Raw genomic sequence first — 72,089 nt, 5'->3', positions numbered from 1 at the left:
AAAACCAATTATCATATTTTTACTGGCAAATGAGGTTCCCATAGTGTAGATGCTTGCCCCGAGCTCTCATACTCTGATGGTGCATTGTCTTTGAGTTGTGCGCCTTTTGGCGTCATCTGGTCCAACCCATGTGAGACTAGGCTCTAAGGAAAGCTGTCTCGGGTGTGGACCAATCAACTTCAAGGACAGTGCACATTATCAGAGTTAAGTCTTTTGTTTGTATTATGACTGCAGGTATTGCGGTCTATGCAAACATGACTCCTTGTAAAAAGGTGTCAGTTTTGTTGCCAGATAGAAGGGTAAAAAACCAATTATCATATTTTTACTGGCAAATGAGGTTCCCATAGTGTAGATGCTTGCCCCGAGCTCTCATACTCTGATGGTGCATTGTCTTTGAGTTGTGCGCCTTTTGGCGTCATCTGGTCCAACCCATGTGAGACTAGGCTCTAAGGAAAGCTGTCTCGGGTGTGGACCAATCAACTTCAAGGACAGTGCACATTATCACAGTTAAGTCTTTTGTTTGTATTATGACTGCAGGTATTGCGGTCTATGCAAACATGACTCCTTGTAAAAAGGTGTCAGTTTTGTTGCCAGATAGAAGGGTAAAAAAACAATTATCATATTTTTACTGGCAAATGAGGTTCCCATAGTGTAGATGCTTGCCCCGAGCTCTCATACTCTGATGGTGCATTGTCTTTGAGTTGTGCGCCTTTTGGCGTCATCTGGTCCAACCCATGTGAGACTAGGCTCTAAGGAAAGCTGTCTCGGGTGTGGACCAATCAACTTCAAGGACAGTGCACATTATCAGAGTTATGTCTTTTGTTTGTATTATGACTGCAGGTATTGCGGTCTATGCAAACATGACTCCTTGTAAAAAGGTGTCAGTTTTGTTGCCAGATAGAAGGGTAAAAAAACAATTATCATATTTTTACTGGCAAATGAGGTTCCCATAGTGTAGATGCTTGCCCCGAGCTCTCATACTCTGATGGGGCATTGTCTTTGAGTTGTGCGCCTTTTGGCGTCATCTGGTCCAACCCATGTGAGACTAGGCTCTAAGGAAAGCTGTCTCGGGTGTGGACCAATCAACTTCAAGGACAGTGCACATTATCAGAGTTATGTCTTTTGTTTGTATTATGACTGCAGGTATTGCGGTCTATGCAAACATGACTCCTTGTAAAAAGGTGTCAGTTTTGTTGCCAGATAGAAGGGTAAAAAACCAATTATCATATTTTTACTGGCAAATGAGGTTCCCATAGTGTAGATGCTTGCCCCGAGCTCTCATACTCTGATGGTGCATTGTCTTTGAGTTGTGCGCCTTTTGGCGTCATCTGGTCCAACCCATGTGAGACTAGGCTCTAAGGAAAGCTGTCTCGGGTGTGGACCAATCAACTTCAAGGACAGTGCACATTATCAGAGTTATGTCTTTTGTTTGTATTATGACTGCAGGTATTGCGGTCTATGCAAACATGACTCCTTGTAAAAAGGTGTCAGTTTTGTTGCCAGATAGAAGGGTAAAAAAACAATTATCATATTTTTACTGGCAAATGAGGTTCCCATAGTGTAGATGCTTGCCCCGAGCTCTCATACTCTGATGGTGCATTGTCTTTGAGTTGTGCGCCTTTTGGCGTCATCTGGTCCAACCCATGTGAGACTAGGCTCTAAGGAAAGCTGTCTCGGATGTGGACCAATCAACTTCAAGGACAGTGCACATTATCAGATTTATGTCTTTTGTTTGTATTATGACTGCAGGTATTGCGGTCTATGCAAACATGACTCCTTGTAAAAAGGTGTCAGTTTTGTTGCCAGATAGAAGGGTAAAAAACCAATTATCATATTTTACTGGCAAATGAGGTTCCCATAGTGTAGATGCTTGCCCCGAGCTCTCATACTCTGATGGTGCATTGTCTTTGAGTTGTGCGCCTTTTGGCGTCATCTGGTCCAACCCATGTGAGACTAGGCTCTAAGGAAAGCTGTCTCGGGTGTGGACCAATCAACTTCAAGGACAGTGCACATTATCAGAGTTATGTCTTTTGTTTGTATTATGACTGCAGGTATTGCGGTCTATGCAAACATGACTCCTAGTAAAAAGGTGTCAGTTTTGTTGCCAGATAGAAGGGTAAAAAAACAATTATCATATTTTTACTGGCAAATGAGGTTCCCATAGTGTAGATGCTTGCCCCGAGCTCTCATACTCTGATGGTGCATTGTCTTTGAGTTGTGCGCCTTTTGGCGTCATCTGGTCCAACCCATGTGAGACTAGGCGCTAAGGAAAGCTGTCTCGGGTGTGGACCAATCAACTTCAAGGACAGTGCACATTATCAGAGTTATGTCTTTTGTTTGTATTATGACTGCAGGTATTGCGGTCTATGCAAACATGACTCCTTGTAAAAAGGTGTCAGTTTTGTTGCCAGATAGAAGGGTAAAAAAACAATTATCATATTTTTACTGGCAAATGAGGTTCCCATAGTGTAGATGCTTGCCCCGAGCTCTCATACTCTGATGGTGCATTGTCTTTGAGTTGTGCGCCTTTTGGCGTCATCTAGTCCAACCCATGTGAGACTAGGCTCTAAGGAAAGCTGTCTCGGGTGTGGACCAATCAACTTCAAGGACAGTGCACATTATCAGAGTTATGTCTTTTGTTTGTATTATGACTGCAGGTATTGCGGTCTATGCAAACATGACTCCTTGTAAAAAGGTGTCAGTTTTGTTGCCAGATAGAAGGGTAAAAAACCAATTATCATGTTTTTACTGGCAAATGAGGTTCCCATAGTGTAGAAATAATCTCTAATACTAAATATATAATCGCTTGAAATGAAGAAGGATTTATCTTTAAAATTTCAGGCTTTTGAGTGCACCAGGTGATTTAACGTTTGGTGAAATTAACGTTATAAAAGGGAACAGCAAGTGATTTTAAATTGTAATAACAATGAGAGCCAGTGGCCAAAACATTTTAAAAAGTGTAGCTCTCCCCGACGGGGAATTGAACCCCGGTCTCCCGCGTGACAGGCGGGGATACTAACCACTATACTATCGAGGATTCGCTCAGAATGAGGCTGATTGTAGATTTACTGAAATTATAAGAAGTAGAAATGAACCCATATACTCGGCATATTACCGATTGAAATGAAGAGGGGTTTATCTTTAAAAGTTCAAGCTGGTTAGAGCAGCAGGTTACTTATCAATTGGTGAAAATCACGTGATTAAAGTCAAGAGCAAGTCCTTTTAAATTGTAATAACAATGAGAGCCAGTGGCCATTTTTTTAAAAAGAGTTGCTCTCCCCGACGGGGAATTGAACCCTGGTCTCCCGCGTTACATGTGGGGAACCTAACGACTTTACTATCGAGGACTCGGTCAGAGTGGGGCAGATTTGTGATTGACAGAAATTGCAACTAGGAATAATCTCTAATACTTAATAAATAATCGTTTGAAATGAAGAAGGAGTCATCTTTAAAAGTTCATGCTTTTGAGTGCAGCAGGTGACTTAACGTTTGGTGAAATTAACGTTATAAAAGGGAACAGCAAGTGATTTTAAATTGTAATAACAATGAGAGCCAGTGGCCAAAAAATTTAAAAAGTGTAGCTCTCCCCGACGGGGAATTGAACCCAGGTCTCCCGCGTGACAGGCAGGGATACTAACCACTATACTATCGAGGACTCGCTCGGAATGCGACTGATTCTAGATTGACTGATATTATAACAAGTAGAAATGAACCCATCTTCTCGGCATATTACTGATTGAAATGAAGAGGGGTTTATCTTTAAAAGTTCAAGCTGGTTAGAGCAGCAGGTTACCTAACGATTAGGGAAAATAACGTGATTAAAGTCAAGAGCAAGTCCTTTTAAATTGTAATAACAATGAGAGCCAGTGGCCATTTTTTAAAAAAAGAGTTGCTCTCCCCGACGGGGAATTGAACCCTGGTCTCCCGCGTTACATGTGGAAACCTAACGACTTTACTACCGAGGACTCAGTCAGAGTGTGGCTAATTCGTGATTGACAGCAATTATAAGAAAAAAAACTCATATTCTCAGTAAATAATAGCTTGAAATGAAGAAGAATTCATCTTTAAAAGTTCAGGCTTTTGAGTGCAGCAGGTGACTCAACGTTTGGTGAAATTAACGTGATAAAAGGGGACAGCAAGTAATTTTAAATTGTGATAACAATGAGAGCCAACGGCTATTTTTTAAAAAAAGAGTTGCTCTCCCCGACGGGGAATTGAACCCTGGTCTCCCGCGTTACATGTGGAAACCTAACGACTTTACTATCGAGGACTCAGTCAAAGTGTGGCTAATTCGTGATTGACAGCAATTATAACAAAAACAACTCATATTCTCAGTAAATAATAGCTTGAAATGAAGAAGGATTCATCTTTAAAAGTTCAGGCTTTTGAGTGCAGCAGGTGACTCAGGTATGTGGATGACACTTTCGTCATTTGGCCACACGGCCTCCCAGCATTGAACCACTTCTTGGACCACATCAACTCCAGACATCCATCAATCAGATTCACCATGGAAGTGGAGAAAGATGGCAAACTACCATTCTTAGATATTCTGTTTGAGAGGAGACCTAATGGATCCTTGGGACATTCTGTCTACAGGAAAGCCACCCACACAGATTCCTACTTGAAACCAGATTCCCACCACCACCCATCTCAAAAGAATTCTCTCATCAAAACGCTATACCACAGAGCTCATGGCATTCCTGACCAACACCACCTGGCCAGTGAATTGAGACATGTACATCGGGCCCTCAGGATGAACGGATACTCTGAACGCACCATCCGACAAGCTGTTTCTCCCACCATACAGAAACAGCCACTTGAAACTCCGATCAAAACTGTCACGTTACCATACATAGCAGGCGTGACCAAAAAGATCTCCAAAATTCTAAACAAACACAAGATCCAAGTCCGATTCAGTACAGTACATAAAATCCGTGATCTAATTCCATCTGTGAAGGATGTCATCCCTGACTTGCAATACCCTGGAGTCTATAAAATGAGTTGCAGCTGTGGTGACTGTTACATTGGGGAAACGAAACGTCATGTCTCTGATCGTGTTCGCGAGCACAAGTCAGATTTGAAACACGGCAGAACTGATTCTTCGGCCGTTGCCGATCATTGCTACAACTCGGTGGGCTCTCATGAGATTGTTTTCTCCGAGACTAAGGTGCTCTGCAAACCCTCTGGCTACCATCAAAGGTTTGTACACGAAGCTATTCAGATATACAAACACAGACATAATTTCAACCGTGATAATGGGTACAAACTTAGTAATCATTGGAAAGATGTTATCAACCATGCAAAAAAGACATAATTACACATTTTTGGACCATCTTATCTGACAGGCACTATTTTACTTTACTTTACCGAGTGTTAACATCCCCAGTGTTTAACAGTACTCTCTTTATTGTTCAGCCAGCACTGGTATAAACATGTGCATTTTCGTTCTTTTCTATCATGTGTATCAACAGGTGCTTGTACTTACACATGTCCACGTACACTTGCACCCCACATTCTCTTTTGGCCTCCCCTCCCCCTCTCCGTCCAATACGTTGGCGTGTGCAGCAGTAGTTGCTTGCGCACAACCACGTCCACGCCGTTGACTCTCGTGTACCACGTCGTGCATTCTTTTGGCCCAGCCCCCCTCCCCATACGTTCTACGTAGCACTTCTTGCCTTATTTTAGCCCCGCCCCCCTCCCTCCCTCCCGATACGTTCCATTCATTGGCTACCACATTCTGATGAGCTCCCCCCCCTCTCCTCCCCCCTCAACTTGCTTTTTAGGGATTACATCTTGAATCCTTGCCTCACTTGATGCAGTAAATCTGGCTGTGACGGTCCCACCTGATGACGGAGACTTGTGTTGCCTCGGAAACGTCGTGATTTTTATTGTTTTATTTTTATTAATTTCATTTTTTACCTACGTGACTTTACCGAAAGAACTAAGAGTAGGTGACTCAACGTTTGGTGAAATTAACGTGATGAAAGGGAACAGCAAGTAATTTTAAATTGTAATAACAATTTAACACTTAGGCTGTATGGGCTACCAAAGATCCATAAAAAAGGCATCCGTTTACAACCCATAGTCAGTACAATTGGCTCTGCCACATATAAATTAGCAAAATATGTAACTAAACAAATACAGCCCTACATCGGTAGGACATCATCATTCATAAGAAATTCAGAACATCTTGTGAATATGATCAATGATATTAAACTTAACCCTAATGATATTTTGGTGAGTTTTGATGTGATTTCGATATTCACTAAGGTTCCAGTGAGCGAGTCGCTTAAATTACTTGATACACTGGTAAAGAATACAGATTTACCAAAAGATATTCCGAAACTCGCTGACCATTGTTTAAATAACACTTACTTCTTATGGAGAGGTGAATTCTTTAAACAAAGGGAGGGAGCAGCAATGGGCTCTCCTTTATCTCCTGCTATAGCAAATTTGTACATGGAAAACTTTGAAACCAGAGCACTTGCCTCGAGCACATTAAAACCATCCTTTTGGTTTAGATATGTGGATGACACTTTGGTTGTCTGGCCACATGGTAAAGATACACTTAACGATTTTCTAAATCATCTCAATGCACAAAACCCGGCCATTCAGTTCACCATGGAAATGGAGGTGAATAACACACTCCCGTTCCTGGATATTTTACTTGGGCATGGCCTAAATGGTAAAATAACACACAGCGTTTACAGAAAGCAAACGCACACTGATGCCTATCTGAATGCGAAATCGCATCATCACCCAGCTCAGAAATCCTCTCTTATCAAGACGCTCATACATCGGGCTAAAACAGTGTCAGATGATGAAAGTCTAGTGAGAGAGATTAAACATGTTAAAGAAGCACTAAGACAGAATGGCTACAATAATGCTCAAATTAACAGAGCACTAAATGCCAAATCACGATCGCAAAGCAACACTGCTGAAAGCGATCAGATTATTAAAACAATAAAAATACCATTTATCTCAGGAGTAACTGACAAATTAGCCCGTGTTTTGCAAAAGCAAAACATTACAGTAAGATTTGGTACAGTACACAATATTCAACAACTAGTAACGTGCACTAAAGACGAATTACCTAAATTATCAACAGAAGGTGTATATCGGATTAATTGTGTATGTGGCAGATGCTATATTGGACAGACAGGGCGTAACGTTAGTGTAAGACTAAAAGAACACCAGAGAAATATTAAACTATCGCAAACACAACTGTCGGCAGTGGCAGAACATGCTTGCCAACAGGGACACTCAATTGATTTTGACAACGTTGAAGTGCTGTGTAAAACTAGTTACTACTGGCAAAGACTAATTAGAGAATCCATTGAGATTGAGAGAAACAGAAATAACTTTAATCGCTCAGACAGCTACAGGCTTGGTGCGGCCTGGAAGCGTATTATTAAATAAGATGCATTACAATTCCTTATAAGGGAAACAAGCACTAACTGATGATTAATGTAGCATAATCACAATAGAACACATTCCAAATGATTACTAATCTACAACTCGCATCGTAACAATAGCCTTATTACTAATCAAGTATATAATTACAATAACCCCCCCTCAAATCTTTGCACCTGATGAGTTAATGAGTTAATGATGACGTCACCCTGCTGCTGCTCTATATAAGAACGGGAGACACAGCAGAGCCTCACCATTCTGGCGAATTGCCCGATGATGCTGGATGCAATTACCAGCGAAACGTCGTACTCAAATTGTAAATGATGTGGTTTCACGCTTCAACACACCGGTGGGCTAAAGCAGTGAACTATTTGTCTTTTGTCAACGTGACACTTTTTTACTGATTGGCCGTGTCGGGTGGTGGAGGGTTACGACACATTTATAAATAACGCGATCTAAACCCAAAATCGTTGATTATGTAATAACAATGAGAGCCAGTGGCCATTTTCTTTTTAAAAAGAGTTGCTCTCCCCGACGGAGAATTGAACCCCGGTCTCCCGCGTAACAGGCGGGGATACTAACCTCAATACTATCGAGGACTCGCTCAGAATCAGGCTGATTGTAGATTGACTGAAATTATAAGAAATAGAAATGAACCCATATACACGGCATATTACCGATTGAAATGAAGAGGGGTTTATCTTTAAAAGTTCAAGCTGGTTAGAGCAGCAGGTTACCTAACGATTAGGGAAAATCACATGATTAAAGTCAAGAGCAAGTCCTTTCAAATAGTAATAACAATAAGGCGAGCCAGAGGCCAAAACATTTTTTAAAAGAGTAGTTCTCCCCGACGGGGAATTGAACCCTGGTCTCCCGCGTTCCATGTGGGGAAACTAACGACGTTACTATCGAGGACTCGGTCAGAGTGTGGCTAATTCGTGATTGACAGCAATTATAACAAATAAAAACTCATATTCTCAGCAGATAATAGCTTGAAATGAAGAAGGATTCATCTTTAAAAGTTCAGGCTTTTGAGTGCAGCAGGTGACTCAACGTTTGGTGTAATTAACGTGATAAAAGGGTACAGCAAGTAATTTTAAATTGTAATAACAATGAGAGCCAGCGGCTATTTTTTTAAAAAAGAGTTGCTCTCCCCGACGGGGAATTGAACCCTGGTCTCCCGCGTTACATGTGGAAACCTAACGACTTTACTATCGAGGACTCAGTCAGAGTGTGGCTAATTCGTGATTGACAGCAATTATAACAAAAAAACTCATATTCTCAGTAAATAATAGCTTGAAATGAAGACGAATTCATCTTTAAAAGTTCAGGCTTTTGAGTGCAGCAGGTGACTCAACGTTTGGTGAAATTAACGTGATAAAAGGGAACAGCAAGTGATTTTAAATTGTAATAACAATGAGAGCAAGTGGCCAAAAGATTTTAAAAAGTGTTGCTCTCCCCGACGGGAAATTGAACCCTGGTCTCCCGCGTGACAGGCGGGGATACTAACCACTATACTATCGATGACTCGCTCAGAATGCGACTGATTCTAGATTGACTGATATTATGACAAGTAGAAATGAACCCATATTCTCGGCATATTACCGATTGAAATGAAGAGGGGTTTATCTTTAAAAGTTCAAGCTGGTTAGAGCAGCAGGTTACCTCACGATTAGGGAAAATCACGAGATTAAAGTCAAGAGCAATACCTTTCAAATAGTAATAACAATAAGGAGAGCCAGAGGCCAAAACATTTTTTAAAAGAGTAGTTCTCCCCGACGGAGAATTGAACCCTGGTCTCCCGCGTTCCATGTGGGGAAACTAACGACGTTACTATCGATGGCTCGGTCAGAGTGGGGCTAATTCGTGATTGACAGCAAATATAACAAAAAAAATCTCATATTCTCAGTAAATAATAGCTTGAAATGAAGAAGGATTCATCTTTAAAAGTTCAGGCTTTTGAGTGCAGCAGGTGACTCAACGTTTGGTGAAATTAACGTGATAAAAGGGAACAGCAAGTAATTTTAAATTGTAATAACAATGAGAGCCAGTGGCCATTTTCTTCTTAAAAAGAGTTGCTCTCCCCGACGGGGAATTGAACCCCAGTCTCCCGCGTGACAAGCGGGGATACTAACCACTATACTATCGAGGACTCGCTCAGAATGAGGCTGATTGTAGAATGACTGATATTATAACAAGTAGAAATGAACCCATATTCTCGGCATATTACCGATTGAAATGAAGAGTGGTTTATCTTTAAAAGTTCAAGCTGGTTTGAGCAGCAGGTTACTTAACAATTGGTGAAAATCACGTGATTAAAGTCAAGAGCAAGTCCTTTTAAATTGTAATAACAATGAGAGGCAGTGGCCATTCTTTTTTAAAAGAGTAGTTCTCCCAGACGGGGAATTGAACCCTGGTCTCGCGCGTTCCATGTGGGGAAACTAACGACGTTACTATCGAGGACTCGGTCAGAGTGGGGCTAATTCGTGATTGACAGCAATTATAACAAAAAAATCTCATTTTCTCAGTAAATAATTGCTTGAAATTAAGAAGGATTCATCTTTAAAAGTTCAGGCTTTTGAGTGCAGCAGGTGACTCAACGTTTGGTGTAATTAACGTGATAAAAGGGTACAGAAAGTAATTTTAAATTGTAATAGCAATGAGAGCCAGTGGCCATTTTTTTTTTAAAAAGAGTTTTTCTCCCCGACGGGGAATTGAACCCCGGTCTCCCGCGTGACAGGCGGGGATACTAACCACTATACTATCGAGGACTCGCTCAGAATGAGGCTGATTCTAGATTGACTGAAATTATAAGAAGTAGAAATGAACCCATATACTCGGCATATTACCGATTGAAATGAAGAGGGGTTTATCTTTAAAAGTTCAAGCTGGTAAGAGCAGCAGGTTACTTCACAATTGGTGAAAATCACGTGATTGAAGTCAAGAGCAAGTCCTTTTAAATTGTAATAACAATGAGAGCCAGTGGCCATTTTTTCAAATAGAGTTGCTCTCCCCTGACGGGGAATTGAACCCTGGTCTCTCGCGTTACATGTGGGGAACCTAACGACTTTATCGAGGACACGGTCAGAGTGGGGCAGATTTGTGATTGACAGAAATTATAACTAGAAATAATCTCTAATACTTAATAAATAATCGTTTGAAATGAAGAAGGAGTCATCTTTAAAAGTTCAGGCTTTTGAGTGCAGCAGGTGACTCAACGTTTGGTGAAATTAACGTGATGAAAGGGAACAGCAAGTAATTTTAAATTGTAATAACAATTTAACACGTAGGCTGTATGGGCTACCAAAGATCCATAAAAAAGGCATCCGTTTACAACCCATAGTCAGTACAATTGGCTCTGCCACATATAAATTAGCAAAATATGTAACTAAACAAATACAGCCCTACATCGGTAGGACATCATCATTCATAAGAAATTCAGAACATCTTGTGAATATGATCAATGATATTAAACTTAACCCTAATGATATTTTGGTGAGTTTTGATGTGATTTCGATATTCACTAAGGTTCCAGTGAGCGAGTCGCTTAAATTACTTGATACACTGGTAAAGAATACAGATTTACCAAAAGATATTCCGAAACTCGCTGACCATTGTTTAAATAACACTTACTTCTTATGGAGAGGTGAATTCTTTAAACAAAGGGAGGGAGCAGCAATGGGCTCTCCTTTATCTCCTGCTATAGCAAATTTGTACATGGAAAACTTTGAAACCAGAGCACTTGCCTCGAGCACATTAAAACCATCCTTTTGGTTTAGATATGTGGATGACACTTTGGTTGTCTGGCCACATGGTAAAGATACACTTAACGATTTTCTAAATCATCTCAATGCACAAAACCCGGCCATTCAGTTCACCATGGAAATGGAGGTGAATAACACACTCCCGTTCCTGGATATTTTACTTGGGCATGGCCTAAATGGTAAAATAACACACAGCGTTTACAGAAAGCAAACGCACACTGATGCCTATCTGAATGCGAAATCGCATCATCACCCAGCTCAGAAATCCTCTCTTATCAAGACGCTCATACATCGGGCTAAAACAGTGTCAGATGATGAAAGTCTAGTGAGAGAGATTAAACATGTTAAAGAAGCACTAAGACAGAATGGCTACAATAATGCTCAAATTAACAGAGCACTAAATGCCAAATCACGATCGCAAAGCAACACTGCTGAAAGCGATCAGATTATTAAAACAATAAAAATACCATTTATCTCAGGAGTAACTGACAAATTAGCCCGTGTTTTGCAAAAGCAAAACATTACAGTAAGATTTGGTACAGTACACAATATTCAACAACTAGTAACGTGCACTAAAGACGAATTACCTAAATTATCAACAGAAGGTGTATATCGGATTAATTGTGTATGTGGCAGATGCTATATTGGACAGACAGGGCGTAACGTTAGTGTAAGACTAAAAGAACACCAGAGAAATATTAAACTATCGCAAACACAACTGTCGGCAGTGGCAGAACATGCTTGCCAACAGGGACACTCAATTGATTTTGACAACGTTGAAGTGCTGTGTAAAACTAGTTACTACTGGCAAAGACTAATTAGAGAATCCATTGAGATTGAGAGAAACAGAAATAACTTTAATCGCTCAGACAGCTACAGGCTTGGTGCGGCCTGGAAGCGTATTATTAAATAAGATGCATTACAATTCCTTATAAGGGAAACAAGCACTAACTGATGATTAATGTAGCATAATCACAATAGAACACATTCCAAATGATTACTAATCTACAACTCGCATCGTAACAATAGCCTTATTACTAATCAAGTATATAATTACAATAACCCCCCCTCAAATCTTTGCACCTGATGAGTTAATGAGTTAATGATGACGTCACCCTGCTGCTGCTCTATATAAGAACGGGAGACACAGCAGAGCCTCACCATTCTGGCGAATTGCCCGATGATGCTGGATGCAATTACCAGCGAAACGTCGTACTCAAATTGTAAATGATGTGGTTTCACGCTTCAACACACCGGTGGGCTAAAGCAGTGAACTATTTGTCTTTTGTCAACGTGACACTTTTTTACTGATTGGCCGTGTCGGGTGGTGGAGGGTTACGACACATTTATAAATAACGCGATCTAAACCCAAAATCGTTGATTATGTAATAACAATGAGAGCCAGTGGCCATTTTCTTTTTAAAAAGAGTTGCTCTCCCCGACGGAGAATTGAACCCCGGTCTCCCGCGTGACAGGCGGGGATACTAACCTCAATACTATCGAGGACTCGCTCAGAATCAGGCTGATTGTAGATTGACTGAAATTATAAGAAATAGAAATGAACCCATATACACGGCATATTACCGATTGAAATGAAGAGGGGTTTATCTTTAAAAGTTCAAGCTGGTTAGAGCAGCAGGTTACCTAACGATTAGGGAAAATCACATGATTAAAGTCAAGAGCAAGTCCTTTCAAATAGTAATAACAATAAGGCGAGCCAGAGGCCAAAACATTTTTTAAAAGAGTAGTTCTCCCCGACGGGGAATTGAACCCTGGTCTCCCGCGTTCCATGTGGGGAAACTAACGACGTTACTATCGAGGACTCGGTCAGAGTGTGGCTAATTCGTGATTGACAGCAATTATAACAAATAAAAACTCATATTCTCAGCAGATAATAGCTTGAAATGAAGAAGGATTCATCTTTAAAAGTTCAGGCTTTTGAGTGCAGCAGGTGACTCAACGTTTGGTGTAATTAACGTGATAAAAGGGTACAGCAAGTAATTTTAAATTGTAATAACAATGAGAGCCAGCGGCTATTTTTTTAAAAAAGAGTTGCTCTCCCCGACGGGGAATTGAACCCTGGTCTCCCGCGTTACATGTGGAAACCTAACGACTTTACTATCGAGGACTCAGTCAGAGTGTGGCTAATTCGTGATTGACAGCAATTATAACAAAAAAACTCATATTCTCAGTAAATAATAGCTTGAAATGAAGACGAATTCATCTTTAAAAGTTCAGGCTTTTGAGTGCAGCAGGTGACTCAACGTTTGGTGAAATTAACGTGATAAAAGGGAACAGCAAGTGATTTTAAATTGTAATAACAATGAGAGCAAGTGGCCAAAAGATTTTAAAAAGTGTCGCTCTCCCCGACGGGAAATTGAACCCCGGTCTCCCGCGTGACAGGCGGGGATACTAACCACTATACTATCGATGACTCGCTCAGAATGCGACTGATTCTAGATTGACTGATATTATGACAAGTAGAAATGAACCCATATTCTCGGCATATTACCGATTGAAATGAAGAGGGGTTTATCTTTAAAAGTTCAAGCTGGTTAGAGCAGCAGGTTACCTCACGATTAGGGAAAATCACGAGATTAAAGTCAAGAGCAATACCTTTCAAATAGTAATAACAATAAGGAGAGCCAGAGGCCAAAACATTTTTTAAAAGAGTAGTTCTCCCCGACGGAGAATTGAACCCTGGTCTCCCGCGTTCCATGTGGGGAAACTAACGACGTTACTATCGATGGCTCGGTCAGAGTGGGGCTAATTCGTGATTGACAGCAAATATAACAAAAACAATCTCATATTCTCAGTAAATAATAGCTTGAAATGAAGAAGGATTCATCTTTAAAAGTTCAGGCTTTTGAGTGCAGCAGGTGACTCAACGTTTGGTGAAATTAACGTGATAAAAGGGAACAGCAAGTAATTTTAAATTGTAATAACAATGAGAGCCAGTGGCCATTTTCTTCTTAAAAAGAGTTGCTCTCCCCGACGGGGAATTGAACCCCAGTCTCCCGCGTGACAAGCGGGGATACTAACCACTATACTATCGAGGACTCGCTCAGAATGAGGCTGATTGTAGATTGACTGATATTATAACAAGTAGAAATGAACCCATATTCTCGGCATATTACCGATTGAAATGAAGAGTGGTTTATCTTTAAAAGTTCAAGCTGGTTAGAGCAGCAGGTTACTTAACAATTGGTGAAAATCACGTGATTAAAGTCAAGAGCAAGTCCTTTTAAATTGTAATAACAATGAGAGGCAGTGGCCATTCTTTTTTAAAAGAGTAGTTCTCCCAGACGGGGAATTGAACCCTGGTCTCGCGCGTTCCATGTGGGGAAACTAACGACGTTACTATCGAGGACTCGGTCAGAGTGGGGCTAATTCGTGATTGACAGCAATTATAACAAAAAAATCTCATTTTCTCAGTAAATAATTGCTTGAAATTAAGAAGGATTCATCTTTAAAAGTTCAGGCTTTTGAGTGCAGCAGGTGACTCAACGTTTGGTGTAATTAACGTGATAAAAGGGTACAGAAAGTAATTTTAAATTGTAATAGCAATGAGAGCCAGTGGCCATTTTCTTTTTAAAAAGAGTTTTTCTCCCCGACGGGGAATTGAACCCCGGTCTCCCGCGTGACAGGCGGGGATACTAACCACTATACTATCGACGACTCGCTCTGAATGAGGCTGATTCTAGATTGACTGAAATTATAAGAAGTAGAAATGAACCCATATACTCGGCATATTACCGATTGAAATGAAGAGGGGTTTATCTTTAAAAGTTCAAGCTGGTAAGAGCAGCAGGTTACTTCACAATTGGTGAAAATCACGTGATTGAAGTCAAGAGCAAGTCCTTTTAAATTGTAATAACAATGAGAGCCAGTGGCCATTTTTTCAAATAGAGTTGCTCTCCCCTGACGGGGAATTGAACCCTGGTCTCTCGCGTTACATGTGGGGAACCTAACGACTTTATCGAGGACACGGTCAGAGTGGGGCAGATTTGTGATTGACAGAAATTATAACTAGAAATAATCTCTAATACTTAATAAATAATCGTTTGAAATGAAGAAGGAGTCATCTTTAAAAGTTCAGGCTTTTGAGTGCAGCAGGTGACTCAACGTTTGGTGAAATTAACGTGATAAAAGGGGACAGCAAGTAATTTTAAATTGTAATAACAATGAGAGCCAGTGGCCAAAATAATTTAAAAGCGTAGCTCTCCCCGACGGGGAATTGAATCGAGGTCTCCCGCGTGACAGGCAGGGATAATAAACACTATACTATCGAGGACTCGCTCAGAATGCGACTGATTCTAGATTGACTGATATTATAACAAGTAGAAATGAACCCATATACTCGGCATATTACCAATTTAAATGAAGAGGGGTTTATCTTTAAAAGTTCAAGCTGGTTAGAGCAGCAGGTTACCTAACGATTAGGGAAAATCACGTGATTAAAGTCAAGAGCAAGTCCTTTCAAATAGTAATAACAGTAAGGAGAGCCAGAGGCCAAAACATTTTTTAAAAGAGTAGTTCTCCCCAACGGGGAATTGAACCCTGGTCTCCCGCGTTCCATGTGGGGAAACTAACGACGTTACTATCGAGGACTCGGTCAGAGTATGGCTAATTCGTGATTGACAGCAATTATAACAAATAAAAACTCATATTCTCAGCAGATAATAGCTTGAAATGAAGAAGGATACATCTTTAAAAGTTCAGGCTTTTGAGTGCAGCAGGTGACTCAACGTTTGGTGTAATTAACGTGATAAAAGGGTACAGAAAGTAATTTTAAATTGTAATAGCAATGAAAGCCAGTGGCCATTTTCTTTTTAAAATGAGTTGCTCTCCCCGACGGGGAATTGAATCCCGGTCTCCCGCGTGACAGGCGGGGATACTAACCACTATACTATCGAGGACTCGCTCGGATTGAGGCTGATTGTAGAATGACTGAAATTATAACAAGTAGAAATGAACCCATATACTCGGCATATTACCGATTGAAATGAAGAGGGGTTTATCTTTAAAAGTTCAAGCTGGTTAGAGCAGCAGGTTACTTCACAATTGGTGACATTCACGTTATTGAAGTCAAGAACAAGTTCTTATAAATTGTAATAACAATGAGAGCCAGTGCCATTTATTTAAAAATATTTTTTCTCCCCGACGGGGAATTGAACCCTGGTTTCCCGCGTTCCATGTGGGGAAACTAACGACGTTACTATCGAGGACTCGGTCAGAGTGGGGCAGATTTGTGATTGACAGAAATTATATCTAGAAATAATCTCTAATACTCAATAAATAATAGCTTGAAATGTTGAAGGATTCATCTTTAAAAGTTAAGGCTTTTGAGTGCAGCAGGTGATTTAACGTTTGGTGAAATTAACGTTATAAAAGGGAACAGCAAGTGATTTTAAATTGTAATAACAATGAGAGCCAGTCGCCAAAACATCTTAAAAAGTATTGCTCTCCCCAACGGGGAATTGAACCCCGGTCTCCCGCGTGACAGGCGGGGATACTAACCACTATACTATCGAGGACTCGCTCAGAATGCGACTGATTCTAGATTGACTGATATTATAACAAGTAGAAATGTACCCATATACTCGGCATATTACCAATTTAAATGAAGAGGGGTTTATCTTTAAAAGTTCAAGCTGGTTAGAGCAGCAGGTTACCTAACGATTAGGGAAAATCACGTGATTAAAGTCAAGAGCAAGTCCTTTCAAATAGTAATAACAGTAAGGAGAGCCAGAGGCCAAAACATTTTTTAAAAGAGTAGTTCTCCCCTACGGGGAATTGAACCCTGGTCTCCCGCGTTCCATGTGGGGAAACTAACGACGTTACTCTCGAGGACTCGGTCAGAGTATGGCTAATTCGTGATTGACAGCAATTATAACAAATAAAAACGCATATTCTCAGCAGATAATAGCTTGAAATGAAGAAGGATACATCTTTAAAAGTTCAGGCTTTTGAGTGCAGCAGGTGACTCAACGTTTGGTGTAATTAACGTGATAAAAGGGTACAGAAAGTAATTTTAAATTGTAATAGCAATGAAAGCCAGTGGCCATTTTCTTTTTAAAATGAGTTGCTCTCCCCGACGGGGAATTGAACCCCGGTCTCCCGCGTGACAGGCGGGGATACTAACCACTATACTATCGAGGACTCGCTCAGATTGAGGCTGATTGTAGATTGACTGAAATTATAACAAGTAGAAATGAACCCATATACTCGGCATATTACCGATTGAAATGAAGAGGGGTTTATCTTTAAAAGTTCAAGCTGGTTAGAGCAGCAGGTTACTTCACAATTGGTGAAAATCACGTTATTGAAGTCAAGAACAAGTCCTTATAAATTGTAATAACAATGAGAGCCAGTGCCATTTATTTAAAAATATTTTTTCTCCCCGACGGGGAATTGAACCCTGGTTTCCCGCGTTCCATGTGGGGAAACTAACGACGTTACTATCGAGGACTCGGTTAGAGTGGGGCAGATTTGTGATTGACAAAAATTATATCTAGAAATAATCTCTAATACTCAATAAATAATAGCTTGAAATGTTGAAGGCTTCATCTTTAAAAGTTAAGGCTTTTGAGTGCAGCAGGTGATTTAACGTTTGGTGAAATTAACGTTATAAAAGGGAACAGCAAGTGATTTTAAATTGTAATAACAATGAGAGCCAGTCGCCAAAACATTTTAAAAAGTATTGCTCTCCCCAACGGGGAATTGAACCCCGGTCTCCCGCGTGACAGGCGGGGATACTAACCACTATACTATCGAGGACTCGCTCAGAATGCGACTGATTCTAGATTGACTGATATTATAACAAATAGAAATGAACCCATATTCTCGGCATTTTATTGATTGAAATGAAGAGGGGTTTTTCTTTAAAAGTTCAAGCTGGTTAGAGCAGCAGGTTACCTAACGATTGGTGAAAATCACGTGATTAAAGTCAAGAGCAAGTCCTTTTAAATTGTAATAACAATGAGAGCCAGTGGCCATTTTTAAAAAAAGAGTTGCTCTCCCCGACGGGAAATTGAACCCTGGTCTCCCGCGTTACATGTGTAGTGGTGATACGCGCTGGGGTAGGGATCGTGTGTCAGCGCGTAGTGATTGGCTGTGTGTGTTGGTGACGCGCGCTGACGGTGAAGGATCAGGGGTCAGCGCGGGGTCATGGGTTATGTGGTAGTGATTGGCTGTGTGCCGGTGATGCGCTTGAGAGGGAGTGATCATGTGGCAGCGCGGCGTGATTGGTTGTGTAGTGGTAACACGTGCTGGGGAAAACGGATCGTAGGAACAGCGCGTCGTGATTGGTCAACTAAGGAGCGATGCTCACGTCGAGGTCCGCATACACTCCGTCTCCCATGAGCGGGGACTATATAAGGGGATGCGCACAGGCGCACGGGGAGGGAGTACCAGCGAAGACTGAAGACGGAGGAGGAGGCGGAACCCTGGGACCCGGGGCCGAACGTCCGTGAGAGGGCCGGCTCGTGGGACTCAAAGGTTGTGGCCCACGCCCAAGCTGGGGTAGGCCTGTAGGCTCCACGGACGTTACGGGGTCAAGTGAAGTGTGTGTAGCCGGAGGAATAGAAGCTACACGAGTCAAGTGAAGTGTGTGTAGCCGGAGGAATAGAAGCTACACGAGTCAAGTGAAGTGTGTGTAGCCGGAGGAATAGAAGCTACACGAGTCAAGTGAAGTGTGTGTAGCCGGAGTAATAGAAGCTACACGAGTCAAGTGAAGTGTGTGTAGCCGGAGGAATAGTAACTACACGTGTCGAGTGAAGTGTGTGTCGTCCGAGGAATAGAGACCACTCGTTGTATAGTGACAAGTCAAGATTTAATAAAAAGTGTGTTACCCGTCAAGGAGTTTCCTGCCGTCATTCAAATACTTCACATGTGGGAAATCTAACGGCTTTACTATCGAGGACTCGGTCAGAGTGGGGCAGATTTGTGATTGACAGAAATTATAACTAGAAATAATCTCTAATACTCAATAAATAATAGCTTGAAATGTTGAAGGATTCATCTTTAAAAGTTAAGGCTTTTGAGTGCCGCAGGTGATTCAACGTTTGGTGAAATTAACGTTATAAAAGGGAACAGCAAGTGATTTTAAATTGTAATAACAATGAGAGCCAGTCGCCAAAACATTTTAAAAAGTATTGCTCTCCCCAACGGGGAATTGAACCCCGGTCTCCCGCGTGACAGGCGGGGATACTAACCACTATACTATCGAGGACTCGCTCAGAATGCGACTGATTCTAGATTGACTGATATTATAACAAATAGAAATGAACCTATATTCTCGGCATTTTACTGATTGAAATGAAGAAGGATTCATCTTTAAAAGTTCAGGCCTTTGAGTGCAGCAGGTGACTCAACGTTTGGTGAAATTAACGTGATAAAAGGGAACAGCAAGTAATTTTAAATTGTATTAACAATGAGAGTCAATGGCCATTTACTTTTTTTAAAGAGTTGCTCTCCCCGACGGAAAATTGAACCCCGGTCTCCCGCGTGACAGGCAGGGATACTAACCACAATGCTATCGAGGACTCGCTCAGAATGAGGCTGATTGTAGATTGACTGAAATTATAAGAAGTAGAAATGAACCCATATACTCGGCATTTTACCGATTGAAATGAAGAGAGGTTTCTCTTCAAAAGTTCAAGCTGGTTAGAGCAGCAGGTTACTTAACAATTGGTGAAAATCACGTGATTAAAGTCAAGAGCAAGTCCTTTTAAATTGTAATAACAATGAGAGCCAGTGACCATTTTCTTAAAAAGAGTTACTCTCCCCGACGGGGAATTGAACGCTGGTCTCCCGCGTTACATGTGGGGAACCTATCGACTTTATTATCGAGGACTCGGTCAGTGGGGCAGATTTGTGATTGACAGAAGTTACAACTAGAAATAATTTCTAATACTTAATAAATAATCGTTTGAAATGAAGAAGGAGTCCTCTTTAAAAGTTCAGGCTTTTGAGTGCAGCAGGTGACTCAACGTTTGGTGAATTTAACGTGATAAAAGGGAACAGCAAGTCATTTTTAATTGTAATAACAATGAGAGCCAGTGGCCATTTTTTTAAAAAGAGTTGCTCTCCCCGACGGGGAATTGAACCCTGGTCTCCCGCGTTACATGTGGGGAACCTAACGACTTTACTACCGAGGACTCGGTCAGAGTGGGGCAGATTTGTGATTGACAGAAATTATAACTAGAAATAATCTCTAATACTTAATAAATAATCGTTTGAAATGAAGAAGGAGTCATCTTTAAATGTTCAGGCTTTTGAGTGCAGCAGGTGATTTAACGTTATGTGAAATTAACGTTATAAAAGGAAACAGCAAGTGGTTTTAAATTGTAATAACAATGAGAGCCAGTGGCCAAAACATTTTGAAAGCGTAGCTCTCCCCGACGGGGAATTGAACCCCGGTCTCCCGCGTGACAGGCGGGGATACTAGCCACTATACTATCGAAGACTCGCTCAAAATTCGACTGATTCTAGATTGACTGATATTATAACAAGTAGAAATGAACCCATATACTCGGCATATTACCGATTGAAATGAAGAGGGGTTATCTTTAAAAGTTCAAGCTGGTTAGAGAAGCAGGTTACCTAACGATTAGGGAAAATCACGTGATTAATGTCAAGAGCAAGTCCTTTCAAATAGTAATAACAATAAGGAGAGCCAGAAGCCAAAACATTTTTAAAAGAGTAGTTCTCCCCGACGGGTTATTGAACCCTGGTTTCCCACGTTCCATGTGGGGAAACTAACGACGTTACTATCGAGGACTCGGTCAGAGTGGGGCTAATTCGTGATTGACAGCAATTATAACAGAAAAAACTCATATTCTCAGTAGATAATAGCTTGAAATGAAGAAGGATTCATCTTTAAAAGTTCAGGCTTTTGTGTGCAGCAGGTGACTCAACGTTTGGTGAAATTAACGTGATAAAAGGGAACAGCAAGTAATTTTAAATTGTAATAACAATGAGAGCCAGTGGACATTTTCTTTTTAAAAAGAGTTGCTCTCCCAGACGGGGAATTGAACCGCGGTCTCCCTCGTGACAGGCGGGGATACTAACCTCTATACTATCGAGGACCCGCTCAGAATGCGACTGATTCTAGATTGACTGATATTATAACAAGTAGAAATGAACCCATATTCTCGGCATATTACTGATTGAACTGAAGAGGGTTTTATCTTTAAAAGTTCAAGCTGGTTAGAGCAGCAGGTTACCTAACGATTAGGGAAAATCACGTGATTAAAGTCAAGAGCAAGTCCTTTCAAATAGTAATAACAATAAGGAGAGCCAGAGGCCAAAACATTTTTGAAAGAGTAGTTCTCCCCGACGGGGAATTGAACCCTGGTCTCACGCGTTACATGTGGGGAACCTAACGACTTTACAATCGAGGACTCGGTTAGAGTGGGGCTAATTCGTGATTGACAGCAATTATAACTCATATTCTCAGTAGATAATAGCTTGAAATGAAGAAGGATTCATCTTTAAAAGTTCAGGCTTTTGAGTGCAGCAGGTGACTCAACGTTTGGTGAAATTAACGTTATAAAAGGGAACAGCAAGTGATTTTAAATTGTAATAACAATGAGAGCCAGTGGCCAATTTCTTTTTTAAAAGTGTTGCTCTCCCCGACAGGGAATTTAACCCCGGTCTCCCGCGTGACAGGCGGAGATACTAACCACTATACTATCGAGGACTCGCTCGGAATTCGACTGATTCTAGATTGACTGATATTATAAAAAGTAGAAATGAACCCATATACTCGGCATATTACCGATTGAAATGAAGAGGGGTTTATCTTCAAAAGTTCAAGCTGGTTAGAGCAGCCGGTTACTTCACAATTGGTGAAAATCACGTGATTGAAGTCAAGAGCAAGTCCTTTTAAATTGTAATAACAATAAGAGCCAGTGGCCATTTTTTTAAAAAGAGTTTTTCTCCGCGACGGGGAATTGAACCCTGGTCTCCCGCGTTACATTTGGGGAACTTAACGGCTTTACTATCGAGGACTCGGTCAGAGTGGGAAGATTTGTGATTGACAGAAATTATAACTAGAAATAATCTCTAATACTCAATAAATAATAGCTTGAAATGTTGAAGGATTCATCTTTAAAAGTTAAGGCTTTTGAGTGCAGCAGGTGATTTAACGTTTGGTGAAATTAACGTTATAAAAGGGAACAGCAAGTGATTTTAAATTGTAATAACAATGAGAGCCAGTGGCCAATTTCTTTTTTTATAGTGTTGCTCTCCCCGACGGGGAATTGAACCTTGGTCTCGCGCGTGACAGGCGGGGATACTAACCACTATACTATCGAGGACTCGCTCGGAATTCGACTGATTTCAGATTGACTGATATTATAAAAAGTAGAAATGAACCCATATACTCGGCATATTACCGATTGAAATGAAGAGGGGTTTATCTTCAAAAGTTCAAGCTGGTTAGAGCAGCCGGTTACTTCACAATTGGTGAAAATCACGTGATTGAAGTCAAGAGCAAGTCCTTTTAAATTGTAATAACAATAAGAGCCAGTGGCCATTTTTTTAAAAAGAGTTTTTCTCCGCGACGGGGAATTGAACCCTGGTCTCCCGCGTTACATTTGGGGAACTTAACGGCTTTACTATCGAGGACTCGGTCAGAGTGGGAAGATTTGTGATTGACAGAAATTATAACTAGAAATAATCTCTAATACTCAATAAATAATAGCTTGAAATGTTGAAGGATTCATCTTTAAAAGTTAAGGCTTTTGAGTGCAGCAGGTGATTTAACGTTTGGTGAAATTAACGTTATAAAAGGGAACAGCAAGTGATTTTAAATTGTAATAACAATGAGAGCCAGTGGCCAATTTCTTTTTTAATAGTGTTGCTCTCCCCGACGGGGAATTGAACCTTGGTCTCGCGCGTGACAGGCGGGGATACTAACCACTATACTATCGAGGACTCGCTCGGAATTCGACTGATTTCAGATTGACTGATATTATAAAAAGTAGAAATGAACCCATATACTCGGCATATTACCGATTGAAATGAAGAGGGGTTTATCTTCAAAAGTTCAAGCTGGTTAGAGCAGCCGGTTACTTCACAATTGGTGAAAATCACGTGATTGAAGTCAAGAGCAAGTCCTTTTAAATTGTAATAACAATAAGAGCCAGTGGCCATTTTTTAAAAAAGAGTTTTTCTCCGCGACGGGGAATTGAACCCTGGTCTCCCGCGTTACATTTGGGGGAACCTCACGGCTTTACTATCGAGGACTCGGTCAGAGTGGGAAGATTTGTGATTGACAGAAATTATAACTAGAAATAATCTCTAATACTCAATAAATAATAGCTTGAAATGTTGAAGGATTCATCTTTAAAAGTTAAGGCTTTTGAGTGCAGCAGGTGATTTAACGTTTGGTGAAATTAACATTATAAAACGGAACAGCAAGTGATTTTAAATTGTAATAACAATGAGAGCCAGTGGCCAATTTCTTTTTTAAAAGTGATGCTCTCCCCGACGGGGAATTGAACCCCGGTCTCCCGCGTGACAGGCGGGGATACTCACCACTATACTATCGAGAACTCGCTCAGAATGAGGCTGATTGTAGATTCATTGAAATTATAAGAAGTAGAAATGAACACATATACGGCATATTACCCATTGAAATGAAGAGGGGTTTATCTTAAAAAGTTCAAGCTGGTTAGAGCAGCAGGTTACCTAACGATTAGGGAAAATCACGTGATTAAAGTCAAGAGCAAGTCCTTTTAAATTGTAATAACAATGAGAGCCAGTGACCATTTTTTTAAAAAGAGTTGCTCTCCCCGACGGGGAATTGAACCCTGGTCTCCCGCGTTACATTTGGGGAACCTAACGGCTTTACTATCGAGGACTCGGTCAGAGTGAGGCAGATTTGTGATTGACAGAAATTATAACTAGAAATAATCTTTAATACTTAATAAATAATCGTTTGAAATAAAGATGGATTCATCTTTAAAAGTTAAGGCTTTTGAGTGCACCAGGTGATTTAACGTTTAGTGAAATTAACGTTATAAAAGGGAACAGCAAGTGATTTTGAATTGCAATAACAATGAGATCCAGTGGCCAAAACCTTTTGAAAAGTCTATCTCTCCCCGACGGGGAATTGAACTCCGGTCTCCCGCGTGACAAGCGGGGATACTAACCACTATACTATCGAGGACTCGCTCAGAATTCGACTGATTCTAGATTGACTGATATTATAACAAGTAGAAATGAACCCATATACTCGGCATATTACTGATTGAAATGAAGAGGAGTTTATCTATAAAGTTTTAGCTGGTTAGAGCAGCAGGTTACCTAACGATTAGGGAAAATCACGTGATTAAAATCAAGAGCACGCCATTTCAAATAGTAATAACAATAAGGAGAGCTAGAGGCCAAAACATTTTTTAAAAGAGTAGTTCTTCCCGACGGGGAATTGAACCCTGGTCTCCCGCGTTCCATGTGGGGAAACTAACGACGTTACTATCGAGGACTCGGTCAGAGTCGGGCTAATTCGTGATTGACAGCAATTATAACAGAAAAAAACTCATATTCTCAGTAGATAATAGCTTGAAATGAAGAAGGATTCATCTTTAAAAGTTCAGGCTTTTGAGTGCAGCAGGTGACTCAACGTTTGGTGAAATTAACGTGATAAAAGGGAACAGCAAGTAATTTTAAATTGTAATAACAATGAGAGCCAGTGTCCATTTTCTTTTTTTAAAGAGTAGTTCTTCCCGACGGGGAATTGAACCCTGGTCTCCCGCGTTACATGTGGGGAACCTAACGACTTTACTATCGAGGACTCGGTCAGAGTGGGGCAGATTTGTGATTGACAGAAATTGTAACTAGGACTTAATAAATAATCGTTTGAAATGAAGAAGGAGTCATCTTTAAAAGTTCAGGCTTTTGAGTGCAGCAGGTGACTTAACGTTTGGTGAAATTAACGTTATAAAAGGGAACAGCAAGTGATTTAAAATTGTAATAACAATGAGAGCCAGTGGCCAAAACATTTTAAAAAGTGTAGCTCTCCCCGACGGGGAATTGAATCCCGGTCTCCCGCGTGACAGGCGGGGATACTAACCACTATACTATCGAGGACTCGCTCGGAATTCGACTGATTCTAGATTGACTGATATTATAAAAAGTAGAAATGAACCCATATACTCGGCATATTACCGATTGAAATGAAGAGGGGTTTATCTTCAAAAGTTCAAGCTGGTTAGAGCAGCCGGTTACTTCACAATTGGTGAAAATCACGTGATTGAAGTCAAGAGCAAGTCCTTTTAAATTGTAATAACAATAAGAGCCAGTGGCCATTTTTTTAAAAAGAGTTTTTCTCCGCGACGGGGAATTGAACCCTGGTCTCCCGCGTTACATTTGGGGAACCTAACGGCTTTACTATCGAGGACTCGGTCAGAGTGGGAAGATTTGTGATTGACAGAAATAATAACTAGAAATAATCTCTAATACTCAATAAATAATAGCTTGAAATGTTGAAGGATTCATCTTTAAAAGTTAAGGCTTTTGAGTGCAGCAGGTGATTTAACGTTTGGTGAAATTATCGTTATAAAAGGGAACAGCAAGTGATTTTTAATTGTAATAACAATGAGAGCCAGTGGCCAATTTCTTTTTTAAAAGTGTTGGTCTCCCCGACGGGGAATTGAACCCCGGTCTCCCGCGTGACAGGCGGGGATACTAACCACTATCCTATCGAGGACTCGCTCGGAATTCGACTTATTCTAGATTGACTGATATTATAAAAAGTAGAAATGAACCCATATACTTGGCATATTACCGATTGAAATGAAGAGGGGTTTATCTTCAAAAGTTCAAGCTGGTTAGAGCAGCCGGTTACTTCACAATTGGTGAAAATCACGTGATTGAAGTCAAAAGCAAGTCCTTTTAAATTGTAATAACAATAAGAGCCAGTGGCCATTTTTTTAAAAAGAGTTTTTCTCCCCGACGGGGAATTGAACCCTGGTCTCCCGCGTTACATTTGGGGAACCTAACGGCTTTACTATCGAGGACTCGGTCAGAGTGGGGCAGATTTGTGATTGACAGAAATTATAACTAGAAATAATCTCTAATACTTAATAAATAATCGTTTGTAATGAAGATGGATTCATCTTTAAAAGTTAAGGCTTTTGAGTGCACCAGGTGATTTAACGTTTGGTGAAATTAACGATTTTGAATTGTAATAACAATGAGATCCAGTGGCCAAAACCTTTTAAAAAGTGTATCTCTCCCCGACGGGGAATTGAATTCCGGTCTGCCGCGTGACAAGCGGGGATACTAACCACTATACTATCGAGGACTCGCTGAGAATGCGACTGATTCTAGATTGACTGATATTATAACAAGTAGAAATGAACCCATATACTCGGCATATTACTGATTGAAATGAAGAGGAGTTTATCTATAAAGTTTTAGCTGGTTAGAGCAGCAGGTTACCTAACGATTAGGGAAAATCACGTGATTAAAATCAAGAGCACGCCATTTCAAATAGTAATAACAATAAGGAGAGCTAGAGGCCAAAACATTTTTTAAAAGAGTAGTTCTTCCCGACGGGGAATTGAACCCTGGTCTCCCGCGTTCCATGTGGGGAAACTAACGACGTTACTATCGAGGACTCGGTCAGAGTGAGGCAGATTTGTGATTGACAGAAATTATAACTAGAAATAATCTTTAATACTTAATAAATAATCGTTTGAAATAAAGATGGATTCATCTTTAAAAGTTAAGGCTTTTGAGTGCACCAGGTGATTTAACGTTTAGTGAAATTAACGTTATAAAAGGGAACAGCAAGTGATTTTGAATTGCAATAACAATGAGATCCAGTGGCCAAAACCTTTTGAAAAGTCTATCTCTCCCCGACGGGGAATTGAACTCCGGTCTCCCGCGTGACAAGCGGGGATACTAACCACTATACTATCGAGGACTCGCTCAGAATTCGACTGATTCTAGATTGACTGATATTATAACAAGTAGAAATGAACCCATATACTCGGCATATTACTGATTGAAATGAAGAGGAGTTTATCTATAAAGTTTTAGCTGGTTAGAGCAGCAGGTTACCTAACGATTAGGGAAAATCACGTGATTAAAATCAAGAGCACGCCATTTCAAATAGTAATAACAATAAGGAGAGCTAGAGGCCAAAACATTTTTTAAAAGAGTAGTTCTTCCCGACGGGGAATTGAACCCTGGTCTCCCGCGTTCCATGTGGGGAAACTAACGACGTTACTATCGAGGACTCGGTCAGAGTCGGGCTAATTCGTGATTGACAGCAATTATAACAGAAAAAAACTCATATTCTCAGTAGATAATAGCTTGAAATGAAGAAGGATTCATCTTTAAAAGTTCAGGCTTTTGAGTGCAGCAGGTGACTCAACGTTTGGTGAAATTAACGTGATAAAAGGGAACAGCAAGTAATTTTAAATTGTAATAACAATGAGAGCCAGTGTCCATTTTCTTTTTTTAAAGAGTAGTTCTTCCCGACGGGGAATTGAACCCTGGTCTCCCGCGTTACATGTGGGGAACCTAACGACTTTACTATCGAGGACTCGGTCAGAGTGGGGCAGATTTGTGATTGACAGAAATTGTAACTAGGACTTAATAAATAATCGTTTGAAATGAAGAAGGAGTCATCTTTAAAAGTTCAGGCTTTTGAGTGCAGCAGGTGACTTAACGTTTGGTGAAATTAACGTTATAAAAGGGAACAGCAAGTGATTTAAAATTGTAATAACAATGAGAGCCAGTGGCCAAAACATTTTAAAAAGTGTAGCTCTCCCCGACGGGGAATTGAATCCCGGTCTCCCGCGTGACAGGCGGGGATACTAACCACTATACTATCGAGGACTCGCTCGGAATTCGACTGATTCTAGATTGACTGATATTATAAAAAGTAGAAATGAACCCATATACTCGGCATATTACCGATTGAAATGAAGAGGGGTTTATCTTCAAAAGTTCAAGCTGGTTAGAGCAGCCGGTTACTTCACAATTGGTGAAAATCACGTGATTGAAGTCAAGAGCAAGTCCTTTTAAATTGTAATAACAATAAGAGCCAGTGGCCATTTTTTTAAAAAGAGTTTTTCTCCGCGACGGGGAATTGAACCCTGGTCTCCCGCGTTACATTTGGGGAACCTAACGGCTTTACTATCGAGGACTCGGTCAGAGTGGGAAGATTTGTGATTGACAGAAATAATAACTAGAAATAATCTCTAATACTCAATAAATAATAGCTTGAAATGTTGAAGGATTCATCTTTAAAAGTTAAGGCTTTTGAGTGCAGCAGGTGATTTAACGTTTGGTGAAATTATCGTTATAAAAGGGAACAGCAAGTGATTTTTAATTGTAATAACAATGAGAGCCAGTGGCCAATTTCTTTTTTAAAAGTGTTGGTCTCCCCGACGGGGAATTGAACCCCGGTCTCCCGCGTGACAGGCGGGGATACTAACCACTATCCTATCGAGGACTCGCTCGGAATTCGACTTATTCTAGATTGACTGATATTATAAAAAGTAGAAATGAACCCATATACTTGGCATATTACCGATTGAAATGAAGAGGGGTTTATCTTCAAAAGTTCAAGCTGGTTAGAGCAGCCGGTTACTTCACAATTGGTGAAAATCACGTGATTGAAGTCAAAAGCAAGTCCTTTTAAATTGTAATAACAATAAGAGCCAGTGGCCATTTTTTTAAAAAGAGTTTTTCTCCCCGACGGGGAATTGAACCCTGGTCTCCCGCGTTACATTTGGGGAACCTAACGGCTTTACTATCGAGGACTCGGTCAGAGTGGGGCAGATTTGTGATTGACAGAAATTATAACTAGAAATAATCTCTAATACTTAATAAATAATCGTTTGTAATGAAGATGGATTCATCTTTAAAAGTTAAGGCTTTTGAGTGCACCAGGTGATTTAACGTTTGGTGAAATTAACGATTTTGAATTGTAATAACAATGAGATCCAGTGGCCAAAACCTTTTAAAAAGTGTATCTCTCCCCGACGGGGAATTGAATTCCGGTCTGCCGCGTGACAAGCGGGGATACTAACCACTATACTATCGAGGACTCGCTGAGAATGCGACTGATTCTAGATTGACTGATATTATAACAAGTAGAAATGAACCCATATACTCGGCATATTACTGATTGAAATGAAGAGGAGTTTATCTATAAAGTTTAAGCTGGTTAGAGCAGCAGGTTACCTAACGATTAGGGAAAATCACGTGATTAAAATCAAGAGCACGCCCTTTCAAATAGTAATAACAATAAGGAGAGCCAGAGGCCAAAACATTTTTTAAAAGAGTAGTTCTTCCCGACGGGGAATTGAACCCTGGTCTCCCGCGTTCCATGTGGGGAAACTAACGACGTTACTATCGAGGACTCGGTCAGAGTCGGGCTAATTCGTGATTGACAGCAATTATAACAGAAAAAAACTCATATTCTCAGTAGATAATAGCTTGAAATGAAGAAGGATTCATCTTTAAAAGTTCAGGCTTTTGAGTGCAGCAGGTGACTCAACGTTTGGTGAAATTAACGTGATAAAAGGAAACAGCAAGTAATTTTAAATTGTAATAACAATGAGTGCCAGTGGCCATTTTTTTTTAAAAAGAGTTCTCCCCGACGGAGAATTGAACCCCGGTCTCCCGGGTGACAGGCGGGTATACTAACCACTATACTATCGCGGACTCGCTCAGAATTCGACTGATTCTAGATTGACTGATATTATAAAAAGTAGAAATGAACCCATATACTCGGCATATTACCGATTGAAATGAAGAGGGGTTTATCTTCAAAAGTTCAAGCTGGTTAGAGCAGCCGGTTACTTCACAATTGGTGAAAATCACGTGATTGAAGTCAAGAGCAAGTCCTTTCAAATAGTAATAACAATAAGGAGAGCCAGAGGCCAAAACATTTTTAAAAGAGTAGTTCTCCCAGACGGGGAATTGAACCCTGGTCTCGCGCGTTCCATGTGGGGAAACTAACGACGTTACTATCGAGGACTCGGTCAGAGTGGGGCTAATTCGTGATTGACAGCAATTATAACAAAAAAATCTCATTTTCTCAGTAAATAATTGCTTGAAATTAAGAAGGATTCATCTTTAAAAGTTCAGGCTTTTGAGTGCAGCAGGTGACTCAACGTTTGGTGAAATTAACGTGATAAAAGGGAACAGCAAGTCATTTTAAATTGTAATAACAATGAGAGCCAGTGGCCATTTTTTTTTAAAAGAGTTGCTCTCCCCGACGGGGAATTGAACCCTGGTCTCCCGCGTTACATTTGGGGGAACCTCACGGCTTTACTATCGAGGACTCGGTCAGAGTGGGAAGATTTGTGATTGACAGAAATTATAACTAAAAATAATCTCTAATACTTAATACATAATCGTTTGAAATGAAGAAGGAGTCATCTTTAAATGTTCAGGCTTTGAGTGCAGCAGGTGATTTAACGTTATGTGAAATTAACGTTATAAAAGGAATCAGCAAGTCATTTTAAATTGTTATAACAATGAGAGCCAGTGGCCAAAACATTTTAAAAGCGTAGCTCTCCCCGACGGGGAATTGAACCCCGGTCTCCCGCGTGACAGGCGGGGATACTTACCACCATACTATCGAGGACTCGCTCAAAATTCGACTGATTCTAGATTGACTGATATTATCACAAGTAGAAATGAACCCATATACTCGGCATATTACCGATTGAAATGAAGAGGGGTTATCTTTAAAAGTTCAAGCTGGTTAGAGCAGCAGGTTACCTAACGATTAGGGAAAATCACGTGATTAATGTCAAGAGCAAGTCCTTTCAAATAGTAATAACAATAAGGAGAGCCAGAGGCCAAAACATTTTTAAAAGAGTAGTTCTCCCCGACGGGGAATTGAACCCTGGTTTCAAGCATTCCATGTGGGGAAACTAACGACGTTACTATCGAGGACTCGGTCAGAGTGGAGCTAATTCGTGATTGACAGCAATTATAACAGAAAAAAACTCATATTCTCAGTAGATAATAGCTTGAAATGAAGAAGGATTCATCTTTAAAAGTTCAGGCTTTTGAGTGCTGCAGGTGACTCAACGTTTGGTGAAATTAACGTGATAAAAGGGAACAGCAAGTAATTTTAAATTGTAATAACATTGAGAGCCAGTGGACATTTTCTTTTTAAAAAGAGTTGCTCTCCCAGACGGGGAATTGAACCCCGGTCTCCCTCGTGACAGGCGGGGATACTAACCACTATACTATCGAGGACTCGCTCAGAATGCGACTGATTCTAGATTGACTGATATTACAACAACTAGAAATGAACCCATATTCTCGGCATATTACTGATTGAAATGAAGAGGGCTTTATCTTTAAAAGTTCAAGCTGGTTAGAGCAGCAGGTTACCTAACGATTAGGGAAAATCACGTGATTAAAGTCAAGAGCAAGTCCTTTCAAATAGTAATAACAATAAGGAGAGCCAGAGGCCAAAACATTTTTAAAAGAGTAGGTCTCCCCGACGGGGAATTGAACCCTGGTCTCACGCGTTACATGTGGGGAACCTAACGACTTTACAATCGAGGACTCGGTTAGAGTGGGGCTAATTCGTGATTGACAGCAATTATAACAGAAAAAAACTCATATTCTCAGTAGATAATAGCTTGAAATGAAGAACGATTCATTTTTAAAAGTTCAGGCTTTTGAGTGCAGCAGGTGACTCAACGTTTGGTGAAATTAACGTGATTAAAGGGAACAGCAAGTAATTTTAAATTGTAATAACAATGAGAGCCAGTGGCCATTTTCTTTTTTAAAAGAGTAGTTCTTCCCGGCGGGGAATTGAACCCTGGTCTCCCGCGTTACATGTGGGGAACCTAACGACTTTACTATCGAGGACTCGGTCAGAGTGGGGCAGATTTGTGATTGACAGAAATTGTAACTAGGACTTAATAAATAATCGTTTGAAATGAAGAAGGAGTCATCTTTAAAAGTTCAGGCTTTTGAGTGCAGCAGGTGACTTAACGTTTGGTGAAATTAACGTTATAAAAGGGAACAGCAAGTGATTTAAAATTGTAATAACAATGAGAGCCAGTGGCCAAAACATTTTAAAAAGTGTAGCTCTCCCCGACGGGGAATTGAACCCCGGTCTCCCGCGTGACAGGCGGGGATACTAACCACTATACTATCGAGGACTCGCTCGGAATTCGACTGATTCTAGATTTACTGATATTATAAAAAGTAGAAATGAACCCATATACTCGGCATATTACCGATTGAAATGAAGAGGGGTTTATCTTCAAAAGTTCAAGCTGGTTAGAGCAGCCGGTTACTTCACAATTGGTGAAAATCACGTGAATGAAGTCAAGAGCAAGTCCTTTAAAATTGTAATAACAATAAGAGCCAGTGGCCATTTTTTTAAAAAGAGTTTTTCTCCGCGACGGGGAATTGAACCCTGGTCTCCCGCGTTACATTTGGGGAACCTAACGGCTTTACTATCGAGGACTCGGTCAGAGTGGGAAGATTTGTGATTGACAGAAATTATAACTAGAAATAATCTCTAATACTCAATAAATAATGGCTTGAAATGTTGAAGGATTCATCTTTAAAAGTTAAGGCTTTTGAGTGCAGCAGGTGATTTAACGTTTGGAGAAATTATCGTTAAAAAAGGGAACAGCAAGTGATTTTAAATTGTAATAACAATGAGAGCCAGTGGCCAATTTCTTTTTTAAAAGTGTTGCTCTCCCCGACGGGGAATTGAACCCCGGTCTCCCGCGTGACAGGCGGGGATACTAACCACTATACTTTCGAGGACTCGCTCAGAATGAGGCTGATTGTAGATTCATTGAAATTATAAGAAGTAGAAATGAACACATATACTCGGCATATTACCCATTGAAATGAAGAGGGGTTTATCTTTAAAAGTTCAAGCTGGTTAGAGCAGCAGGTTACTTAACAATTGGTGAAAATCACGTGATTAAAGTCAAGAGCAAGTCCTTTTAAATTGTAATAACAATGAGAGCCAGTGGCCATTTTTTTACAAAGAGTTGCTCTCCGCGACGGGGAATTGAACCCTGGTCTCCCGCGTTACATGTGGGGAACCGAACGACTTTACTATCGAGGAATCGTTCAGAGTGGGGCAGATTTGTGATTGACAGAAATTATAACTAGGAATAATCTCTAATACTTAATAAATAATCGTTTGAAATGAAGAAGGAGTCATCTTTAAAAGTTCAGGCTTTTGAGTGCAGCAGATGACTTAACGTTTGGTGAAATTAACGTTATAAAAGGGAACGGCAAGTAATTTTAAATTGTAATAACAATGAGAGCCAGTGGCCTTTTTCTTTTTAAAAAGAGTTGCTCTCCCTGACAGGGAATTGAACCTTGGTCTCCCGCGTGACAGGCGGGGATACTAACCACATTACTATCGAGGACTCACTCAGAATGCGACTGATTCTAGATTGACTGATATTATAACAAGTAGAAATGAACCCATATACTCGGCATATTACCGATTGAAATGAAGAGGGGTTCATCTTTAAAAGTTCAAGCTGGTTAGAGCAGCAGGTTACCTAACGATTAGGGAAAATCACGTGATTAAAGTCAAGAGGAAGTCCTTTCAAATAGTAATAACAATAAGGAGAGCCAGAGGCCAAAACATTTTTTAAAAGAATAGTTCTCCCCGTCGGGGAATTGAACCCTGGTCTCCCGCGTTCCATGTGGGGAAACTAACGACGTTACTATCGAGGACTCGGTCAGAGTGGGGCTAATTCGTGATTGACAGCAATTATAACAGAAAAAAACTCATGTTCTCAGTAGATAATAGCTTGAAATGAAGAAGGATTCATTTTTAAAAGTTCAGGCTTTTGAGTGCAGCAGGTGACTCAACGTTTGGTGAAATTAACGTGATAAAAGGGAACAGCAAGTAATTTTAAATTGTAATAACAATGAGAGCCAGTGGCCATTTTCTTTTTTAAAAGAGTTCTCCCGACGGGGAATTGAACCCCGGTCTCCCTCGTGACAAGCGGGATACTAACCACAATACTATCGAGGACTCGCTCAGAATGAGGCTGATTGTAGATTGACTGAAATTATAAGAAGTAGAAATGAACCCATATACTCGGCATATTACCGATTGAAATGAAGAGCGGTTTATCTTTAAAAGTTCAAGCTGGTTAGAGCAGCAGGTTACTTAACAATTGGTGAAAATCACGTGATTAAAGTCAAGAGCAAGTCCTTTTAAATTGTAATAACAATGAGAGCCAGTGGCCATTTTTTTAAAAAGAGTTGCTCTCCCCGACGGGGAATTGAACCCTGGTCTCCCGCGTTACATGTGGGGAACCTAACGATTTTACAGTCGAGGACTCGGTCAGAGTGGGGCAGATTTGTGATTGACAGAAATTGTAACTAGGACTTAATAAATAATCGTTTGAAATGAAGAAGGAGTCATCTTTAAAAGTTCAGGCTTTTCAGTGCAGCAGATGACTTAACGTTTGGTGAAATTAACGTTATAAAAGGGAACAGCAAGTGATTTTAAATTGTAATAACAATGAGAGCCAGTGGCCAATTTCTTTTTTAAAAGTGTTGCTCTCCCCGACGGGGAATTGAACCCCGGTCTCCCGCGTGACAGGCGGGGATACTAACCACTATACTTTCGAGGACTCGCTCAGAATGAGGCTGATTGTAGATTCATTGAAATTATAAGAAGTAGAAATGAACACATATACTCGGCATATTACCGATTGAAATGAAGAGGGGTTTATCTTCAAAAGTTCAAGCTGGTTAGAGCAGCCGGTTACTTCACAATTGGTGAAAATCACGTGATTGAAGTCAAGAGCAAGTCCTTTCAAATAGTAATAACAATAAGGAGAGCCAGAGGCCAAAACATTTTTAAAAGAGTAGTTCTCCCAGACGGGGAATTGAACCCTGGTCTCGCGCGTTCCATGTGGGGAAACTAACGACGTTACTATCGAGGACTCGGTCAGAGTGGGGCTAATTCGTGATTGACAGCAATTATAACAAAAAAATCTCATTTTCTCAGTAAATAATTGCTTGAAATTAAGAAGGATTCATCTTTAAAAGTTCAGGCTTTTGAGTGCAGCAGGTGACTCAACGTTTGGTGAAATTAACGTGATAAAAGGGAACAGCAAGTCATTTTAAATTGTAATAACAATGAGAGCCAGTGGCCATTTTTTTTTTAAAAGAGTTGCTCTCCCCGACGGGGAATTGAACCCTGGTCTCCCGCGTTACATTTGGGGGAACCTCACGGCTTTACTATCGAGGACTCGGTCAGAGTGGGAAGATTTGTGATTGACAGAAATTATAACTAAAAATAATCTCTAATACTTAATACATAATCGTTTGAAATGAAGAAGGAGTCATCTTTAAATGTTCAGGCTTTGAGTGCAGCAGGTGATTTAACGTTATGTGAAATTAACGTTATAAAAGGAATCAGCAAGTCATTTTAAATTGTTATAACAATGAGAGCCAGTGGCCAAAACATTTTAAAAGTGTAGCTCTCCCCGACGGGGAATTGAACCCCGGTCTCCCGCGTGACAGGCGGGGATACTTACCACCATACTATCGAGGACTCGCTCAAAATTCGACTGATTCTAGATTGACTGATATTATCACAAGTAGAAATGAACCCATATACTCGGCATATTACCGATTGAAATGAAGAGGGGTTATCTTTAAAAGTTCAAGCTGGTTAGAGCAGCAGGTTACCTAACGATTAGGGAAAATCACGTGATTAATGTCAAGAGCAAGTCCTTTCAAATAGTAATAACAATAAGGAGAGCCAGAGGCCAAAACATTTTTAAAAGAGTAGTTCTCCCCGACGGGGAATTGAACCCTGGTTTCAAGCATTCCATGTGGGGAAACTAACGATGTTACTATCGAGGACTCGGTCAGAGTGGAGCTAATTCGTGATTGACAGCAATTATAACAGAAAAAAACTCATATTCTCAGTAGATAATAGCTTGAAATGAAGAAGGATTCATCTTTAAAAGTTCAGGCTTTTGAGTGCAGCAGGTGACTCAACGTTTGGTGAAATTAACGTGATAAAAGGGAACAGCAAGTAATTTTAAATTGTAATAACATTGAGAGCCAGTGGACATTTTCTTTTTAAAAAGAGTTGCTCTCCCAGACGGGGAATTGAACCCCGGTCTCCCTTGTGACAGGCGGGGATACTAACCACTATACTATCGAGGACTCGCTCAGAATGCGACTGATTCTAGATTGACTGATATTATAACAACTAGAAATGAACCCATATTCTCGGCATATTACTGATTGAAATGAAGAGGGTTTTATCTTTAAAAGTTCAAGCTGGTTAGAGCAGCAGGTTACCTAACGATTAGGGAAAATCACGTGATTAAAGTCAAGAGCAAGTCCTTTCAAATAGTAATAACAATAAGGAGAGCCAGAGGCCAAAAATTTTTAAAAGAGTAGGTCTCCCCGACGGGGAATTGAACCCTGGTCTCCCGCGTTACATGTGGGGAACCTAACGACTTTACTATCGAGGACTCGGTCAGAGTGGGGCAGATTTGTGATTGACAGAAATTGTAACTAGGACTTAATAAATAATCGTTTGAAATGAAGAAGGAGTCATCTTTAAAAGTTCAGGCTTTTGAGTGCAGCAGGTGACTTAACGTTTGGTGAAATTGACGTTATAAAAGGGAACAGCAAGTGATTTAAAATTGTAATAACAATGAGAGCCAGTGGCCAAAACATTTTAAAAAGTGTAGCTCTCCCCGACGGGGAATTGAACCGCGGTCTCCCGCGTGACAGGCGGGGATACTAACCACTATACTATCGAGGACTCGCTCGGAATTCGACTGATTCTAGATTGACTGATATTATAACAACTAGAAATGAACCCATATTCTCGGCATATTACTGATTGAAATGAAGAGGGTTTTATCTTTAAAAGTTCAAGCTGGTTAGAGCAGCAGGTTACCTAACGATTAGGGAAAATCACGTGATTAAAGTCAAGAGCAAGTCCTTTCAAATAGTAATAACAATAAGGAGAGCCAGAGGCCAAAACATTTTTAAAAGAGTAGGTCTCCCCGACGGGGAATTGAACCCTGGTCTCACGCGTTACATGTGGGGAACCTAACGACTTTACAATCGAGGACTCGGTTAGAGTGGGGCTAATTCGTGATTGACAGCAATTATAACAGAAAAAAACTCATATTCTCAGTAGATAATAGCTTGAAATGAAGAACGATTCATTTTTAAAAGTTCAGGCTTTTGAGTGCAGCAGGTGACTCAACGTTTGGTGAAATTAACGTGATTAAAGGGAACAGCAAGTAATTTTAAATTGTAATAACAATGAGAGCCAGTGGCCATTTTCTTTTTTAAAAGAGTAGTTCTTCCCGACGGGGAATTGAACCCTGGTCTCCCGCGTTACATGTGGGGAACCTAACGACTTTACTATCGAGGACTCGGTCAGAGTGGGGCAGATTTGTGATTGACAGAAATTGTAACTAGGACTTAATAAATAATCGTTTGAAATGAAGAAGGAGTCATCTTTAAAAGTTCAGGCTTTTGAGTGCAGCAGGTGACTTAACGTTTGGTGAAATTAACGTTATAAAAGGGAACAGCAAGTGATTTAAAATTGTAATAACAATGAGAGCCAGTGGCCAAAACATTTTAAAAAGTGTAGCTCTCCCCGACGGGGAATTGAACCCCGGTCTCCCGCGTGACAGGCGGGGATACTAACCACTATACTATCGAGGAATCGCTCGGAATTCGACTGATTCTAGATTGACTGATATTATAAAAAGTAGAAATGAACCCATATACTCGGCATATTACCGATTGAAATGAAGAGGGGTTTATCTTCAAAAGTTCAAGCTGGTTAGAGCAGCCGGTTACCTAACGATTAGGGAAAATCACGTGATTAAAGTCAAGAGCAAGTCCTTTCAAATAGTAATAACAATAAGGAGATCCAGAGGCCAAAACATTTTTAAAAGAGTAGGTCTCCCCGACGGGGAATTGAACCCTGGTCTCACGCGTTACATGTGGGGAACCTAACGACTTTACAATCGAGGACTCGGTTAGAGTGGGGCTAATTCGTGATTGACAGCAATTATAACAGAAAAAAACTCATATTCTCAGTAGATAATAGCTTGAAATGAAGAACGATTCATTTTTAAAAGTTCAGGCTTTTGAGTGCAGCAGGTGACTCAACGTTTGGTGAAATTAACGTGATTAAAGGGAACAGCAAGTAATTTTAAATTGTAATAACAATGAGAGCCAGTGGCCATTTTCTTTTTTAAAAGAGTAGTTCTTCCCGACGGGGAATTGAACCCTGGTCTCCCGCGTTACATGTGGGGAACCTAACGACTTTACTATCGAGGACTCGGTCAGAGTGGGGCAGATTTGTGATTGACAGAAATTGTAACTAGGACTTAATAAATAATCGTTTGAAATGAAGAAGGAGTCATCTTTAAAAGTTCAGGCTTTTGAGTGCAGCAGGTGACTTAACGTTTGGTGAAATTAACGTTATAAAAGGGAACAGCAAGTGATTTAAAATTGTAATAACAATGAGAGCCAGTGGCCAAAACATTTTAAAAAGTGTAGCTCTCCCCGACGGGGAATTGAACCCCGGTCTCCCGCGTGACAGGCGGGGATACTAACCACTATACTATCGAGGACTCGCTCGGAATTCGACTGATTCTAGATTGACTGATATTATAAAAAGTAGAAATGAACCCATATACTCGGCATATTACCGATTGAAATGAAGAGGGGTTTATCTTCAAAAGTTCAAGCTGGTTAGAGCAGCCGGTTACTTCACAATTGGTGAAAATCACGTGAATGAAGTCAAGAGCAAGTCCTTTAAAATTGTAATAACAATAAGAGCCAGTGGCCATTTTTTTAAAAAGAGTTTTTCTCCGCGACGGGGAATTGAACCCTGGTCTCCCGCGTTACATTTGGGGAACCTAACGGCTTTACTATCGAGGACTCGGTCAGAGTGGGAAGATTTGTGATTGACAGAAATTATAACTAGAAATAATCTCTAATACTCAATAAATAATGGCTTGAAATGTTGAAGGATTCATCTTTAAAAGTTAAGGCTTTTGAGTGCAGCAGGTGATTTAACGTTTGGAGAAATTATCGTTAAAAAAGGGAACAGCAAGTGATTTTAAATTGTAATAACAATGAGAGCCAGTGGCCAATTTCTTTTTTAAAAGTGTTGCTCTCCCCGACGGGGAATTGAACCCTGGTCTCCCGCGTGACAGGCGGGGATACTAACCACTATACTTTCGAGGACTCGCTCAGAATGAGGCTGATTGTAGATTCATTGAAATTATAAGAAGTAGAAATGAACACATATACTCGGCATATTACCCATTGAAATGAAGAGGGGTTTATCTTTAAAAGTTCAAGCTGGTTAGAGCAGCAGGTTACTTAACAATTGGTGAAAATCACGTGAATAAAGTCAAGAGCAAGTCCTTTTAAATTGTAATAACAATGAGAGCCAGTGGCCATTTTTTTACAAAGAGTTGCTCTCCCCGACGGGGAATTGAACCCTGGTCTCCCGCGTTACATGTGGGGAACCGAACGACTTTACTATCGAGGAATCGTTCAGAGTGGGGCAGATTTGTGATTGACAGAAATTATAACTAGGAATAATCTCTAATACTTAATAAATAATCGTTTGAAATGAAGAAGGAGTCATCTTTAAAAGTTCAGGCTTTTGAGTGCAGCAGATGACTTAACGTTTGGTGAAATTAACGTTATAAAAGGGAACGGCAAGTAATTTTAAATTGTAATAACAATGAGAGCCAGTGGCCTTTTTCTTTTTAAAAAGAGTTGCTCTCCCTGACAGGGAATTGAACCTTGGTCTCCCGCGTGACAGGCGGGGATACTAACCACATTACTATCGAGGACTCACTCAGAATGCGACTGATTCTAGATTGACTGATATTATAACAAGTAGAAATGAACCCATATACTCGGCATATTACCGATTGAAATGAAGAGGGGTTCATCTTTAAAAGTTCAAGCTGGTTAGAGCAGCAGGTTACCTAACGATTAGGGAAAATCACGTGATTAAAGTCAAGAGGAAGTCCTTTCAAATAGTAATAACAATAAGGAGAGCCAGAGGCCAAAACATTTTTTAAAAGAATAGTTCTCCCCGTCGGGGAATTGAACCCTGGTCTCCCGCGTTCCATGTGGGGAAACTAACGACGTTACTATCGAGGACTCGGTCAGAGTGGGGCTAATTCGTGATTGACAGCAATTATAACAGAAAAAAACTCATGTTCTCAGTAGATAATAGCTTGAAATGAAGAAGGATTCATTTTTAAAAGTTCAGGCTTTTGAGTGCAGCAGGTGACTCAACGTTTGGTGAAATTAACGTGATAAAAGGGAACAGCAAGTAATTTTAAATTGTAATAACAATGAGAGCCAGTGGCCAATTTCTTTTTTAAAAGTGTTGCTCTCCACGACAGGGAATTTAACCCTGGTCTCCCGCGTTACATTTGGGGGAACCTCACGGCTTTACTATCGAGGACTCGGTCAGAGTGGGAAGATTTGTGATTGACAGAAATTATAACTAAAAATAATCTCTAATACTTAATACATAATCGTTTGAAATGAAGAAGGAGTCATCTTTAAATGTTCAGGCTTTGAGTGCAGCAGGTGATTTAACGTTATGTGAAATTAACGTTATAAAAGGAATCAGCAAGTCATTTTAAATTGTTATAACAATGAGAGCCAGTGGCCAAAACATTTTAAAAGCGTAGCTCTCCCCGACGGGGAATTGAACCCCGGTCTCCCGCGTGACAGGCGGGGATACTTACCACCATACTATCGAGGACTCGCTCAAAATTCGACTGATTCTAGATTGACTGATATTATCACAAGTAGAAATGAACCCATATACTCGGCATATTACCGATTGAAATGAAGAGGGGTTATCTTTAAAAGTTCAAGCTGGTTAGAGCAGCAGGTTACCTAACGATTAGGGAAAATCACGTGATTAATGTCAAGAGCAAGTCCTTTCAAATAGTAATAACAATAAGGAGAGCCAGAGGCCAAAACATTTTTAAAAGAGTAGTTCTCCCCGACGGGGAATTGAACCCTGGTTTCAAGCATTCCATGTGGGGAAACTAACGACGTTACTATCGAGGACTCGGTCAGAGTGGAGCTAATTCGTGATTGACAGCAATTATAACAGAAAATAACTCATATTCTCAGTAGATAATAGCTTGAAATGAAGAAGGATTCATCTTTAAAAGTTCAGGCTTTTGAGTGCAGCAGGTGACTCAACGTTTGGTGAAATTAACGTGATAAAAGGGAACAGCAAGTAATTTTAAATTGTAATAACATTGAGAGCCAGTGGACATTTTCTTTTTAAAAAGAGTTGCTCTCCCAGACGGGGAATTGACCCCCGGTCTCCCTCGTGACAGGCGGGGATACTAACCACTATACTATCGAGGACTCGCTCAGAATGCGACTGATTCTAGATTGACTGATATTATAACAACTAGAAATGAACCCATATTCTCGGCATATTACTGATTGAAATGAAGAGGGTTTTATCTTTAAAAGTTCAAGCTGGTTAGAGCAGCAGGTTACCTAACGATTAGGGAAAATCACGTGATTAAAGTCAAGAGCAAGTCCTTTCAAATAGTAATGACAATAAGGAGAGCCAGAGGCCAAAACATTTTTGAAAGAGTAGGTCTCCCCGACGGGGAATTGAACCCTGGTCTCACGCGTTACATGTGGGGAACCTAACGACTTTACAATCGAGGACTCGGTTAGAGTGGGGCTAATTCGTGATTGACAGCAATTATAACAGAAAAAAACTCATATTCTCAGTAGATAATAGCTTGAAATGAAGAACGATTCATTTTTTAAAGTTCAGGCTTTTGAGTGCAGCAGGTGACTCAACGTTTGGTGAAATTAACGTGATTAAAGGGAACAGCAAGTAATTTTAAATTGTAATAACAATGAGAGCCAGTGGCCATTTTCTTTTTTAAAAGAGTAGTTCTTCCCGACGGGGAATTGAACCCTGGTCTCCCGCGTTACATGTGGGGAACCTAACGACTTTACTATCGAGGACTCGGTCAGAGTGGGGCAGATTTGTGATTGACAGAAATTGTAACTAGGACTTAATAAATAATCGTTTGAAATGAAGAAGGAGTCATCTTTAAAAGTTCAGGCTTTTGAGTGCAGCAGGTGACTTAACGTTTGGTGAAATTAACGTTATAAAAGGGAACAGCAAGTGATTTAAAATTATAATAACAATGAGAGCCAGTGGCCAAAACATTTTAAAAAGTGTAGCTCTCCCCGACGGGGAATTGAACCCCGGTCTCCCGCGTGACAGGCGGGGATACTAACCACTATACTATCGAGGACTCGCTCGGCATTCGACTGATTCTAGATTGACTGATATTATAACAACTAGAAATGAACCCATATTCTCGGCATATTACTGATTGAAATGAAGAGGGTTTTATCTTTAAAAGTTCAAGCTGGTTAGAGCAGCAGGTTACCTAACGATTAGGGAAAATCACGTGATTAAAGTCAAGAGCAAGTCCTTTCAAATAGTAATAACAATAAGGAGAGCCAGAGGCCAAAACATTTTTAAAAGAGTATGTCTCCCCGACGGGGAATTGAACCCTGGTCTCACGCGTTACATGTGGGGAACCTAACGACTTTACAATCGAGGACTCGGTTAGAGTGGGGCTAATTCGTGATTGACAGCAATTATAACAGAAAAAAACTCATATTCTCAGTAGATAATAGCTTGAAATGAAGAACGATTCATTTTTAAAAGTTCAGGCTTTTGAGTGCAGCAGGTGACTCAACGTTTGGTGAAATTAACGTGATTAAAGGGAACAGCAAGTAATTTTAAATTGTAATAACAATGAGAGCCAGTGGCCATTTTCTTTTTTAAAAGAGTAGTTCTTCCCGACGGGGAATTGAACCCTGGTCTCCCGCGTTACATGTGGGGAACCTAACGACTTTACTATCGAGGACTCGGTCAGAGTGGGGCAGATTTGTGATTGACAGAAATTGTAACTAGGACTTAATAAATAATCGTTTGAAATGAAGAAGGAGTCATCTTTAAAAGTTCAGGCTTTTGAGTGCAGCAGGTGACTTAACGTTTGGTGAAATTAACGTTATAAAAGGGAACAGCAAGTGATTTAAAATTGTAATAACAATGAGAGCCAGTGGCCAAAACATTTTAAAAAGTGTAGCTCTCCCCGACGGGGAATTGAACCCCGGTCTCCCGCGTGACAGGCGGGGATACTAACCACTATACTATCGAGGACTCGCTCGGAATTCGACTGATTCTAGATTGACTGATATTATAAAAAGTAGAAATGAACCCATATACTCGGCATATTACCGATTGAAATGAAGAGGGGTTTATCTTCAAAAGTTCAAGCTGGTTAGAGCAGCCGGTTACTTCACAATTGGTGAAAATCACGTGAATGAAGTCACGAGCAAGTCCTTTAAAATTGTAATAACAATAAGAGCCAGTGGCCATTTTTTTAAAAAGAGTTTTTCTCCGCGACGGGGAATTGAACCCTGGTCTCCCGCGTTACATTTGGGGAACCTAACGGCTTTACTATCGAGGACTCGGTCAGAGTGGGAAGATTTGTGATTGACAGAAATTATAACTAGAAATAATCTCTAATACTCAATAAATAATGGCTTGAAATGTTGAAGGATTCATCTTTAAAAGTTAAGGCTTTTGAGTGCAGCAGGTGATTTAACGTTTGGAGAAATTATCGTTAAAAAAGGGAACAGCAAGTGATTTTAAATTGTAATAACAATGAGAGCCAGTGGCCAATTTCTTTTTTAAAAGTGTTGCTCTCCCCGACGGGGAATTGAACCCTGGTCTCCCGCGTGACAGGCGGGGATACTAACCACTATACTTTCGAGGACTCGCTCAGAATGAGGCTGATTGTAGATTCATTGAAATTATAAGAAGTAGAAATGAACACATATACTCGGCATATTACCCATTGAAATGAAGAGGGGTTTATCTTTAAAAGTTCAAGCTGGTTAGAGCAGCAGGTTACTTAACAATTGGTGAAAATCACGTGATTAAAGTCAAGAGCAAGTCCTTTTAAATTGTAATAACAATGAGAGCCAGTGGCCATTTTTTTACAAAGAGTTGCTCTCCCCGACGGGGAATTGAACCCTGGTCTCCCGCGTTACATGTGGGGAACCGAACGACTTTACTATCGAGGAATCGTTCAGAGTGGGGCAGATTTGTGATTGACAGAAATTATAACTAGGAATAATCTCTAATACTTAATAAATAATCGTTTGAAATGAAGAAGGAGTCATCTTTAAAAGTTCAGGCTTTTGAGTGCAGCAGATGACTTAACGTTTGGTGAAATTAACGTTATAAAAGGGAACGGCAAGTAATTTTAAATTGTAATAACAATGAGAGCCAGTGGCCTTTTTCTTTTTAAAAAGAGTTGCTCTCCCTGACAGGGAATTGAACCTTGGTCTCCCGCGTGACAGGCGGGGATACTAACCACATTACTATCGAGGACTCACTCAGAATGCGACTGATTCTAGATTGACTGATATTATAACAAGTAGAAATGAACCCATATACTCGGCATATTACCGATTGAAATGAAGAGGGGTTCATCTTTAAAAGTTCAAGCTGGTTAGAGCAGCAGGTTACCTAACGATTAGGGAAAATCACGTGATTAAAGTCAAGAGGAAGTCCTTTCAAATAGTAATAACAATAAGGAGAGCCAGAGGCCAAAACATTTTTTAAAAGAATAGTTCTCCCCGTCGGGGAATTGAACCCTGGTCTCCCGCGTTCCATGTGGGGAAACTAACGACGTTACTATCGAGGACTCGGTCAGAGTGGGGCTAATTCGTGATTGACAGCAATTATAACAGAAAAAAACTCATGTTCTCAGTAGATAATAGCTTGAAATGAAGAAGGATTCATTTTTAAAAGTTCAGGCTTTTGAGTGCAGCAGGTGACTCAACGTTTGGTGAAATTAACGTGATAAAAGGGAACAGCAAGTAATTTTAAATTGTAATAACAATGAGAGCCAGTGGCCATTTTCTTTTTTAAAAGAGTTCTCCCGACGGGGAATTGAACCCCGGTCTCCCTCGTGACAAGCGGGGATACTAACCACAATACTATCGAGGACTCGCTCAGAATGAGGCTGATTGTAGATTGACTGAAATTATAAGAAGTAGAAATGAACCCATATACTCGGCATATTACCGATTGAAATGAAGAGCGGTTTATCTTTAAAAGTTCAAGCTGGTTAGAGCAGCAGGTTACTTAACAATTGGTGAAAATCACGTGATTAAAGTCAAGAGCAAGTCCTTTTAAATTGTAATAACAATGAGAGCCAGTGGCCATTTTTTTAAAAAGAGTTGCTCTCCCCGACGGGGAATTGAACCCTGGTCTCCCGCGTTACATGTGTGGAACCTAACGATTTTACTGTCGAGGACTCGGTCAGAGTGGGGCAGATTTGTGATTGACAGAAATTGTAACTAGGACTTAATAAATAATCGTTTGAAATGAAGAAGGAGTCATCTTTAAAAGTTCAGGCTTTTGAGTGCAGCAGATGACTTAACGTTTGGTGAAATTAACGTTATAAAAGGGAACAGCAAGTGATTTTAAATTGTAATAACAATGAGAGCCAGTGGCCAATTTCTTTTTTAAAAGTGTTGCTCTCCCCGACGGGGAATTGAACCCCGGTCTCCCGCGTGACAGGCGGGGATACTAACCACTATACTTTCGAGGACTCGCTCAGAATGAGGCTGATTGTAGATTCATTGAAATTATAAGAAGTAGAAATGAACCCATATTCTCGGCATATTACTGATTGAAATGAAGAGGGTTTTATCTTTAAAAGTTCAAGCTGGTTAGAGCAGCAGGTTACCTAACGATTAGGGAAAATCACGTGATTAAAGTCAAGAGCAAGTCCTTTCAAATAGTAATAACAATAAGGAGAGCCAGAGGCCAAAACATTTTTAAAAGAGTAGGTCTCCCCGACGGGGAATTGAACCCTGGTCTCACGCGTTACATGTGGGGAACCTAACGACTTTACAATCGAGGACTCGGTTAGAGTGGGGCTAATTCGTGATTGACAGCAATTATAACAGAAAAAAACTCATATTCTCAGTAGATAATAGCTTGAAATGAAGAACGATTCATTTTTAAAAGTTCAGGCTTTTGAGTGCAGCAGGTGACTCAACGTTTGGTGAAATTAACGTGATTAAAGGGAACAGCAAGTAATTTTAAATTGTAATAACAATGAGAGCCAGTGGCCATTTTCTTTTTTAAAAGAGTAGTTCTTCCCGACGGGGAATTGAACCCTGGTCTCCCGCGTTACATGTGGGGAACCTAACGACTTTACTATCGAGGACTCGGTCAGAGTGGGGCAGATTTGTGATTGACAGAAATTGTAACTAGGACTTAATAAATAATCGTTTGAAATGAAGAAGGAGTCATCTTTAAAAGTTCAGGCTTTTGAGTGCAGCAGGTGACTTAACGTTTGGTGAAATTAACGTTATAAAAGGGAACAGCAAGTGATTTAAAATTGTAATAACAATGAGAGCCAGTGGCCAAAACATTTTAAAAAGTGTAGCTCTCCCCGACGGGGAATTGAACCCCGGTCTCCCGCGTGACAGGCGGGGATACTAACCACTATACTATCGAGGACTCGCTCAGAATGAGGCTGATTGTAGATTCATTGAAATTATAAGAAGTAGAAATGAACACATATACTCGGCATATTACCCATTGAAATGAAGAGGAGTTTATCTTTAAAAGTTCAAGCTGGTTAGAGCAGCAGGTTACTTAACAATTGGTGAAAATCACGTGATTAAAGTCAAGAGCAAGTCCTTTTAAATTGTAATAACAATGAGAGCCAGTGGCCATTTTTTTACAAAGAGTTGCTCTCCCCGACGGGGAATTGAACCCTGGTCTCCCGCGTTACATGTGTAGTAGTAGGTTCTAATTAGGTGCACACACACGCAGCTTGGAGGCAACACTATTTATTAAACGGTAAATAATATAACACTCTACATGAGGTGGTGACCACCTTCCTCAACTCACTAACACTCTGGAACACGACACAGACTGGACCAGGCAGGCAACGGCCTGCCTGGCCCAGGAAGACGACTCGGGACTTGACGACTCGTGATGTCTTCCCTTTGGAGTACAGTACAACAGCAGCCCCGCTCTGCGTTCACACCACGCTTATATTTGGTTTCGCGTGGCTGGCTCCGCCCCGGCGTGGCTGGCTCTCTTCAGGCCACGCCTCCCTTCCCAGGACACGCCCCACTTCCCCCACCCCTGGGAAGGTCCGGATCCCTCCACCACGTGACCCGCCAGGCACCCCCTTGGGGCCCACAGCCTTCGTACAGGCCAACACAGTAGTGACCGTTCTGTCACTACATCACCCCCCCCTGTATAAACACACAGCCGTCCCCGGCTGTAACACAACTGTGAAACATCGAAAAGGTGTGCCTCCGAACCAGCAACATCAATAAATGACCGGCGACCGATAAGAAATACAATCACGTAATATATACAGAATCGACGAGGGTAAGAGGGAACCGCATAGAAAACGGGGAATTAACAACAAATATACATGAACACTGGCTAACCCATTTACGCTCCAGCACAGCCCCCCCCCCCGTTAGAATCACGCATGCAATGACGTGGCGTCACGACCAGTAGCACGCGTCAGCCATATCGGGGGGGATTTTAACCCAGTCTCTCTCCAAGACTCGCATCGCAGCATATAGCTGTACCGACCGAGCTGAGACGACCCAGTCTCTCTCCAAGACTCGCATCGCAGCATATAGCTGTACCGACCGAGCTGAGACGACCCAGTCTCTCTCCAAGACTCGCATCGCAGCATATAGCTGTACCGACCGAGCTGAGACGACCCAGTCTCTCTCCAAGACTCGCATCGCAGCATATAACTGTACCGACCGAGCTGAGACGACCCATCGTTCACTCATTGCACAACATGCACCCTAACAACTGAGGGATACAGTCTCAACGTAACAGGACAACTCCACCTGAACCTTACGAATCTCCAGCCCACTGTTTCAACGCACCTCCGAGTGTCTCACTCTCCGGGCCGCCAGGTCAAGCCATCAGACACAGCATGATGGGACCACACTCTGAGCCATGTGAGCGCACAGCCCACTTGGCTAGACAAGCCACGGAGTGTCTCGATCTCCGGGCTGTCAGGTCAAGCTGTCAGACAGCATGACGGGACCACACTCTCTGAGCCATGTGAGCGCACAGCCCACTAGGCTAGACAAGCCACGGAGTGTCTCGATCTCCGGGCTGTCAGGTCAAGCCGTCAGACACAGCATGACGGGACCACACTCCCCGAGCCATGTGAGCGCACAGCCCACTAGGCTAGACAAGCCACGGAGTGTCTCGATCTCCGGGCTGTCAGGTCAAGCCATCAGCCATTGCATGACGGGACCACACTCTGAGCCCTGTGAGCGCACAGCCCACTAGGCTAGACATACCACGGAGTGTTTCAATCTCCGGGCTGTCAGGTCAAGCCGTTAGCCATTGCATGACGGGACCACACTCTCCGAGCCCTGTGAGCACACAGCCCACTAGGCTAGACATACCACGGAGTGTTTCAATCTCCGGGCTGTCAGGTCAAGCCGTCAGCCATTGCATGACGGGACCACAACGTTCATGTTAGACACGCAACACTCACTGGGCCATCCTGGTCAGGACCTGCGCCCCAAGATAGGTGACAGCCAGCAGCACAATTCCAAATCCCTGGCAGCATGTCACCATCGCAATTTAACACCATCACAACACATACAATTTGAATTATGATCCCCCACAGAACTGATCCAATGCCGAACAGGGACGCACAATTTGTGACGATCCCGAATATTCAATGGTCACAACAATACACCTCACATCCCGTATCCGTACACATCATCTCCGAGACTCGCATTGCAGCATGCAGCTGTACCAACCGAGTGGAGAGCAACGCAGTTTGACGGCAATTAACGGAAACGCACCCCCGATCCATGTAGAACACAAGGAGCATTCCCGCACAAAAGACATCATCTGTGCAACAACGGACAGGAACCAACCAGCGAGTTTGAAACAAACCGAACCTGTCATTTCTAAATCCCCTTCAACATTAACCATGGGACTCAGGGCATTCGAATTTTGAGAGCAAAAAAACTATACACAAACCCCAAGAATCGCCGAATTGATTAATACAGTATATGCAGTATACGAAGTTCGTACAGTAAATCGTTTGGCGCAATGCTCCATCCAGTCCCCACATGGCAACACACAATCATACTCCAGACAATCCGTACATAGTAAACAATCACAAGCAAGTACACAACATTCCATACACTGTTAACAATTCCAAGCAAAGCTCCATACGGTCTGTACCTTGGCAACAATGACGATCGAAGTTGCTTACAGTTACACGTGACAATCACGAGCGAACCTCCATACAGTATACACGATAACAATGGCGATTTCGCAACAAAACGATGTAACAACACGAGTTATTAACACGGCAACCTACAGGATATCAACGGAGCTCGGGACACCAACACGAATTAATCATTAACTACACCCAGAAGATACCGATCTCGACGCCGTATTTAACAACAACACTTGTTACAAGCAGAAACCCCCATGGTCGCCGCGTCAATTTATCACGCACACAACCGGACGAACACGCTCCGCAACCCAGCGAGTTAAAAAAAACACACGCGATCGCAACCCGGCGCACGTAAGATGGGTGAAGATTATTTTTTTTTTCTCTTGGGGCCGGGTGCTTGTCATGTCACGACTCGCCTGGCAAACTGTGAATAGTGGAGGGCGGCAAGGTGGAGCACTGGGACGGCCCGAAGAATCTTTCATGGTGAACACGGCCTGCTCTTGCGAACCCATCCACCTCTCGCGCTCGAGCAGAAGGCTGGAACTCCCCCTCTGCAGGCGTTGATGTCGGCGGGAGCGGCATTTCGGCAGCAGGAGCGGCGTTTTGGCGGGAACAGCGCCCCGACCCGCCGCCGAAATGGCGGGAGCGGCGCTTTGGCGGGAACCGCGCCCCGACCAGCCGCTCGAAATGGCGGGCCCACCGCGTGGCCCGCATGCCCGGGCCTCCCCCGCCAGCCCCCGCAGCGACGATGGTGTCCTCTCCCCGCGGCTCCGTCGCTCCGTTCCCAATGGCGGCGAAGCAGCAGTGCGATGCCAGTCCCGCCGCTCCGCGTGCAGCGCCATCTCTCTCTCTCTCTGTCACCGGGGCTGCCATCCCCGGGGCTGTCTGAAGGATGGTCGTCACACCGTCCCCGTCGTACGAAGGCGTCCAGGTGAGTTTTATATTTGTTTTTCGTGTGCCCATTTTACTTCCCTAGGATAACACCTAGCAATATCTATTTTTCCACAACTTCTGACGCCAAATGTAGTAGTAGGTTCTAATTAGGTGCACACACACGCAGCTTGGAGGCAACACTATTTATTAAACGGTAAATAATATAACACTCTACATGAGGTGGTGACCACCTTCCTCAACTCACTAACACTCTGGAACACGACACAGACTGGACCAGGCAGGCAACGGCCTGCCTGGCCCAGGAAGACGACTCGGGACTTGACGACTCGTGATGTCTTCCCTTTGGAGTACAGTACAACAGCAGCCCCGCTCTGCGTTCACACCACGCTTATATTTGGTTTCGCGTGGCTGGCTCCGCCCCGGCGTGGCTGGCTCTCTTCAGGCCACGCCTCCCTTCCCAGGACACGCCCCACTTCCCCCACCCCTGGGAAGGTCCGGATCCCTCCACCACGTGACCCGCCAGGCACCCCCTTGGGGCCCACAGCCTTCGTACAGGCCAACACAGTAGTGACCGTTCTGTCACTACACATGTGGGGAACCGAACGACTTTACTATCGAGGACTCGGTCAGAGTGGGGCAGATTTGTGATTGACAGAAATTGTAACTAGGAATAATCTCTAATACTTAATAAATAATCGTTTGAAATGAAGAAGGAGTCATCTTTAAAAGTTCAGGCTTTTGAGTGCAGCAGATGACTTAACGTTTGGTGAAATTAACGTTATAAAAGGGAACGGCAAGTAATTTTAAATTGTAATAACAATGAGAGCCAGTGGCCTTTTTCTTTTTAAAAAGAGTTGCTCTCCCTGACAGAGAATTAAACCTTGGTCTCCCGCGTGACAGGCGGGGATACTAACCACATTACTATCGAGGACTCACTCAGAATGCGACTGATTCTAGATTGACTGATATTATAACAAGTAGAAATGAACCCATATACTCGGCATATTACCGATTGAAATGAAGAGGGGTTCATCTTTAAAAGTTCAAGCTGGTTAGAGCAGCAGGTTACCTAACGATTAGGGAAAATCACGTGATTAAAGTCAAGAGGAAGTCCTTTCAAATAGTAATAACAATAAGGAGAGCCAGAGGCCAAAACATTTTTTAAAAGAATAGTTCTCCCCGTCGGGGAATTTAACCCTGGTCTCCCGCGTTCCATGTTGGGAAACTAACGACGTTACTATCGAGGACTCGGTCAGAGTGGGGCTAATTCGTGATTGACAGCAATTATAACAGAAAAAAACTCATGTTCTCAGTAGATAATAGCTTGAAATGAAGAAGGATTCATTTTTAAAAGTTCAGGCTTTTGAGTGCAGCAGGTGACTCAACGTTTGGTGAAATTAACGTGATAAAAGGGAACAGCAAGTAATTTTAAATTGTAATAACAATGAGAGCCAGTGGCCATTTTCTTTTTTAAAAGAGTTCTCCCGACGGGGAATTGAACCCCGGTCTCCCGCGTGACAAGCGGGGATACTAACCACAATACTATCGAGGACTCGCTCAGAATGAGGCTGATTGTAGATTGACTGAAATTATAAGAAGTAGAAATGAACCCATATACTCGGCATATTACCGATTGAAATGAAGAGCGGTTTATCTTTAAAAGTTCAAGCTGGTTAGAGCATCAGGTTACTTAACAATTGGTGAAAATCACGTGATTAAAGTCAAGAGCAAGTCCTTTTAAATTGTAATAACAATGAGAGCCAGTGGCCATTTTTTTAAAAAGAGTTGCTCTCCCCGACGGGGAATTGAACCCTGGTCTCCCGCGTTACATGTGGGGAACCTAACGATTTTACTGTCGAGGACTCGGTCAGAGTGGGGCAGATTTGTGATTGACAGAAATTGTAACTAGGACTTAATAAATAATCGTTTGAAATGAAGAAGGAGTCATCTTTAAAAGTTCAGGCTTTTGAGTGCAGCAGATGACTTAACGTTTGGTGAAATTAACGTTATAAAAGGGAACAGCAAGTGATTTTAAATTGTAATAACAATGAGAGCCAGTGGCCAAAACATTTTAAAAAGTGTAGCTCTCCCCGACGGGGAATTGAACCCTGGTCTCCCGCGTTACATGTGTAGTGGTGATACGCGCTGGGGTAGGGATCGTGTGTCAGCGCGTAGTGATTGGCTGTGTGTGTTGGTGACGCGCGCTGACGGTGAAGGATCAGGGGTCAGCGCGGGGTCATGGGTTATGTGGTAGTGATTGGCTGTGTGCCGGTGACGCGCTTGAGAGGGAGTGATCGTGTGGCAGCGCGGCGTGATTGGTTGTGTAGTGGTAACACGCGCTGGGGAAAACGGATCGTAGGAACAGCGCGTCGTGATTGGTCAACTAAGGAGCGATGCTCACGTCGAGGTCTGCATACACTCCGTCTCCCGTGAGCGGGGACTATATAAGGGGATGCGCACAGGCGCACGGGGAGGGAGTACCAGCGAAGACTGAAGACGGAGGAGGAGGCGGAACCCTGGGACCCGGGGCCGAACGTCCGTGAGAGGGCCGGCTCGTGGGACTCAGAGGTTGTGGCCCACGCCCAAGCTGGGGTGGGCCTGTAGGCTCCACGGACGTTACGGGGTCAAGTGAAGTGTGTGTAGCCGGAGGAATAGAAGCTACACGAGTCAAGTGAAGTGTGTGTAGCCGGAGGAATAGAAGCTACACGAGTCAAGTGAAGTGTGTGTAGCCGGAGGAATAGAAGCTACACGAGTTAAGTGAAGTGTGTGTAGCCAGAGGAATAGAAGCTACACGAGTCAAGTGAAGTGTGTGTAGCCGGAGGAATAGTAACTACACGTGTCGAGTGAAGTGTGTGTCGTCCGAGGAATAGAGACCACTCGTTGTATAGTGACAAGTCAAGATTTAATAAAAAGTGTGTTACCCGTCAAGGAGTTTCCTGCCGTCATTCAAATACTTCAACTGGCGTCAGAAGTGAAACAGTCTTCCAAGCATGGATACAAGGAAGACCCGTCGGACTCACGAGATTGACCACGAGGATAACCTTGACGACTCGGGCCAGCTGGCATCGGGGGGTGAGGAAGAAGAAATGCCGACGCCGCAGGATCCGCCGAGGGCGCCGGACGAGCGATTGGGGACCGAAGCCGTGCTCCGCGAGGCGCACTCCCGTCTGGCGGAGCTGCTGCTCGCCGCCGCGTCCATCCTGGCGGAGATCAGCACGTCGGGAGGAGCGGGGACGTCAGCGGACATTCAACAGGGTCGCCCCGCGGATTCCCGCCAAAATGACTGGGGGATTCCCGCCCTTTCTACTGCGCGGCCATCTTTTGGCGGGAACGGCGAGCACCACGTGGCGGCGGTTCTCCAAGCGCGCCCGCTTACGTCATCAACGCGCGCTGCGGACCGCCATCAGACACCCGCGTTACATGTGGGGAACCTAACGATTTTACTGTCGAGGACTCGGTCAGAGTGGGGCAGATTTGTGATTGACAGAAATTGTAACTAGGACTTAATAAATAATCGTTTGAAATGAAGAAGGAGTCATCTTTAAAAGTTCAGGCTTTTGAGTGCAGCAGATGACTTAACGTTTGGTGAAATTAACGTTATAAAAGGGAACAGCAAGTGATTTTAAATTGTAATAACAATGAGAGCCAGTGGCCAAAACATTTTAAAAAGTGTAGCTCTCCCCGACGGGGAATTGAACCCTGGTCTCCCGCGTTACATGTGTAGTGGTGATACGCGCTGGGGTAGGGATCGTGTGTCAGCGCGTAGTGATTGGCTGTGTGTGTTGGTGACGCGCGCTGACGGTGAAGGATCAGGGGTCAGCGCGGGGTCATGGGTTATGTGGTAGTGATTGGCTGTGTGCCGGTGACGCGCTTGAGAGGGAGTGATCGTGTGGCAGCGCGGCGTGATTGGTTGTGTAGTGGTAACACGCGCTGGGGAAAACGGATCGTAGGAACAGCGCGTCGTGATTGGTCAACTAAGGAGCGATGCTCACGTCGAGGTCTGCATACACTCCGTCTCCCGTGAGCGGGGACTATATAAGGGGATGCGCACAGGCGCACGGGGAGGGAGTACCAGCGAAGACTGAAGACGGAGGAGGAGGCGGAACCCTGGGACCCGGGGCCGAACGTCCGTGAGAGGGCCGGCTCGTGGGACTCAGAGGTTGTGGCCCACGCCCAAGCTGGGGTGGGCCTGTAGGCTCCACGGACGTTACGGGGTCAAGTGAAGTGTGTGTAGCCGGAGGAATAGAAGCTACACGAGTCAAGTGAAGTGTGTGTAGCCGGAGGAATAGAAGCTACACGAGTCAAGTGAAGTGTGTGTAGCCGGAGGAATAGAAGCTACACGAGTTAAGTGAAGTGTGTGTAGCCAGAGGAATAGAAGCTACACGAGTCAAGTGAAGTGTGTGTAGCCGGAGGAATAGTAACTACACGTGTCGAGTGAAGTGTGTGTCGTCCGAGGAATAGAGACCACTCGTTGTATAGTGACAAGTCAAGATTTAATAAAAAGTGTGTTACCCGTCAAGGAGTTTCCTGCCGTCATTCAAATACTTCAACTGGCGTCAGAAGTGAAACAGTCTTCCAAGCATGGATACAAGGAAGACCCGTCGGACTCACGAGATTGACCACGAGGATAACCTTGACGACTCGGGCCAGCTGGCATCTGGGGGTGAGGAAGAAGAAATGCCGACGCCGCAGGATCCGCCGAGGGCGCCGGACGAGCGATTGGGGACCGAAGCCGTGCTCCGCGAGGCGCACTCCCGTCTGGCGGAGCTGCTGCTCGCCGCCGCGTCCATCCTGGCGGAGATCAGCACGTCGGGAGGAGCGGGGACGTCAGCGGACATTCAACAGGGTCGCCCCGCGGATTCCCGCCAAAATGACTGGGGGATTCCCGCCCTTTCTACTGCGCGGCCATCTTTTGGCGGGAACGGCGAGCACCACGTGGCGGCGGTTCTCCAAGCGCGCCCGCTTACGTCATCAACGCGCGCTGCGGACCGCCATCAGACACCTGCCATTGGGGCCGCCATCTCGCACACCGACGGAGCGGCGGAGAGGAACCACGAGGCAGAGGACGACTTCATCTTTCAACAGCGCCTTCTAACATTGTCAGCCTTCAAGGCGGATGGCGGGGACTGGGGCCAATTCCAGCGCAGATTTCTGGCGCATCAGGAAATGTCCGCCTGGTCCGACGCTACGGCGCTGCGGGCACTGCCTGCCATGTTGGACGACAACGCGCTCGCGGCCTTCACGTCAGCACGGAGGTCGGACCGCTCCACGCTTAAGGCCGCGTTGGGTCTCATGGCCAAGTTCTACGGACCTCCCTCGGCGTGTCGCCATCATTTTTACGCAAGGCGGAAGGCGGACATGGAGACCGTGCTCGCCTACCGGACGGCGTTGCTGGCTCTCGCCGACGCCGCGTTCCCTCGTATGGACGAGGAGGGCCAGGACGCGTTGGTCTTGGAGCAAGTGCTCAAGTTGGCCCAGGACCTGGGGGTCCCCATCAACACGGCCGACGAGATCGATATTTCTTCCTTGCGGGTCACAACAAGTATACAGGCGCACAAGGTCCTTCAACGTAAACAGGCAGTCGTCTGCAACGCTGCCGTGGCCTCAGCTCCGGGCCCGGTGGTCACCGAACCCCAAGTTGTCAGCCCACGAGAGGAGGCGTTCACCACGGGACGACCGGGGGACTGGAGGTCGGGGGGTCGTTCGCCTCTGCGATCGGCCCGCAAGCTGGAGCAACCGAGATCTCCGACGACCCTCATCACGTGTTATAACTGCGGCCTCCGGAGCCACGTGGCGTCCGGTTGCCGCGCTCCACGTCAGCGCGCCATGGGACCTCGGCTGAACGACGACCAAGGCCCCAAGTCGTCCCTACTAACCCCGGCAAGTCGCGGCACCTCACATGCTCGGCCTACATGCACGACACACATGGGCCATCGCGTTGCGGCGGAGGAGAGCCGGTTAGGGTTTGGGGATTCGGTTCGGCAAGGGGGGTTCGGCCGGGACCGGGGGGGACATTAAATGGTCGGAGTTGTGGCACAGAATAGTGGCTGCCTCGGCGGGATCATCCGTCGTTACGGGATTCATTGATGGGGTCGAGGTCAGGGTGTTAGTGGACACTGGGGCGTCGGCGACTATTATATCGGACCTCATTTACAACATTCTCCCCGTCCAATGTCGACCGCTGCTCCCAGTGGACGTGCCATTTTACGCCGCTAATGGGGGATCGTTGGGTATTATCGGTCAGATTAGGGCGTCCATTTGCATTGGAGATATAAAATTGTCGGGACCCGTTTTCGTTTCTTCTTCCTTGGCGGTTCCTTGTCTATTGGGCACAGATTTTTTGGCTAAAATGCCCATTAAAATTCTCATCGATCAGCGTTGCATTGAACTACCATCGGGTCGCCGTATTTCATTTTTGACGAACCCTACTGAAATTCGGACGGCGTGCGCTACGATACAAGCGTTGGCGACACAGACCGTACACGTGCCCCCGGGTTCACAGATGTTAATTCCCCTCCGGTTGCGGAAACCGTGGGTGGGGGAGACCTCGGAACAAAGCATGCTTTTGGGTCCTTCAATTAGGGCTGTCGGAGGTCTCGATTTGTCGGTGGCTCACACTTTGGTTCTGGCTGACAAGGACCCGTTTGTGATGGTTTTAAATGCTGGGTCGCGGCCGGCCGTTATTCAGCAGGGCACCGTGCTAGCTCACGCGGCACGGGTCCCTGCGGAAGAGCAGCTGGTTGCGCAGGTTGATCCGAGCCCCACGCGGAACATTACAGTGAGGGAGGACCTTGGATGGGTCGATTCGCTGTGCGCGGACTCGAACGATTTGTCAACGGTACAGTTGGGTGCGCTGCGTGCGTTGCTGATAGAGTTTTCTGATGTGTTCAGTAAGCATAAGTATGACATTGGGTGCACGAACCTGTTACGCCACCATATTGAAACGGGCGATGCGGCACCGGTCAGGCAAAATCCCTTCCGACTGAGTCCTGCTGAGAAGGAACACGTTCAGTCGGCCGTCAACGATATGCTGGAAGCCGACATTATTTCGCCTTCTTCCAGTCCTTGGGGAGCACCTATTGTGCTGGTTAAAAAGCAGGACGGGTCGTTGCGATTTTTCGTAGATTTCCGTCGCCTGAATAAAATCTCTGTGGCTGACGCGTATCCGCTCCCCAGAATGGACGAGTCCCTCGATGCATTGTCTGGTGCGCGATATTTTTCGACTCTTGATTTATTATCGGGATTCTGGCAGTTGAAACTCGACGACGAGTCTAAACCTAAGACAGCATTTCGGACTCCAGGGGGCCTGTTCCAGTTTAACCGGTTACCCATGGGACTTCACTCCGCTCCCGCGACGTTTCAGCGCCTTATGGAGTTGGTTTTGTCGGGCTTGCAATGGGATACGTGCTTGATTTACCTTGACGATGTCATTGTTTTCAGTAAGACGTTTGAGGAACACCTCCAGCGATTGAGAAGGGTGTTCTTGAGAATGCGATCGGCTAATTTAAAGTTTAAACCGGCCAAATGCCACCTTCTTCGTACGTCCGTTAGATACTTGGGCCACATTGTCGACTCTTCGGGGATCTCTACCGATCCCGCGAAGACGGACTGTGTCAGTTCATGGCCGACGCCCATGTCAGTTTCAGACGTGCGCAGTTTCATCGGTTTTGCTTCTTATTACCGCCGATTCGTTGAGCATTTCGCCACCATTGCAAAATCCTTGCACACTCTAACGGCAAAAGGAGTCAAGTTCCGATGGGGACCGGAAGAGGAGGCCGCGTTCTGCTCCCTCCGGGACGCCTTGGTGGGTGCCCCACCCTTGCGTTATCCTGACTTTGCGAGTCCCTTCTTGCTAGACACGGATGCTAGCAACACGGGCATTGGGGGGGTGCTCTCGCAAGTCGTTGGGAGAGTCGAAAGGGTGGTCGCCTATGGTAGCAGGGTATTGTCACCGGCGGAGCAGCGCTACTGCGTCACCCGTCGCGAGCTGCTTGCTATTGTTTTTTTTGTACAACAATTTAGACCGTATCTCTATGGCCGTCACTTTACGGTCCGGACGGACCACGCGGCGCTTCAGTATTCATTGAGGGTCGCCCAACCCTCGGGCCAATTGTCACGGTGGTTGGAAGTCCTCCAGGACTATCAGTTCACGACTACATACCGTAAGGGGTTGCGCCACACAAACGCCGATGCCCTGTCGCGATTGTCGCCTTGTCACAAATGTGCGTGCTTATCGGGATCGGCGCGGTGTAAACTGACAGTTGGGGAAGGTATGGGGGCGTTGGCTGCGACCGCGGGTGCACCAATCGGGGATGTTCCCGCTACCCCTGAGGGAGAGGACTCGCTACTCTCACTGTTGCTGATTGAGTGGGGCCGTCTCCAAATGGAAGACAGCTCCCTGCTAGCATTGCTCCGCAGGCTGGGGGGTCCCGAGGAGGGCCGGGAGCGAACTGGCTCCTGGGTACTTAAGCAAGGCCTATTAATGAGATGGGATAGTTTGTCCCGGCGGCACGCACTTGTGGTGCCATCCGCTGTGAGGGGGAAAGTTGTCCTGGCCGCACATGAACGCCTCTTGCATTTGGGAGGAAACAAAACGCTTGCTCTGCTTCAGCGTGACTATTATTGGCCGGGGATGGAGAGTGACGTGGTGAATATTCTAAAGGGATGTGTTGATTGCGCCAGACAGAAACCACCGCCCGTGGCATCTAATCCACCGCTGCAATCTATTCAGGTCTCGCGCACTAACGAGCTCGTTGCGCTCGATATTTTGGGGCCTTCTCCAGTCACGCCTAGGGGTAATAAGTACCTGTTGGTGGGTGTCGAATATTTTACCCGGTGGCCTATGGCGTGGCCACTCGCCAACCAGTCGGCGGCGGCTGTGACGGACGCCTTTGTCCAGGTCTACGTCCTGGACAAGGGGGCTCCCGAACGCTTGCTGACCGACCAAGGGAAACATTTTTCAAGTAAATTGCTGCAAGAGGTGTGCGACCTATTGGGTACTAAGAAGGTGCGTAACTCCCCGTACCACCCACAGACGGACGGGATGGTGGAGAGACTCCACAGGACTTTTACTTCTATGCTGTGCCAGCAGGTGTGTGAGGCACATGTTGATTGGGACCTGCAGGTCCCGGGGGTCCTCGCCGCGTATAGAATGGCCCCCCATTCAGCAACGGGATTTTCCCCATTCTATCTGATGTACGGTCAGGAAGCCGACCCGCCCATGGAAACGCAGCTGGGCCTGTCCGCACCACGAACAAATTCGAAATTGGCAGAACATATTAAATTTAATATCCATAAGCTGACAGAGGCAAGGGAGGCCGCACGGCTTAATTCGCGGGCTCGCCAAATTGCAAACGAGCGGTTGCGTGCACGGAAGGTGTCCGTGCACGACTGGAAACCAGGTGATAGGGCCTGGCTGCATTGCCCTCAGGCACCTTTGGCTACGTCGCCTAAATTGTTGAAGCCATGGCGGGGACCCGTGGAGGTCGTGCGGGTTGCACGCCCCCAGTGCGTTCAAATAAAATGGGGAAAGCGCCGTTGGTACGTCCACCCCTCCCGACTGAAACCGTTCTCGCCTCCATATGGCCTCCCTTTGTGTCGTGAGGGCCGAGCATGTGACGTGACCGACGACCCAAGGGGGGAAATGTCTCTGCCTGATCCTCACATGTCTCCGCCTGATCCGCTCCCAGGTGTCTCGGAACTGACAGCTGCCGACCACCGGCGGCCGGATCTTCGCGGCGCGGCCGGTCCTTCCAGGCCCGAGCAGCCGGAGCCACCGGACGGTCGTCAGCGTCCCGTCCCATACGACGGACCGGCCAGGCGGACTCGCGCTAGGTCGCGCTACTTGTTATGATCTACCGATTGAGGAGTCGAGGCGGCCGGAGCGCCTCGTCACTGCATGTAGTCGCAGAGACACTGGACGCGTTCATTTTCTGGAATTCGCTTTTATTGTGTTGTTCGTCGGGCTGTACATAGCTTCTTATCTAGGTGTTGTGTGTGTTGTTGTTGACTTTTATTGTGTTGGTTGTCGATTTGTACATAGGTTGTTGTTGTTGTTGTTGTTGTTGTGTTGTTGTTGTTGCGTTGCGGGGCACACTGGGGGGTGGGGTTTTTCTTGTGTTGACGTTGTGTTGTGTTGTTGTTTAGCAGCCTGGCCGGCTGCGAGCTATATGGGAGGGGGTGATGTAGTGGTGATACGCGCTGGGGTAGGGATCGTGTGTCAGCGCGTAGTGATTGGCTGTGTGTGTTGGTGACACGCGCTGACGGTGAAGGATCAGGGGTCAGCGCGGGGTCATGGGTTATGTGGTAGTGATTGGCTGTGTGCCGGTGACGCTCTTGAGAGGGAGTGATCGTGTGGCAGCGCGGCGTGATTGGTTGTGTAGTGGTAACACGCGCTGGGGAAAACGGATCGTAGGAACAGCGCGTCGTGATTGGTCAACTAAGGAGCGATGCTCACGTCGAGGTCCGCATACACTCCGTCTCCCGTGAGCGGGGACTATATAAGGGGATGCGCACAGGCGCACGGGGAGGGAGTACCAGCGAAGACTGAAGACGGAGGAGGAGGCGGAACCCTGGGACCCGGGGACGAACGTCCGTGAGAGGGCCGGCTCGTGTGACTCAGAGGTTGTGGCCCACGCCCAAGCTGGGGTGGGCCTGTAGGCTCCACGGACGTTACGGGGTCAAGTGAAGTGTGTGTAGCCGGAGGAATAGAAGCTACACGAGTCAAGTGAAGTGTGTGTAGCCGGAGGAATAGAAGCTACACGAGTCAAGTGAAGTGTGTGTAGCCGAAGGATTAGAAGCTACACGAGTCAAGTGAAGTGTGTGTAGCCGGAGGAATAGTAACTATACGTGTCGAGTGAAGTGTGTGTCGTCCGAGGAATAGAGACCACTCGTTGTATCGTGACAAGTCAAGATTTAATAAAAAGTGTGTTACCCGTCAAGGAGTTTCCTGCCGTCATTCAAATACTTCACATGTGGGAAATATAACGGCTTTACTATCGAGGACTCGGTCAGAGTGGGGCAGATTTGTGATTGACAGAAATTATAACTAGAAATAATCTCTAATACTCAATAAATAATAGCTTGAAATGTTGTAGGATTCATCTTTAAAAGTTAAGGCTTTTGAGTGCCGCAGGTGATTCAACGTTTGGTGAAATTAACGTTATAAAAGGGAACAGCAAGTGATTTTAAATTGTAATAACAATGAGAGCCAGTGGCCAAAACATTTTAAAAAGTGTAGCTCTCCCCGATGGGGAATTGAACCCCAGTCTCCCGCGTGACAGGCGGGGATACTAACCACTATACTATCTAGGACTCGCTCAAAATTCGACTGATTCTAGATTGACTGATATTATAACAAGTAGAAATGAACCCATATACTCGGCATATTACCGATTGAAATGAAGAGGGGTTATCTTTAAAAGTTCAAGCTGGTTAGAGAAGCAGGTTACCTAACAATTAGGGAAAATCACGTGATTAATGTCAAGAGCAAGTCCTTTCAAATAGTAATAACAATAAGGAGAGCCAGAGGCCAAAACATTTTTAAAAGAGTAGTTCTCCCCGACGGGGAATTGAACCCTGGTTTCCCACGTTCCATTTGGGGAAACTAACGACGTTACTATCGAGGACTCGGTCAGAGTGGGGCTAATTCGTGATTGACAGCAATTATAACAGAAAAAAACTCATATTCTCAGTAGATAATAGCTTGAAATGAAGAAGGATTCATCTTTAAAAGTTCAGGCTTTTGTGTGCAGCAGGTGACTCAACGTTTGGTGAAATTAACGTGATAAAAGGGAACAGCAAGTAATTTTAAATTGTAATAACAATGAGAGCCAGTCTACATTTTCTTTTTTAAAAAGAGTTGCTCTCCCAGACGGGGAATTGAACCCCGGTTTCCCTCGTGACAGGCGGGGATACTAACCTCTATACTATCGAGGACCCGCTCAGAATGCGACTGATTCTAGATTGACTGATATTATAACAAGTAGAAATGAACCCATATTCTCGGCATATTACTGGTTGAAATGAAGAGGTTTTTATCTTTAAAAGTTCAAGCTGGTTAGAGCAGCAGGTTACCTAACGATTAGGGAAAATCACGTGATTAAAGTCAAGAGCAAGTCCTTTCAAATAGTAATAACAATAAGGAGAGCCAGAGGCCAAAACATTTTTAAAAGAGCAGTTCTCCCAGACGTGGAATTGAACCCTGGTCTCCCGCGTTCCATGTGGGGAAACTAACGACGTTACTATCGAGGACTCGGTCAGAGTGGGGCAGATTTGTGATTGACAGAAATTATAACTAGAAATAATCTCTAATACTTAATAAATAGTCGTTTGAAATGAAGAAGGAGTCATCTTTAAAAGTTCAGGCTTTTGAGTGCAGCAGGTGGCTCAACGTTTGGTGTAATTAACGTGATAAAAGGGTACAGCAAGTAATTTTAAATTGTAATAACAATGAGAGCCAGTGGTCATTTTTTAGAAAAGAGTTGCTCCCCAGACGGGGAATTGAACCCTGGTCTCCCGCGTTTCATGTGGGGAACCTAACGACTTTACTATCGAGGACTCGGTCAGAGTGGGGCACATTTGTGATTGACAGAAATTATAACTAGGAATAATCTCTAATACTTAATAAATAATCGTTTGAAATGAAGAAGGAGTCATCTTTAAATGTTCAGGCTTTTGAGTGCAGCAGGTGACTTAACGTTTGGTGAAATTAACGTTTATAAGGGAACAGCAAGTGATTTTAAATTGTAATAACAATGAGAGCCAGTGGCCAAAACATTTTAAAAAGTGTAGCTCTCCCCGACGGGGAATTGAACCCTGGTCTCCCGCGTTCCATGTGGGGAAACTAACGACTTTATCATCGAGGACTCGGTCAGAGTGGGGCTAATTCGTGATTGACAGCAATTATAAAAAAAACTCATATCCTCAGTAAATAATAGCTTGAAATGAAGAAGGATTCATCTTTAAAAGTTCAGGCTTTTGAGTGCAGCAGGTGACTCAACGTTTGGTGAAATTAACGTGATAAAAGGGAACAGCAAGTGATTTTAAATTGAAATAACAATGAGAGCCAGTGGCCAAAACATTTTAAAAAGTGTTGCTCTCCCCGACGGGGAATTGAACCCCGGTCTCCCGCGTGACAGGCGGGGATACTAACCACTATACTATCGAGGACTCGCTCAGAATGCGTCTGATTCTAGATTGACTGATATTATGACAACTAGAAATGAACCCATATACTCTTCATATTACCGATTGAAATGAAGAGGGGTTTATCTTTAAAAGTTCAAGCTGGTTAGAGCAGCAGGTTACTTCATAATTGGTGAAAATCACGTGATTAAAGTCAAGGGCAAGTCCTTTTAAATTGTAATAACAATGAGAGCCAGTGGCCATTTTCTTTTTTAAAAGAGTTACTCTCCCCGACGGGGAATTGAACACTGGTCTCCCGCGTTACATGTGGGGAACCTAACGGCTTTACTATCGAGGACTCGGTCAGGGTGAGGCAGATTTTTGATTGACAGAAATTATAACTAGAAATAATCTCTAATACTCAATAAATAATAGCTTGAAATGTTGAAGGATTCATCTTTAAAAGTTAAGGCTTTTGAGTGCAGCAGGTGACTCAACGTTTGGTGAAATTAACGTGATAAAAGGGAACAGCAAGTAATTTTTAATTTTAATAACAATGAGAGCCAGTGGCCATTTTATTTTTAAAAAGAGTTGCTTTCCCAGACGTGGAATTGAACCCCGGTCTCCCGCGTGACAGTCGGGGATACTAACCACTATACTACCGAGGACTCGCTCAGAATGAGGCTGATTCTAGATTGACTGATATTATAACAAGTAGAAATGAACCCATATTCTCGGCATATTACTGATTGAAATGAAGAGGGGTTTATCTTTAAAAGTTCAAGCTGGTTACAGCAGCAGGTTACCTAACGATTAGGGAAAATCACGTGATTAAAATCAAGAGCAAGTCCTTTCAAATAGTAATAACAATAAGGTGAGCCAGAGGCCAAAACATTTTTTAAAAGGATAGTTCTTCCCGACGGGGAAATGAACCCTGGTCTCCCGCGTTCCATGTGGGGAAACTAACGACATTACTATCGAGGACTCGGTCAGAGTGGGGCTAATTCGTGATTGACAGCAATTATAACAAAACAAACTCATATTCTCAGTAGATAATAGCTTGAAATGAAGAAGGATTCATTTTTAAAAGTTCAGGCTTTTGAGTGCAGCAGGTGGTGAAATTAACGTGATAAAAGGGAACAGCAAGTAATTTTAAATTGTAATAACAATGAGAGCCAGTGGCCATTTTTTAAAAAAAGAGTTGCTCCCCAGACGGGGAATTGAACCCTGATCTCCCGCGTTACATGTGGGGAACCTAACGACTTTACTATCGAGGACTCGGTCAGAGTGGGGCAGATTTGTGATTGACAGAAATTATAACTAGAAATAATCTCTAATACTTAATAAATAATCGTTTGAAATGAAGAAGGAGTCATCTTTAAAAGTTCAGGCTTTTGAGTGCAGCAGGTGACTCAACGTTTGGTGAAATTAACGTGATAAAAGGGAACAGCAAGTGATTTTAAATTGAAATAACAATGAGAGCCAGTGGCCAAAACATTTTAAAAAGTGTTGCTCTCCCCGACGGGGAATTGAACCCCGGTCTCCCGCGTGACAGGCGGGGATACTAACCACTATACTATCGAGGACTCGCTCAGAATGCGACTGATTCTAGATTGACTGATATTATGACAACTAGAAATGAACCCATATACTCTTCATATTACCGATTGAAATGAAGAGGGGTTTATCTTTAAAAGTTCAAGCTGGTTAGAGCAGCAGGTTACTTCATAATTGGTGAAAATCACGTGATTAAAGTCAAGGGCAAGTCCTTTTAAATTGTAATAACAATGAGAGCCAGTGGCCATTTTCTTTTTTAAAAGAGTTACTCTCCCCGACGGGGAATTGAACACTGGTCTCCCGCGTTACATGTGGGGAACCTAACGGCTTTACTATCGAGGACTCGGTCAGGGTGAGGCAGATTTCTGATTGACAGAAATTATAACTAGAAATAATCTCTAATACTCAATAAATAATAGCTTGAAATGTTGAAGGATTCATCTTTAAAAGTTAAGGCTTTTGAGTGCAGCAGGTGACTCAACGTTTGGTGAAATTAACGTGATAAAAGGGAACAGCAAGTAATTTTTAATTTTAATAACAATGAGAGCCAGTGGCCATTTTATTTTTAAAAAGAGTTGCTTTCCCAGACGTGGAATTGAACCCCGGTCTCCCGCGTGACAGTCGGGGATACTAACCACTATACTACCGAGGACTCGCTCAGAATGAGGCTGATTCTAGATTGACTGATATAATAACAAGTAGAAATGAACCCATATTCTCGGCATATTACTGATTGAAATGAAGAGGGGTTTATCTTTAAAAGTTCAAGCTGGTTACAGCAGCAGGTTACCTAACGATTAGGGAAAATCACGTGATTAAAATCAAGAGCAAGTCCTTTCAAATAGTAATAACAATAAGGTGAGCCAGAGGCCAAAACATTTTTTAAAAGGATAGTTCTTCCCGACGGGGAAATGAACCCTGGTCTCCCGCGTTCCATGTGGGGAAACTAACGACGTTACTATCGAGGATGTGAGGGTCGCTAGCCCCCGAGATCCCTCCCTCGATAATACTAACGGCCGGACTAACATCATCAATCGCCCCCCCGGTGCTAAGCGAACCGCCGCTAGGCTCCTCACCCATGGTGTGGGAGCCGTCACCCGAGGATTCCCCTCCACCGCGGGTCCGCGTAGCAGGCATGGTTAACCACGTACGCGCACACCCACACACAGCTCTGCACGGCACTCACCCAACACTGACCACTCACGTTAGGATCGCGCACCTGTGTTACACACGTCGTGAACGTGCGCGCACACACATACAGCTCCACACGCGATACCCACTCTTGCGCCGCTCTGCGCCGCGCTGGCCGCTCACGTTACGATCGCGCACCTGGGGCACGCCGATTACGCACGTAACGAGCACACGCAAGCGGGGCACACGCCGACACAACGACTCAAGCCGCCGCCGTGCGCACGAGACAAACCGTACAACAATGCGCAGCCGATTACGCGCTCGAGCCGCGGGGTCGGGGGTCAGGGGTCCACCACCGCGCCGCACTTTACGCAAGTAACGAGCACACGCAAGCGGGGCACACGCCGACACGACGACTCGTCCCCTCCCCCACTCGCGCGTGCACGTCAACACAAATATCGTACCAGGACGATTCTCCTCTCACACGGCTGCGTAGTCACGCCAACACACAAAAGTGCTCTCCCCGGGCGTTAACGCACACACCTCCGTACCCGCACAATCGTACAGAGAACACGGCCTTTACGCACTCAACGACCACACACCCGCGAATGCAGTGCACGCCAATACCACGTTCAAAAACACCCAACAACACGGTTCCGTTACTACGCTCGAGATTTTATTAGCCCTTGTTAACCCACCGAGCCACCCGTGTGTGTGTGCGGGCCAGCAAGGCGCTCCTAACCCACTCTTTGGTGGCGTGCAGCCCTACTCTATGCCGCGCTCTCTGCTAAACCGCTTTCCTACCCGTCCTTACCCCGAACTAACCCTCTCCCACGGATCCTACTCTCCGCTCTGAGGTGTTGTAAGGCGCGCAACACGATACCGTCTGTAGTCCCTGGTGACCTTGCGGCACTCAGATCGTCCTGCAGACAATCTAGCGGCTCGCCCGATGACTCCTTCGTCGCCGACTCCGTGTCCAAACTCCAGAAGAAGAGACTTCCCTACTGCCCCTGCGTTTTCTTTTAAACTATTCGCATCAAAGGCTAGGCGCCCCCGTCCCGACCGCCTTGGTCTCTCGACCAATCCTGAGCCTAGGATTTCCCGCTCTTTTGCGATCCCGCCGGCCTTTGACCTTTCGACCAATCAGTCGTCCCGGGTTCTGATCCCAGCTATCTGCCTTGCTGACCCGTGTTTGTGTTTGTATGCGTTTCTAACTGCGGGGCTCTCTGAGCTCGCCGTGGTCGTGCGATCTCAAATCCGCCCACGGCGCCGCAGTGTTACTTGGCCTGGGAAGGGTCCTGTCCAATTCCCTGGCCCTGAGAAACCGTGGGGTAACCCCCCCTAGGGGGCCCTCGGGTGAAAACTCAGGGTAGGTGACCCGACCACGAGGCCCTACGTGGGTGCGGGTGCGTGTTTATGTGGGGGGGGGTGATGGGGGGCAGTGCGGCGGTGGAAGCCGGGCGGCTCCCTGGCTCGGCCGAGCGGCCCCGTCGCTGTGGCACCACATAGCCCCCCGGGGTGCCAGTCCCCGTCCCGAGTTGACTGGAGCACCTCGCCTGGGTTGCCCCCACGAGGTATCGCCGCGGGGTCCGCGGGATTCGCCCGGCCCTTGTGGCTGGCCTCGGGGGTGGCGGCTCCGTCTCCTGGGGCTCCGACGGTGGTCTCCTCCACCATTCCAACGGCTCCCCTCGGTCTCTGGCACCTGCGGGCTGGGGAACAAACTCAGAGGCGGTGGGGTTTAAGGGTCGCCGTCCTCGTCGCCCCCGGCCCCGCCCGGGGCCCCTCGGAGCCCGGGGCTCCGTGGGGCCCATATACTGCGCGAGGCCCCCGGGCACGGGGGGTGGTGGGACCCCGGGGTTTCGGGGTACTTGGACGGCGGGGTTCCCCCCCTCGGGGGCTGCTCGCCACGGCTTCAGTCGGCGGATGTTGACCACCATCTCCCGGCCCCTCTCTCCTCCCTGAATCAGCACCGTCCATGGTGAGATCTGCCGTCTCACAATCCAGGGTCCTCGCCAGTAGGTGGTCAGCTTCCCCACCTGTCCGGCCCCGACGCGGGGAGTGTACAGCCACACCTCGGAGCCCGCAGTGTAGGAGGGGGGATCCATACGGGGTCGGGCGCCCTGCTCTTGCCGCTGGTGCGCGGCCTCTCCGTGCGGGTAGGCTCGGCCCCTGGCCCCTCGCAGGGTCTCCAGCAAGTGCTCCACGGGGTGGCTCCCTTCCTCCCGTTGCGGCGGAGGGACACCGAACAGCAGATCTGCGGGCAGGCGAGACTCGCGACCAAACATCATTAGAAACGGGGTCTGTCCTGTAGATGTGTGAACGGCGGTGGTGTAGGCGAACAGGGCATAGGGGAGGTGTTCGTCCCAGTCCTGTTGATTCGCGGCCGCCATGCGTTTAAGCTTCCCGGCCAGAGTCTGGTTCATCCTCTCTACCATCCCGTTCGCCTGGGGGTGATACGCCGTGGTTCGGTCCTTCTGAATCCCGAACTCTCGGCACAGCGCCTGGAATAGTTCGGCCTCGAATTCACTACCCTGGTCGGTAATGACTCGTTCGGGGATCCCGCACTTAAGTACGTAGTTTTCCACGAAGGCCCGGGCCACTACGAGGGCTGTTTTATCCGGGATAGCCACCGCCACGGGGTAGCGGGTGAAGTACTCCACCGCTACGAGAATATATCGGTTGCCCCGGTGGGATCGTGGAAAGGGCCCCTGCAGGTCGATTCCGACCAACTGATTCGTCCGACTGACTCGGAACGGCCTCAGGGGTACCTGGTACCTCGCCGGCTTTTGCCCACACTGCTGACAGGCCCGGCAGCCCTGCACCCAGGCGGCCACATCTTGCGCCAATTTAGGCCAGAGATACTGGCGACGCAGAGTCTCCCGGGTGCGCCGTTCCCCATCATGGCCCCCGAGCGGGTGGTCATGCACCAGCCGTAGCAGCTGGGGTCGCACCTGGGCAGGAACACAGATGCACCCCGGCTGGCCGGCCTCGGTTAACTCCCGTACCACTCCGTTCTGCACACACAACCGGGCATACAAACCGCTCCAGGGTCCTGGTAGGGCGCTCATTTCCTCCCGCAGTGCCGCCTCCACTGCCGCCAGATCCGGATCTCGCTGCTGGGTCTGTCTCAGCTGCTCGTCGTTTAGGCCCGGGAAGGCACAGCCGACGTCCTCCTGGATCCGTCCGATCGGGTCCCGAGCCGTGGGTCCCGCGCTTGCCGGGCGGTCGACGGGATCCTCAGTGCCACCTGCGAGGGTCTCTGTGGCGCACACTGCACTCTCTCTCGCTGGGGGGGGGTCAGTGGCCGCGGCCTCTCGGGGGTCCGTTGCCTGCCGGCAGCGTCCCCCCGTGAAACACGGGCAGGCCTCCTCCGCCCTCGTCTCGGCGTACACCGTGGGTCGCCTCGACAAGGCGTCTGCGTTTGCATGCGTCCGGCCAGCCCGATACTCGATTTGCAGGTTGTACTCCTGCAACTGCGCCAACCACCGAGCCATCTGCCCCCGCGGCTCCTTGAATGTAAGAAGGAACTGCAGAGCATAATGGTCAGTGCGTACGCGACATCTCCTGCCGTACAAATACGGCCGGAACTGTTTGCATGCGAAAATCACGGCGTACCACTCTTGGCGGGTCACGCAATAGTTCAGCTCGGCCCCACTCAAGGTCCGGCTGGCGTACGCGATGACTCGTTCCGTCCCATCCTGTACCTGTGACAACACCGCGCCCAGCCCGCTGCTGCAGGCGTCGGTGTCCAAAATAAAATCGGTGGTAAAATCGGGGAAAGCGAGGGTGGGGGCGTGGGTGAGGTGATCTTTGAGAGTGGTGAAGGCCGTCTGGCAGGCCCCCGTCCACTGGTAGGGGTGCTTAGGGGAGGTGAGTTGGGTGAGAGGGCGTGCAATCTCGCTGAATCCCTTTACAAATCGACGATAATAGGTGGCGAGCCCCAAAAATGATCTGATCTCCGTCAGATTCCTTGGCCGTGGCCACTCCACTACGGCGCGTACCTTCTCCGGATCGGTGTGCACGCCTGCCTCGCTGACGCGATGCCCGAGGTACCCCACCTCGCGTTGTGCGATGTAACACTTACGTGGCTTGAGCTTGAGATGAGCCGCTCGCAGTCGCTGGAACACCTCTCGAAGCCTGGACCAATGCTCAGACAAAGATCTACTGAACACTATCACATCGTCCAAGTAAATCAGGCACTGTTCCCATTGCAAGCCCCGCATCACCAACTCCATCAGCCGCTGGAACGTCGCAGGCGCATTGGTGAGTCCGAACGGGAGTACTCGAAACTCGAATAGTCCCATCGGGGTGGTGAATGCGGTTTTCGGCCGATCCTCCTCCGCCATCTCCACCTGCCAGTACCCGGACGCGAGATCGAGGGTGGAAAAATATCGCGCTCCGGCGAGGCTGTCGAAGGTGTCGTCGATGCGGGGTATGGGGAAGGCATCGCCGAGCGTGACTGCATTTAGTTTACGGTAATCGACGCAGAACCGGGTTGACCCATCCTTTTTCGTTACTAGTACCACTGGGGCTGACCAGGGGCTCACCGAGGGCTGAATTATGTTATCGCGAAGCATGTCCCCAACTGCCTCTTTGATTTGGGCGCGTTCGGGTGCGCCCACTCGGTATGCAGGGAGTTTGATGGGTCGGGCTGCACCGGTGTCAATTTGGTGCTTAACAAGATCGGTCCGACCCACGTCCGAGTCGTGTTCACTGAATACGTCGGCATACTCCCGCAGTAACACGCGCAGCCGATCGGCCTCTCCCTTAGGTAAATCCGCCCATGGTACATGTAACGCGTCGAGCAGGGGAACGACCTCGGCTCGGGGAGTCGGGCCGACTCGCCAGGCCAGATCCTGGTCACCCTCAGGACGCCCGGGGTCCTCAGCCCAGAGTGCGAACACCGAGTCGTTAGAGTGGCGTGCGTGCAGGGGGTGTACGGTGGCTATCGGGGTGCGCCGTCGCAGTATCGCTGGGGTGTTGTGGGGGTTAAACAGCCGCATAAATAATCGGTCCCCATCTGTGTTTACCAACGTGGCGGATCCCACTATCCCATACCGTTTTGCCAACTCCGGGTGAGGAGTTAGTATTACCTCTCCTGATGGTCGGAGCGCGGGGTCGGTGGGGGATGTTGCCACCGGCACCAGCATCTCGGTGAGCGGGCCGATGGTGACTGCCGTCGCCAGGATAGCGGCCACAGGTGCGAAGCGGGGGCGCGTCGGTTCTCGTCCCAAGAACGGTATCCGCTCGCCGTTGCTCTCCATGGTGGCGCATCGCTGGCGGGGTTGCACGTTGAGTCCCAGCCGTTCTAAGAGGTCGGTACCTGCGATACACTCGTGACACAACGCACTCGACACGTAGAACTCCTGGGTGCACACCTGACTGCCTATGCGGACCTCTAGGGTGGCTCTCCCCAGCAGCCCCATTCCGGCTCCGCTCGCCGTGTGCAGCGCGCGGTCCGGTGCCTGAAGGTGACGCACGTCGACCCCGATCGCGCTGCAGTGCGCTGCGCTCACGAGCGAGGCCACCGCCCCCGTGTCCAGCAGAATTCGGGTACGCACTCCGTTTACCTCCCCTTCCACGAGCGACGTGGCCCCCGTGATCCCCGCCACCAGCTCCCGTAGCCAGTCGCCAGGAGTCACCGTTTCTGTGGGCGTTGTTGTTGGAACCTGTGTGGAGATCACTCGCTCGCCATTATTACCGTCTTTTTGCATCGGGACCGCTTCGAATGCACCCCCAGATGGTCCACTCTCTAGGGGGCGTTGGGGTTTAACCCCGGCGCGTTTCTAGCGCGGGCGATCTGCGGACAGTC

General features: G+C 44.9%; 11 non-coding genes across 11 annotated transcripts; all 11 read right to left on the bottom strand.

Moving 5' to 3' along the window:
* Nucleotides 1–2,965: 2,965 nt before the first annotated feature.
* On the bottom strand, nt 2,966–3,037 carry TRNAD-GUC (transfer RNA aspartic acid (anticodon GUC)). The gene has a single exon. It is a non-coding gene; the product is annotated as a tRNA-Asp (tRNA).
* Nucleotides 3,038–10,112: 7,075 nt separating this feature from the next.
* TRNAD-GUC (transfer RNA aspartic acid (anticodon GUC)) lies at nt 10,113–10,184 on the bottom strand. The gene has a single exon. It is a non-coding gene; the product is annotated as a tRNA-Asp (tRNA).
* Nucleotides 10,185–17,267: 7,083 nt separating this feature from the next.
* On the bottom strand, nt 17,268–17,339 carry TRNAD-GUC (transfer RNA aspartic acid (anticodon GUC)). Its single transcript has one exon. It is a non-coding gene; the product is annotated as a tRNA-Asp (tRNA).
* Nucleotides 17,340–32,272: 14,933 nt separating this feature from the next.
* On the bottom strand, nt 32,273–32,344 carry TRNAD-GUC (transfer RNA aspartic acid (anticodon GUC)). Its single transcript has one exon. It is a non-coding gene; the product is annotated as a tRNA-Asp (tRNA).
* Nucleotides 32,345–37,820: 5,476 nt separating this feature from the next.
* TRNAD-GUC (transfer RNA aspartic acid (anticodon GUC)) lies at nt 37,821–37,892 on the bottom strand. Its single transcript has one exon. It is a non-coding gene; the product is annotated as a tRNA-Asp (tRNA).
* Nucleotides 37,893–38,740: 848 nt separating this feature from the next.
* TRNAD-GUC (transfer RNA aspartic acid (anticodon GUC)) lies at nt 38,741–38,812 on the bottom strand. The gene has a single exon. It is a non-coding gene; the product is annotated as a tRNA-Asp (tRNA).
* Nucleotides 38,813–42,454: 3,642 nt separating this feature from the next.
* On the bottom strand, nt 42,455–42,526 carry TRNAD-GUC (transfer RNA aspartic acid (anticodon GUC)). Its single transcript has one exon. It is a non-coding gene; the product is annotated as a tRNA-Asp (tRNA).
* An 848-nt stretch (nt 42,527–43,374) lies between these two features.
* Nucleotides 43,375–43,446, bottom strand: TRNAD-GUC (transfer RNA aspartic acid (anticodon GUC)). The gene has a single exon. It is a non-coding gene; the product is annotated as a tRNA-Asp (tRNA).
* Nucleotides 43,447–46,761: 3,315 nt separating this feature from the next.
* On the bottom strand, nt 46,762–46,833 carry TRNAD-GUC (transfer RNA aspartic acid (anticodon GUC)). Its single transcript has one exon. It is a non-coding gene; the product is annotated as a tRNA-Asp (tRNA).
* Nucleotides 46,834–63,562: 16,729 nt separating this feature from the next.
* TRNAD-GUC (transfer RNA aspartic acid (anticodon GUC)) lies at nt 63,563–63,634 on the bottom strand. Its single transcript has one exon. It is a non-coding gene; the product is annotated as a tRNA-Asp (tRNA).
* A 1,469-nt stretch (nt 63,635–65,103) lies between these two features.
* TRNAD-GUC (transfer RNA aspartic acid (anticodon GUC)) lies at nt 65,104–65,175 on the bottom strand. The gene has a single exon. It is a non-coding gene; the product is annotated as a tRNA-Asp (tRNA).
* Between the last annotated feature and the right edge of the window lie 6,914 nt (nt 65,176–72,089).

Source organism: Lampetra planeri, chromosome 66 (assembly GCF_965212315.1).
Source record: "Lampetra planeri chromosome 66, kcLamPlan1.2.h2, whole genome shotgun sequence".
Classification (NCBI taxonomy): Eukaryota; Metazoa; Chordata; class Hyperoartia; order Petromyzontiformes; family Petromyzontidae; genus Lampetra; species Lampetra planeri.
The sequence above is the reverse complement of the archived record's forward strand: the minus strand, read 5'-3'. Positions and strand labels throughout refer to the sequence as shown.